Genomic DNA, 58,515 nt, shown 5'->3' on the forward strand with positions numbered 1-58,515 from the left:
GGCATTCCCGCCCCGTACGTGTGGACTCCGTGGAGGCGCCGCTGTGTTGCTGTGGTGTTGATCGGCAGGACAAGCAGGAGCTCAGAGCTACGATCTGCTTCCTTATCACCGATGCGCATCTACGTTGGATCAAGTCTACTCCAACACATCTTCCGCTGCACCTGTGCGTCTAGTGGTAATGATCCATGATCATTCGCTTACATGAGATCCTTGTTGAATGCAGTAGCTAGCGTAACATCCCCGTTTCCTAACAGTACCTACCTGCATGATTAGTGCGTGGTGTCCTCCAGGACGAGTTACCCCATCTGGTGGACTCCATGCTAACATTTTCAACGGTACTCTCGGGTTGCCCAGGGATCTTCCTGCTTTCAACAGCAGGTTAAGAAGCAGCAATTTGAGCAAGTTGCGTTTCGATCATTTTGTTGAAACTTAACTGGTTTTTAAGCATTGAAGACAAAGTTTCAAGCTTTACATTCAAACTTTTTAGGGTTTTATCATTGGCCAAAAGTTTTTTATTTATATATTCATTAATTTTAGTTTGGCCAAGCACAAGTTCTCTCAAGGGAGGTTGGTTCGAATTGAAATTCGAATTGAAAGAAGGGTTGTAGTTGTTACCTCCTTGAAATGGTGGATGTGGCTGGTTCCACCCTTGGCTTCTTTGTTGTGGACGGTACACGTTGTTGTTGTTGTTATTGAGGTAGGCGCAGTCTTCACGGGTTTCGGGGCAGTTGTTCCCCGAATGTCCATCATTGCCATAGACTTCGCACGTGAACTGCGCACCCATGGCGTAAACAGGAGCATGGATCTGTTGCTTGCTCTCTTCCTCCATCTTCTTAATGAGGAGGCCCAGTTTTGCGGCAATCATATCCATCTCCTTGATGCTATGCATGCCCTTCGTACGGGGTTGGATTCGTTCATTGCTCCACCCCTGTTTGGAGACCATTTTCTCGACCAATGCTTTGGCGCTAGCGATGGTCAGGTCGAGGAAGGCTCCTCCAGCTGCAGCATCGATGTTGGCTCTTGATGTCGTCATGAGCCTATTGTAGAAGCTTTGTAGGACGAGCCACTCGTCCATGTCGTGGTGAGGACAGGCCAGGATGTACTCCTACAGCCTTTCACAAGCTTCTGGGATGGATTCATTCCCCGTCTGCTGGAAACTTGATATCTTCCCGCGTAGGGCATTTGTTTTGCCCAGCGGAAAAAACTTTGCGAGGAACGCTTTGGAGCATTTGGCCCAAGTGTCGATGTCTTTTTCATTGTAAAACCACTTTTCGCCTTCCCCAGCATGGAGAAGTGAAATAGACGAATCTTGATAACATCAGCGGTGACACCCCGTATCACTACGGTGTCGTAGAGCTCCAGAAAATTCTGCAGATGAGCATTGGCATCCTCATTTGGGTTGCCACAGAAGGGGCTACCCTACACCATGTTTATGAGGCTGGATTTGAGCTCGAAGTTCATGTCCCCAACATTGATGTTGGGTCCAGTGGCCACATTGGCGGTGGAGGGGATGGAGAAATCGTGGAGAGTCTTTTCAGCCATAGCCTCAAGAACAAGTGGTGCTTTCGAAATGGGTTCCTGTGCCGCAAGAATGGTGAGAGGAGGAACGACGCGAGGTCTTGCCCTTCTCATGAGCTTCTCTGGATTGTTTGTGTAGTTTTCTGGCAGGGAGAAACCAGTCATACACTACCCCAGTCTTCTTTCAAATCACAAATAAAAGAAGACATAAAGTGACATTAACCTGAAAGAGTAATGACTATATCCTGAGTACAAAGCCTAGATTAATATCAACACAATAACTTTGTTCACATGCCATCGCCGGCAACGGCGCCAGAAATGCTTGTTGGTATTTCTTAAGTCGCTACCGGGTTTGCGAAGACCTCGGCAACGGCCTCGGAAATGCCTGTTGTCGGTCTTTAGTGCAATCACTAGAAATGAGGGCGCCGACCCATCCTAGCAACTCCACCCAAAGGGTGCCACTCTCATGGCCGCAAGCGCATGGATATACCATTGTAGCATTTCACCCGCAGAGTAAGGGTATCGTTATTTATTTTGTCCCAAAGGATGGCAGTGGCAAAGGTAATGTACTTAACATTAACCATGAAATTATGCCTCAACCAATAGGCAAAACTCTAACAGGGGTAAGTCAAGATAAAAAAAATAAGCAAGGGTAATTGTTGCCTTAGAGGTTGAGGCCTTCATCCGAGATGCTTAGGTAGTCTAGGAGGTGTAGAAGAAGAGGAGGAGAGTGAGGAGTTGGGGTAAGTGCCGGGTTTATCGGCACTCTTCTCCGCTTGTACCTCGACGGATGCTTATTTGCTTGTAAGTATTCGAGACTTTCTTAATTAGAATTAGAGTTTAGATCGCAAGTTATTATCTCTGCCTTATAGAAGTTGATGTATATGCTTAGAGAGTAGCATTTGATCTTAGCTTAAGACCCCGGATAGAAAAGGCAAGTCTTGGCCAGGGCTAAGGTTAGTAGGGAAAGGCGTAGATGTGGTGTCTAGGCTGGACTATACCACTCAGTTGTCCGATAGTCCCACAGGTTTGTAGAGGTAGCCGGCAGGTGGTGACAACCCTATTCGAGCCCTAGTAACCCTCCACGTTTGGATATTGGATAGAGCATGTATTACTGGAGCTATCGGCTTGTATAAGCCGGTCGAAACCCGTAGCTCGAAGTATAACGGCGACGTGATCTCTTCTTCTGGACATAGATTCCTGATCTTAGGAAGCCCTCTCTTCTATCTTTCCTACACCGGTGTGTGTGTCCTTAGATGAGCCTGAACACGTAGATAGTGCACTCATGTCCCCAGTGGATACGATACCTTGGAATACTCTTGGGTGAAAGCTACAGCGGTATCCGTACGCTTGCGGATTTTATTCGTGACGTTACAAAGTGCCAACAAGCTTTCTGGCGCCATTGCCGGGGAATGGTAACTACATTATCTTCGGACTCAGTCGTCCTTCTTCTTTTTCTTTTTCTTTTTCTTTTTCCTTGATTCTACCTCAACCCCCATTATCCATGGATCAGCTATCCCTTTTACAGCTCTCTTCACCCAAGAGCGAGTTATATGAGCCAGCACCCTCTGCTGACCCAATTCTTCCCACTAGCTATGAACTCAGCTCAGGCTTTATAGCCTTAGTTTAGGAAAATTCCTTTTTAGGAAGGGATTGTGAAAATCCCTACCATCATCTGCGCGATTTTGAGCAAGTGTGTTCATACATGAAAATTTCTGGCATGACACACGAAACTATTAAATGGAAGTTGTTTCCTTTCTCCCTTTCGGAGGAGGCGAAGCAATGGTACATTCATGTCGTAGGCTATGTGAATGAAAGTTGGATTGAACTTCGGAACAGATTCTGTTCTGCATTCTTCCTGCTTCCACGAATATGTGCCTTATGGACGGAAATTTTAACTTTTCATCCGAATGATAAGGAATTAATCGGTGTAGCTTGGGCTCGATTTACCCTATTGGTAAAATCAGGTCCTAACTTGTCATTGCCCGAGCATTTATTGCTCCAGCATTTTTATGCTTGTCTTGACAAGGAGTCTGCACACCATCTCGACCTTACTTCTGGAGGATCTTTCGCTCATCTTACCCCATCCAAAGGCAAGGAAGTCCTTAACAAAATTTTGGTAGAACGTCTTTCATTTGTATCCACGAGCCAGTTCCCGCAGAACCCGAGATGTTTCATGAGGAACCTTCAGAAATCGAATTGGAACCCTTAGAAAGCCAATCAGTAGATTCGATTTATGAGACCACTTCTGAACTTAAATCCAAAACATTGGAGGAAGAAGACTCTCTACCTCCGGAGTTTCTCCGAAGTATCAAGACGGATGTCTTTGAAGATTTCGGCAATACCTCAAGATACTTTTGTCATAGGCGACCATCGATTCCCGTCACTCCTATGGATCCCTTAGAGGAAGACTATCTTCGGGAGACGATTCAAGAGCTGACAACGTTGATAAGCAATGAGTGGCTGCAGGAAGGAGAGTTATCCTTGACCCCAATCCATCTCAACTCTCCTTCCTCATCATTCTGTTGCCGACTACGAGATCAAAATGTGGATGCTCTCTATAATCCCACTGTCGGAGCTAATCTTATGTCAGATGAGTTTGCCTTAGCCTTTCTAGGCAACTACAAGCTCACTCCGACAGACAGACAGCTCAAGAGACCTTCAGGTTCTCTTACGAGCAATTACGAGATACTCACCGACGTGCCGTTTTGGCACGATGATGTTAAAGTCCGTCTAAACATCCATGTCTTCGAAGATCTCAACTTTGATTTCTTGATAGGACATCCCCTTAAGGCTCTCTTTAAGGATGTTCCTAAAGACGTATGTTTAAACATCAAATTAGGGAAGGACACTCTCCACATTCCCATGGATCGAGCATTAAAATGCTCAGTGGAAGATCTCCCTACTCTAGAGCCAATCGAGGAAATCATGGCTACTTTCACATTCGAGTCTTTTGACTTAGACCTTGAGGAGGATATCGAGAAAATTCTGGAAGAAGTCATCGAGGCAGAAGAAGACTCTGATTAGACCTTTGAACTGCCCGAGACCGAAAAGCCATCATGACTACCGATTGAGCTGAAGCCTTTACCTTCCGGGCTTAGATATGGTTTCCTAAATAGTGATGTAGAGTCTCTAGTGGTCACTAGCGATAAATTCTCAGAAGAGGAGACACACAAACTCATCACCATCTTAGAGAAGCACCGATCAGTCCTAGGCTATACCCTACAAGACCTCAAGGGCATCAGTCCCGCTCTTTGCACTCACATAATCCCTTTGGATCCCGAGATAGCACCTTCTAGGGAACCCCAAAGAAGGTTGAACAATGCTATGAGGGAGGTGGTGAAGAAAGAGGTTCTCAAACTCCTAGATGCCGGAATCATCTATTCTTTTCCGCATAGTGAGCGGGTAAGCCCAGTTCAAGTCGTACCCAAGAAAGAAGGCATGACGGTAGTGGAAAATAGCAAGAACGAGCTAATTCCGCAACGAACCGTCACGGGGTGGAGGATGTGCATATACTATAGAAAACTCAACAAGGCGACAAAGAAGGATCACTTCCCTCTACCCTTCATCGATGCGATGCTAGAGCGGTTGGCAAAGCACTCCTACTTCTGTTCCCTTGATGGTTATTCTGGTTACCATCAAATACCCATCCATTCCGATGATCAAAGCAAGACCACGTTCGCATGCCCCTATGGAACATATGCCTACCGAAGAATGTCGTTCGGGCTATGCAACGCACCCGCGTCATTCCAAAGGTGCATGATGTCCATTTTCTACTACATGATTGAGGAAATTATGGAAGTTTTCATGGACGACTTCTCGGTATATGGAACGACCTTCGATCATTGTCTAGAAAATTTGGATAGAGTCTTGCAGAGATGCCAAGAAAAGGACCTAATTCTTAATTGGGAGAAATGTCATTTCATGGTCCGCGAAGGCATCGTTTTATGACACTCGGTGTCTGGGAGAGGGATAGAGGTGGACAAGGCGAAGATTGAAGTCATTGAGCGACTTCCAGATCGAAGGTTCATCGCGAACTTCTCCCAGATCGCTAGAACCCTCACAACTCTCCTAGCCAAGGATGTTCCTTTCCAATTCACATGAGTGCCATAAAGCCTTTGACACTCTTAAGAAGGCACTCATCTCAGCTCCAATCATTCAACCCCCAGATTGGAAGCTTCCGTTCGAGATCATGTGTGATGCTAGTGACTTTGCGGTGGGGGGCGTACTTGGTCAGACCAAGGATAACAAGCATCACGCGATCGCGTACGCAAGCAAGACACTTACTGGAGCTCAGCTCAACTATGCCACAACAGAAAAGGCACTCCTAGCAGTTGTCTTTGCTATTGACAAGTTTAGATCCTATCTTGTGGGGACAAAGGTCATTGTCTACACCGACCATGCAGCACTCAAGTACCTCCTCACTAAGAAGGATGCTAAACCAAGGTTGCTCAGATGGATTCTCCTACTTAAAGAATTTGATCTAGAAATTAAGGATAAGAAAGGAGAAGAGAATTTAGTGGCGGATCATTTATCGTGCATGACCAATACAAATACCCAAGACCAGCCGATAAATGACTTCCTATGGGATGTTATGCTTCTCAAGGAGACAGCTTCGCACCCTTGGTATGCGAATATTGTGGACTTCATGGTTTCAGGGTATATACTCCCAGGGGAGAGCAAAAAGAAGCTAGCCTATGAGAGCAGACGCCACCTATGGGATGCACCCTATCTGTACCGAGTCTGTATAGATGGATTACTCAGACGTTGTGTACCTACAGCAGAAGGACGCAAGATCATAGAAAAATGCCATGCAACACCATATGGAGGTCACTATGGTGTATTTTGCACTCAAGCGAAGATATGGCAGAGCGGATTCTATTGACCATCTATGTATGAAGATACAAAGAACTTCATCCGAAGATGCTCAAACTGCCAGAGGCATGGAGGGATGACAGCTCGCAATGCGATGCCCCTAAACTATAATCTTCAAGTTGAACTCTTCAACGTGTGGGCATCGACTATATGGGACCTTTTGTAAAGTCCCAAGGTAGCGAGTATATCTTGGTCGCCGTAGACTATGTCTCCAAATGGGTCGAAGCCATGCCATGCAGGGCCGTAGATGGAAAGCATGCCCGTAAGATATTCCACGAGATTATCTTTCCATGGATTGGCACACCAAGGATTGTAATCAGTGATGGAGGGCCAGACTTCATTGACTCAGCCTTCCGGAGCTTTCTCGAGGAACTAGGGATAAGGCACAACATCGCGACTCTGTATCACCCCCAGACTAGTGGTCAACCAGAAACATCCAACAAACAAATCAAAAATATTTTGCAGAAGACCATGAATGAAATGGGGAAGGGATGGAAGCTAAAGCTACCAGATGCTCTATGGGCATACCGTACAACATACAAGACACCCATTGGAATCTCACCCTACCAACTCATCTACGGGAAAACTTGCTACTTGCTCGTCGAGTTGGAGCACAGAGTGCACTAGGCAATCCGAAAATGGAACATGGATCTTAAACAAGCCGGAGAGTACCGGAGATGCCAGATCTCGGAACTGGAGGAATAGAGAGATAAAGCTTATCACAGTGCCTCGATCTACAAAGAAAGAGCCAAGAGATGGCATGATAAGCGGCTGAAGCCTAAAACCTTCAACCCAGGAGACAAGGTATTACTTTCTAACTCCAGGATCAAATTGTTTGGTCACAAAATGCTACATAGCAAATGGCTAGGACCGTACCACATCATCGACACATCATCTCATGGAGCTATCATGATCCAAGATGACGATGGAAACGCCTTCACGGTAAGCGGTCAACGACTCAAGCTTTTCCTAGATCATGATAAAGCTTTTGATGAAGAAATAGACGTGATTGACTTAGTTGCTCACGCGTTTATATCTAATTAAGAGCCATATAGGCCAAAGGGGCAGGTGGGCCTACTATAACTATCCTATATATAACTCCACCTATCGACCAGACGAAGCGAGGGCCCACTGGGGCCCAACCATGGTCGGCCGACCACCATAGTCGGTCGAGCATGGGATGGCCCAAATGAGGCCCAACTTCGGTGCACAGCCTTTCTGACCCATCTTGAGCCCGAATCCACGAGACACGACATGTTCGCGAGGAGAAAAGAGGAGTTCTTGTGCCTCCCTTCCAGAAAACCTAATCCCTCTATTCTCCACCTTGTTTCGATCTACTCCCAAAACCTCCATTGATCCTAAGCTGCATCCCACCATCTGCAAAGCCATGGCTAGCGAGCGAAACCCCAAATCCGTAGCTACCACACCGGCCGTAGCTCGTCTCGCAAGTCCTCCTCCATCCGGTGCAGCAATTCCTGCCGCCGATGCGATGGTGGAGGATGAGGCGACCTTTGTGCATCCCTTAGCGATGATTCCTGCCATTGGGAGCAGTGGAGGGCCGGTGGGCACCCCCCACTGGTCGGCCAACCACCCTGGTCTGCCGACCATGGGGCATGACATCCACCGCCCCCGCTCTGTTGCAAGGTCGCCCTCGCCTCTCAAGATGGGGAAATCCAATGCTCGCGCTCAGAGCCTTATAGAAGACCTTCCACGGAGGCTCCGTCTCCATGGAAGCCGATCACCAAGTAGCTCTGCAAGGAAGGGGCGGTGACGGGGTCTTCTGTGAAGCCTCAGGATGCGCAGACTACTCCCATGCCACAGAAGAACGCTCCAGTATCTGTACAGGGGGCAACCCCAACACAGACCCCGGACGCGCATAGGAGCAGCGCAGCTGCCAGTCTATCCCCCAAGAAGACTAGATCCCAGTCGTCGCCCACAAAGCCTAAGGGCGACGCTGCATCAGAGGGACCCACCATCGCTGACCTCATCGTGACGGTCCAGCAGCTATGCCTGGAGAATAGGCATCTTGAGGACCAGCTCGCGGAGAGGAAGACCGAGGTCGAGGAGCTTTGAGATGACCTTCGTCTTCTGTGTCGTGGTTGGAGCGCTAAGATGAAGCGCTTGTATGAGGCTACGGGGCACAAGGACCTTTATTAGGATTCACCTCCTGAATAGGTCATTATCATTAGTTTAGTATGGGCGCTAGTTTAGGTTAATTCGTTTAGGCTTAGTTCGGTTTAGTCATGCCCTAGGATTAGTTAATTTGTTTGGATTAAGAACTTTGGCCCCCAGTGGTAATGCCGGCAGAGCCCCCTTTATCTTTCATGTTTGTTTTGTCTATGATCGATGAGCAGGTCGAAAACAAGTGTGGGGGGAGATCCCGTGACGTCACGCATACACGCTCATACCATCTTCATTTGTCACGCACATCTCTCGCTCCGACTCCTGAGTTTGCACTACCTCACTTGTTTCCTTCCTATAGCGATTCTAAACATGAGCATAACATTTCACATATCTAAAAAGTGTTTAAGAATATGCTAACAGGAGTTCCTGGTGAACGCTTGCATAAATGTTGTTCTTACTGCGCTTGAGTTTGTGAATCATATCTTATAGGACCCCATGATGCTTAGTTGTTGACTAACGTGATATGTCTGGTTCAAAGTTGCTCACCTTTTCATGTTAACCAGTTTGGGAAATTTTATTTATGAAAACAAAATTGAGTTCATGGTCTTCTGCTCCACGTTTAATTCCATACCAAAGTCATATGATGTTTTCCACTTGAAAAATCCTCTGCATATGTCTCTTGACTACGTGTTGAACTCGATCAAATTTTGTGACCCATCATGGTTTACTTTATTTACGCCCTTGATTAAAGGTTGTATGCTCAGGTAAAAACCCATGCTCCTTAAATATTGTCTGACAATTGTATTAAAAAAAGAGATAGAGAAGAAAAGATGGCATGCCAAAGAAGCATGACCCAAAAGAGAGAGAGAGAGAGAGAGAGAGAGAGAGAGAGAGAGAAAAGATGGCATACCAAAGAAGCATGACCCAATAAATAAAGTCAGACATGAAAAGGAGCATGTAATTATCTGTGTACTAAGCTAATCAGTTCGTAAATATAAGTATCAACCTATGGATCCAATCTTTGATCTTGTAACAGAATTGAGTCAAGCAAATGCCTTTCCACTCTACCAACCAAACTCCACATATGCCATCCATATCATTGAGGTAGAGTAAAGGTAAGTTCTGGTAAGAAAGTACATATGAGTGACATTGAGAGACCTATAGAGGAGAATAAGACCATGAACACTTTTTTTGTGAAAATTCTTTCAAAAATCCCCAAGTTTGGCAGCATGATAGGATGACACTTGAAGCCAAGATCACTCCGTTCCTCAACAATTAGAGACATCATGGTAGACACACTCAAGTTCATAAGCAAAAGCAAGGTATGAAATGACTTTTGTGCAGGATGTTCAATCAGGAAGTTGCCAAGGCACCTTAGTCCTGACCTTTACTCGGGACGAGCAAAGGGCCAAGTGTGGGGGATCCAGTTGACGGTCACTAACAACCTATTCTGACCGTCAACTCCTGCACAAAATTGAACCATAATGTGGAATAAATGCTGGGATAGACTTATTTACTAACAAATTACATAGATGATGTTCTAGAATATGTGCAAGTGATTTTAAGCTAATTTTTCAGCATAATGGTGTGGCACGATCTGAGACATGACATTCCGGCGAATCAGGATGCGACACATGTAAAAACATGGATTAGAGGGCCCACCAGAGCAAGAAACCGACATACCAGAAGCCAATACCCTTGCCAATGACAAGTGGGCCTAGAGATCAACCCAATCGAAGAAGGCCGAGGTCGGTTGGGCCCACTAGGTGGCCAGCCGACCACCCTAGTCGGCCGACCAGCCCGTGGGCCTCACTGACTTAAACCTTCGAAGTGGCAGCTCTTGATTGGATGTAGAGGTCGGTTCTTGGAGGATCAGCTGCAAAAGACACTCCCCTCGGCTGTGGCTCCATCCTATAAATACAAAGGCGGGGGGGGGGGGGGGGGGGGTGAAGGAATGAACAACATACCACACCCAACACAACTCACCTCTCTTCTCTTCGGAGCTTGAAGGCCTTCATCCTAGATGCTTTAGGCAGCCTAGGAGGTGTTGAAAGGTTAGGAGGAGAGTGAGGAGGAGTCGGGGTAAGTGTCGGGCTTGTCGGCACAATTCTTCACTTGTACCTCGACGGATGCTTATTCGGTTGTAAGTGTTCGAGTCTTCCTTATCGTGGGATTTCTGGGGTACCCACTGCCGGGTGGCAGAACGCACCCGCCTATTCCCAGAGAGGGAGTACTCGGGAAGGTACTAGGCGATTGGGCTAATCTAGCTCTGAGTCAGGCACACAAGAACACACGATCTAGAGTGGTTCGGGCCGCCGGAGCGTAATACCCTACATCCACTAGGAGAGGTATTGATCTTGGTTGTGTATGAACCTATCCTCTGACGGGTCTTGGCTTGTACCCAGCCTGTCCTTTCTTCTAGCGGACGCCCCCCTTTTATAGACCAAGGGGTGGGGATACATAGGATGTTGATGCCCCGACAGGTGGGCCCAACTTGACTGTGCAGCACACTGCGCAGAGTACCTGAAAAGCTATAGTGGTTGCGAATCTTTCCTCCGATATGCTTCCATGCCCTGCTGACCCTCTGTCAAAGGGGGGTCTTCTCTTGTCCTGTCAGCAAGGTGCCCGTTGGGGGAACGTAGCTTGCGGCGTGACCTGTTGAGGCTATTATGTAGGCGTCATAATGGGTGAAGCCGAGCCGTCGTGTCCATCTGTTATGGCAGACTGACAGGCGCGGCGTGGGCGGCGCCAGCAGCTCCACTACGCATCTTGGTAATACGCGATCAATAGTGCCCCCTGGTCAAAGAATCGCCTCGGCTTCTGCCACATCAATGCGGGCGTCCTCCAACCGCAATGAATGCAGCGGTAGGTGAGCCTTAATGCGGAGACCAAGGGCCTTATATACGTGTCCGTGCTTGCAGACACATGGCGGCTCCGGACCACCCCGAGGCGGGGCGTCGATTTCTTCTCTTGGTGAGGGGTCCGGTTACTATACAGGGGGTCCGGGATTCCCTGGGGATCCGGACCTCCATGGGAGGTCCGGAGCCTTTGGTTGTTCGGGCTGAACGCCTGCTTCTTCCGGGAACACGTGGTGCTCCCGGAACTAACCAGAGGACGGGTCCGGGACCGTTGTCGGGCGAACAGGGCTCCGGACCGCAGGGGTCCGGCAGCTGGACGTAGTTAAGGATAACTACAAGGCTCTTGCCTAGTCACAGCAAGAGGGGGTACCCCAGTCCTGGGGTACCGACAGTGGCCCCCGGGCCCACCTCGGGAGAGGCACGAACCCGCAGGTGGGGCCTACTATCGTGATGTGTTTCCACGCAAACTCGATTGCGTTGATGTGCTCATGCAAAGAGTGGGTGCTCCGGACCCCTGAGGCCGGTACACCGGTTGCCAGATTCAGGTTATGGAGCATTCTCCACAGGGCGACGAAGGTGTAGGCTTAGGGTGCGGAACCAAGCTAAGAGGCTACACAGACCTCGGATCGCTCAGGGAGCAAGCACCTTTCCCCGGACCCGGCTCTTGGCGACCGTGGCGAGCGGTCTCCGCCGGAGCGGGCCACCGGAGTGGACTTGAGTCGACCGTGGCGAGCGGTCTCCGCCGGAGCGGGCCACCGGAGTGGACTTGAGTCGACCGTGGCGAGCGGTCTCCGCCGGAGCGGGCCACCGGAGTGGACTTGAGTCGACCGTGGCGAGCGGTCTCCGCCGGAGCGGGCCACCGGAGTGGACTTGAGTCGACCGTGGCGAGCGGTCTCCTCCGGAGCGAGCCACTGGAGTGGACTTGAGTCGACCGTGGCGAGCGGTCTCCGCCGGAGCGGGCCACCGGAGTGGACTTGAGTCGACCGTGGCGAGCGGTCTCCGCCGGAGCGGGCCACCGGAGTGGACTTGAGTCGACCGTGGCGAGCGGTCTCCGCCGGAGCGGGCCACCGGAGTGGACTTGAGTTATTGCTGACGAGCGGTCTCCGCCGGAGCGGGCCACCGGAGTGGACTTGAGTTATTGCTAAGGAACCAAAGAAATATGTCACCGGACCTCACAGTAAGGTGCAAGAAACCAAGCCTTACACTGGGAGGGAGCCCGGGACCTCTAAAGACAGCAGTCTCGGATACTAGAGTACCTGTAACAGGGTAGTGAAGTACGTAAACTTAGGGTACATTACCAGGCTAAGCTACGCGGAGCTTCTCTACCCCAGGATACGAGTACCACTTCTCCAGAGCAGGTCCTTAGGGGTCCAGACTGCCTTCCAGCTAGAAGGGGTGTCCTCACCTGATTACAAGCCAGCAACTTAACTTGGATCGCTAGCAACAAAGGAAAAGACTCTGTTTGGGGCAAAGAGATGGTTAACCAAGGAATAGCCAACCAAAACGAATGAATATAATCAGGGTGGAGTCGAGATAAGACTAAGAAAATAAATCCCCTTTATTATTGTGGTTATCATGGTATACATCAGAGGTCGGGATTATGAGGTCGGACCTCTACCGCTCCGGACCATTTTTTGCCTGTTTGTGCAGTAGAACCAGAGGTCGGGTTTACAAGGCCGGACCTTGATCGCTCTGGACCACATGTAGGCGCCACATTATTACAAAGGAGGAACTCTCTTAGTCTTATCTAGGGGTAACCTATAGCTGCCTCCTATACAGCTTGTTCTTCTCCGGTTGGAAGTGGTGCGGCCACTCCTGAATTCTTCATAGTCATCGGAGGCGAAGGCGCCCTAGATGTGCCTGAACTGCATCATCTAGCATCACCTCGGGTGCTCGGGGGGCCACTCCTTGCCTAAGAACTGTCATATGCTTAGGCAGCATGAGACAAATTCTTTGGCTTTGAATGGAAGAGGCCCCCTGCCGCCGCCGTCCGCCACCGAGAACCATCCCGCCTGCCACCCGCTGCGGCAGGAGCTGGCTTTCCGCCTTGGCGCAGCGGGAGAATGTGTGCTCGTATGGACGAGCACGGAGTGTGGAGAAGGGCGGTCGTTCGCCGGCTTGTCCTTGGTGCTCGCGCCAGGGGCCCCCGTGCCTGGCGGCGGGGCCCTGTCTGCAGCAGCACCAAGCACCTCGGGTGGAGCCGGAGACGATACGACGACACGGCCAACTTCCTCCGAGATGGCCGTCGGCTCCAGGCTCCATGTTGAGAGAAAGCCTTGAGCCGACGCCATGCCGTCGCAGAGGAAGCGTGGCCGTTGCTTGAGAGAAAACCTTGTGCCGACGTGGGGGCGGCAGCGCCCAGCGGCGCCTCCGTTGTGCGTTGCCGCGCCGGCTCTGAGGTGTCGCGGTGGCGACGCACAACAAACGCCGCTGCCGTGCGCCACCACACCGTGGGCGTTGGCGCCCCAGTGCCACGGCATGTGGCGTGGGTGACACCCTGCCTTCCTTCATCTTCTCGTTCGCCGTTGCAGAGGATGAACACAGCCCCAGAATCCTTGAAGATCCAGCCAGCGCCTGACCTCCCCACGGACGGTGCCAAATATCGTGGGATTTCTGGGGTACCCACAGCCGGGTGGCGGAACGCACCCGCCTATTCCCAGAGAGGGAGTACTCGGGAAGGTACTAGGAGATTGGGCTAATCTGGCTCTGAGTCAGGAACACAAGAACACACGATCTAGAGTGGTTCGGGCTGCCGGAGCGTAATACCCTACATCCACTAGGAGAGGTTTTGATCTTGGTTGTGTATGAACCTATCCTCTGTCGGGTCTTGGCTTGTACCCAGCCTGTCCTTTCTTCTAGCGGACGCCCCCCTTTTATAGACCAAGGGGTGGCGATACATAGGATGTTGATGCCCCGACAGGTGGGCCCAACGTGACTGTGCAGCACACTGCGCAGAGTACCTGAATAGCTACAGTGGTTGCGAATCTTTCCTCCGATATGCTTCCATGCCCTGCTGACCCTCTGTCAAAGGGGGGTCTTCTCTTGTCCCGTCAGCAAGGTGCCCATTAGGGGAACGTAGCTTGCGGCGTGACCTGTTGAGGCTATTATGTAGGCGTCATAATGGGTGAAGCCGAGCCGTCGTGTCCATCTGTTATGGCAGACTGACAGGCGCGGCGTGGGCGGTGCCAGCAGCTCCACTACGCATCTTGGTAATACGCGATCAATAGTGCCCCCTGGTCAAAGAATCGCCTCGGCTTCTGCCACATCAATGCGGGCATCCTCCAACCGCAATGAATGCAGCGGTAGGTGAGCCTTAATACGGAGACCAAGGGCCTTATATACGTGTCTGTGTTTGCAGACACGTGGCGGCTCCGGACCACCCCGAGGCGGGGCGTCGATTCCTTCTCTTGGTGAGGGGTCCGGTTACTATACAGGGGGTCCGGGACCCCATGGGGGGTCCGGGATTCCCTGGGGATCCGGACCTCCATGGGAGGTCCGGAGCCTTTGGTTGTTCGGGCTGAACGCCTGCTTCTTCCGGGAACACGTGATGCTCCTGGAACTAACCAAAGGACGGGTCCGGGACCGTTGTCGGGCGAACAGGACTCCGGACCGCAGGGGTCCGCCTGCTGGACGTAGTTAAGGATAACTACAAGGCTCTTGCCTAGTCACAGCAAGAGGGGGTACCCCAGTCCTGGGGTACCGACATTCCTTATTTCGAATTAGAGTTTCGTTGCCTTATATAAGTCGAATGTATGCTTAAGAGTGTCATTTGATTCTAGCTTAAGACCCCGGATAGAAAAGGCTAGTCTTGGTCAGGGCTAGGATTAGTAGGAAATAGTGTAGACGTGGTTTCTAGTCTAGACTATACCACTCAGTTGTCTGGTAGTCCCACGGTTTGTAGAGGTAGCCGATAGGTGGTGACAGCCATGTTTGAGCCCTAGTAATCCTCCACGTTTGGATATTGGATAGAGCATTATTATTGGAGCTATTGGCTTGTTTAAGCAGGTCAAAACCAGTAGCTCAAAGTATAACAGCGAAGTATCTCTTTCTCTAAACATAGATTCTAAATCCTAGGAAGTCCTCTCTATTCTACCCCTTCTGCACCAGTGTGTGTCCTTGGATGAGCCTGAACCCATAGATAGTGTGCTCACTTTCCTTAGTGGATATGATACCCCGGAATACTCCTGGGTGAAAGCAACAGCGGTATCCGTGCGCTTGCGAATTTTATTCGTGACGTTAACTAATTTGACACTAGCAACTTGCAATTCGCTTGCACAGAGACGCACGCCTAACGCTACCATGGCACCAGTGTTGGTGGAGGCGGCCAGCTAGCTTGCTCTGGTGGCCTGCACGTCCCAATCGAGGTGCTTGATGCGGCAGGCGGCTGGCGACCGGTAGCTGGCGCCGCGGCTACGGCCGCAGCCGGCGGGGCGAGGCTCAAGCGCAGCAACTAGCAAGGCGGCGCGAGTGCGGCGACCGCTGTGGTGAGATGAATGCGCGACGGTAGGGCGATCGTGGCTTCCTGCGGCCGGTGGGGTGAGGCGTGCTGGCTACGGCCCGCGGAGTGGGTTGCGAGCGCGGCTGCCGGCCGGCTTCGGCCACCGGTGGCGTGCAAGGCGAGGCGCAATGGTAGCGGATGTGGCTAGTAGGGCGAGGGTCCAGCATGGGGACCGCCGAGGCGGGACACAGGCGTGGCTTCCTGCGGTCGGCGGGGCACATAGTGACGGCCGGCGAGTAGCAGCCAGTGGAGTGCTATTTTTTTTGTTATTTAATTCGGTTTCTAGGGGCAGGTGATTCCCTCACCCGTCCCTACAAATTCATTTCTAGGGCGGGTAGGGGCATCACCCGCCCCTGAAAATAGATTTGTATGGGCTGGTGAGGGGATCACTCGCTCCTAGAAATTAATTTTCAGGGGCAGGCACGTTACCCGCCCCTGTAAACATCATTTTTAGCTGCAAAAAGCAGCAACGGGCCTAGCGTCCGTTCCCACAAATCCCATTTTGACCGCACCTACAAATGCTTTTCGTAGTAGTGTCATATACTTGCTAAAGTTTTTGAGTCTTGACTAAAGTTTAGCCCACCCCATTCGCACTCGTATTTGAATGAGGTAGTTTTAGAGCTTAACACTTTCGAACTTTAGCACTTAGATCCAAACACCCCTATGATAGTTGGGAACGTATCAGGTGCAAACCAAGCTCTCCCTACAAACTATAGAAACTTCAATCTGAGTCATCGGATCAACATTCAAGGGGTATGGGGATTTGGTAATTTTACAATCTGGACCCGCCCTTGGATTGGGTAATCACACTATTGCAAATCCCCCCTCCCACTCCCCTGCGCCCCTCCCCATGGATGTTGATCCAATGACCCAGATTGAAGTTTCCATAGTTTGCACGGATAGGTTGGTTTGCACCTGATATGTTCCCATGATAGTTATGTTCTAATGGAAAGGGATGGTCATCAAAAGAGATTAATAAGTATGGCTACATGTGTAACACATGTATTCTTATTGGTTACTGAAGAGACCCATGCTAGAAATAAATATGGTGTAGTCGATGATAACGGGATTTACATTGACATCTCAGATAATAATTAAATGCATACAGAGGAAATTACAGACAAAAAAGTGCATTGTAATTTTGTTAGCCGCCCTCCAATTGCCCAGTCGCCCAGGAAATCGTTGGGTGAGGTGGAGCTGAGAGACAGTAGAGAATAGAAAAACTCCTCCCTGCCGTCGGTTTCCATAGCTCCAGCAAATACGCTCTGTCATGGCTTCGGCAAATTGTACCATGAGCAAGCGTGGAAACATCAGCTAGTGCAGCAAAATTTGCAGGTTTCTCTCTCCACCACTGCTTTTTAGTTTGAACCCAAACGGGACAATGGTTCTGATGAACAACTGTGGCACCTCATTAAGCCAAACTAAGCCAGTAGGTTCTTCATTGACTTCACTGTTGGGGATCGCCACCTCCGAAGTGCACTCGCCGAAGGTTACAGTGAGTACTTGGATGCAAGGACATCATCACAATAACCTTCGGTCGACATGAAAAGCCCTCCGAAAGCCTTCATTCCTTGTTCTTTTGTAGGGTTGGATGCTTCCTTGTGTGTCGAAGTCCCAAGTCATCCCATCAGAAGTGCAGAGGTGTCATCAGGACCTTCGAACCCGGTGACTCATAGCTGGATTGGCCCAAGGAGCACAAGGTTTGAGAATCGGAGGTTGGAGGCAAGCCCCAGATGAATGATGGCAAAGCGACTTCATGACCTTCAAGCGTGAAGGAAGATGCCAAAGACCGATCGGAGTGAAGACACATGTTAAGCATGACCCGAAGCCTGGAGATACCTTTGATACCACATGAGAAGCATGATTCCATAAGAGTAGGCAACTTGTACACACCAAGCTTAGGAAATGCCCATTAGGCCGGAATATACTTCGAATATTCTGGGTAGGTGGGGGCATTTTTCAGAATCATGTAACATAGGTTGGGAGTATAAATACCCCTTCCCATTTTCACTGTACAAGGTTGATTTTTTGGGAATATAGAGCATTTTTACACCTATTCGGTGCAAAACTTCTTCGATTCTATCTGGGCTTCATTCGTTCGAACCCCAACGGAGACGTCCACTATGTTCTCAGCTTGATCAACATCCTACGATGCCACCCGCAAAGAAGAAAACTACAAGCTCTGGAACTAGTTCTGAGCACGAACCACCAGTGCTCCTCAACATCACGACAAGCCACGCCTCCGGCGAGGAGGCGGTCAGAGCCATCTTCGATCGCACCAATAAGGAACCTGGGGGCTCGTTCGTCACCACTGCTGAACGCAAAGGAGGACGGGCGCTAGCCGAGGACACCCCCAACTACTTCAAGAATTAGCTTGAGGGGTCGTGCCCGAACCATGCCTACCTATCAAGCTTGCATACAAGGACTGCTCCCTCCTGAAGCAGTTCATGTCTAGTGGCCCTAGGAGGGTGAGCAGAGGAAGAAGCCTAAGCTATCCACAGAGGAAGCTAAGGGGAAGGGCGACGGCTTTCCCAAAACCGACGGCTGCTTCTAAGGACGCAGTGCAGGTGCGGGACACCTACCATTGGCATCCGTCTATGGCATGGTTACTAGAGCGGGCCAAGCTTGGCGGACGCACGGCGGACGGGCACAACCCCCTGAGAAGCTCATGTTCGCCAGCAAGCTATGGATCATCGGCGGAGAAGCTTCTATCAGCGTCTAGAATCTCGAATAGCTACGTTTCCCTTATCCCTAGTTTCTTTCGAGCTGTAACCGCATTTCCTTTTATTTAAAAACTATTCTAATCGTCTCTTTTTTCTCCTCTCGCTCTCTAAGTGACGCCCGACCCTAGCCATGCCAGGGGTTGGGCCTCACTTAGGGGATGCCAAGGGTACACATACTCGTGGAGAAAATGTTTTTGCGCCCGACCCCTCTCGCATACTAAGGTTAAATGATGAGAGCCGTGCAAGAACACGCTCCGAGTAAAACTGGTTGGACAGTAAAGAACCCGTGCCCCAGCGGCTACAGCACCTTTGCTCACCAGCGTGATCGGCGCCTTCTCACTCGCGCCTTAACACTACTGCCTTAACGATAGGAAGAGTCGGCCCGCATAGATCTCTTTTGAAAGAAAAAATGGACAAAATGCCATCCCGGCCAAACGAAAAAGCTTAAGTTCAGTTACACACCACAAATCCGCTATGCACCATGACCCAACTCGACTACTAAACTTAAACTAATTACTCAATGAGTGACATAGTCCTCCATCATTGCAGATAGGTCCATGGAGAGAGGAGCCACTTCCTCCTCGATCTGATCCAACTCGTCGTCGCCATAGCCAGGAGCGAATCCTTGACTCATCATATGCAGATCGATGTTCTCATAATGAGAACATGCAATCACAAATGACCACTGCACCCTGAAGTACAGCATTCTTGACCATCTCATATGTCTGACCCATGACGCCAACTCGCTTGCGTTTCATTCCTGCTTGCGGCCGCCGGAAAAGCCTCACGTCGAGATCCTTTTTGCTTCTAGGTAGCAGGTAACAAGCATTCGCTTGTAGCTTTAATTACGTACTTAGCAAATTCACTTTATTCCTCGCACGTGATGCAATCTGCACCAATCTTGTTGCAGTTTCGACGGCACCCGTGAAGTCTGGTTCTTCTTGCCATGATGGCAAGGATGCCTAGGCAGAATACTACGACACTAGGGAAATTTACGAGCGCCGCGACAGGAAGCGCAACGCCATCAAGATGACGACCATGAGGATAACCGACGCCGCGAGACTAGACGCGAAACTGCCACTGACCTTCTTGTGGGTGGTGTGGATCTTCTCCTGGAGGCGGTTGCTGGTTGCTTGGGCATGGAACACGTGGGTGATAGGCCGGCTGGTCTAAAGGAGGCCGGGCGGCTTGGCTCCATCTCATCTTGGCCCTCCATCGCACCGTCATGATGATCAATGGTTGCACGTTGTTCCTCAAGTCGGTTTGGGTCCTGGTTCATTGGTTTGTCACTGCAGGTGGACTCAACTTGACTTGGTTCAAGCATTTCGAACTTGATTTGTGATTTCTATTCTAAACACCTTTGGCTTGGCTTGATCTTGTGTTCAGGACCATGAATATAAAGTTTCATGATGAAGTCCCACTGTTGATAGGCCCGCTGGCCTGGCCTAGATTGGCCGCTTGGGATTTCTCCCTTTTTGGCTCAATTTTGGGTATGTTGTTCCTGCATTCAAATATTCACCAAAACTTGTGGAACTTTTGTCAATGTTAGTAAAATTTGTAAGATTATGGTCCTGAAAGTATGAAATCCAAAGGAATGTTGGCAATAGAATTTATCGAAATCGACCGCCAACACAAGCGCACCGGAGGTCGCCATGTTCTCATTGCCCCTGTCGAGCTAGATCCAGCTCAAGTTCTAGCTCCTGCTCCAACCCCAGCTCAGTGCATGGAGGATATTGAGGAAGACCTGGAGATGGTCTACTTCTTTACTGAGATGGAGGATGGCCGCATTATGGCAGTCGACTCTAAGGGAAACATGATGAACCCACAGGCATCGCCTCCGTTGCCACCAACTGTTCCAGTACCAGATGTTCCAGCACCTGCCGCTGCTCGAGTTGACCTAGATGGCTCCGAGATGACAATGATGGTGAGGACGAGGATGATGAAGACTATAAGGGAGATGAGCAAAGCAGCAATGGTCAGGATGTCAGCGTCAACAACAACAACAACTCTTATGGTCACTAGGGCAATGAACCTTGTGAGATAACTCGTGATGAGGACATGACACCTTCTAATATGACCGTTGATTATAACGTGAGCTCATTCCTAATTTTCTACAACTCACTTGGTTCCACATGTATGTGTCACTATTTGCTTGTAGATACAAATGTGTCTCAAAGTGCAATTCCATTTAAGTTGAAGTTTTAGTTCGTCGGCGACTAGACATTGCTTCATTTGAACGAGCGTAACTACTTCATCTAGAATGTGATTGAGGTCAATGAGCACTTGATTGATAAGCTTTCTAATGGATCTAGTTTAACCTCTAGATCACACTGGGAAGGTGTAGAAACCTTCACGACAAGCCATTGTTGTTTCTACCATGGCCCAAGTTGGAGCATGCCCCAAGGAGATGGAGAACACCTTAAGGAAGCCCTTGGACGTCCTCCACCTTGGCCTCCTCCTTAGAAGGACAGTAAAGGTGTCCAAGTCAAGTTGGTGGCCCATTCCATGTCAAGTTCCAGTTTGCCTCATAGTCTAGGAGTAGCATGCACTCAACTGGACCAGATTGCATACGGTTTCGGTTTTGGATGTTCTTCATATGTACAGAAAGCTTGGAAAACATATGCTTCTTCCGAAAGTTTAACTTCCAGTGGTTGAGATTCATGCAACCATCCACAACCACTGTATCTACACACTCAAACCCTAACCCTCTGTGCTCCTTCCCTCCTCGTGCCTCGCTGTCACCTACTGGGTGCGCCACCGCGCCATGGCCGCCGTCGTCCCACCGCGCCACGCCGCCCCCTAGTCACCGCTGCGCACCCGCCGTTTGGTCGCCGGAGAAGAAGGGGTTCAACATTTTGATTTTATCATTTCAACATTTAACATTTACAATTTCCACATTTTATCTATACAGTCTCAACATTTTGAACATCAAATGTTGAACATATTTAAGGAAAATGTTGAACAGTTTGTAGTAGCTAATCGGGCCTAATAGGCTTTAAAGATGGATGGCTTATCTACCTTCCACAAGATGTATAGGAGCCCCCCGGAAAGATAAGAAGATAGCCTTTCCCATGGCACCGTTCTCATGCCAAAATTCGGCTGGAGTTGACATGAATCGTTGAAGCTAGGTAGCATCCAGAATCTATCTCAGTGTTGTGCTACCGTCTTTTGGGCCGTTGGGCCTTGTATCGTTTGGAGTCCATTAGGGTTGCACCCATGGGCCTTGTATCATTTGGAGTCCAGTTCTTGCTTGTGTTCTTCATTGCACAGGCAGGAATTAGCCTTCTAGGTCAGGTCAACTGGATTAGTGACACGGTTGATAACTAGAGGAGTTGTGGTGCTAAGATTGCACGGTTGGATCTTGTTGATTCGAAGCCGGATCAGTGTGTCACTGCCGGATCACAACGATAGTTATCTCAAGCCTGACGGGAGATCGGAACCCACATCCACATCAACTTGTGAGGTCATTACCTCAGCGATCGAGCCCGACTACTTCTCTCTGCAAGATGTACTGATGATGTTAGGCAACAATGTGAACCCCCTCTACCTCACGTACCACTACACTGACTCTGTTCTCGGTGACTACTACCTCACCCGGGTCCACATTAGGGTGTGCTTAGAGGGTTATCAAGGCATGAGGACCCGTTCGGCGCATGACTCCAATACGCCCCACACCACCTATGCCACCTCTGTCAGCAGCGCCGCCAAGAGAGCTCTTTGGTCCCTCTACCACACCCACCGCCAGGAGCTGCGCACCACGGAGTACCAGCACATTCCTCAGCATACCAATAGGACAGAGGAGACGGTGGTCATAATGTGAGAAGATGGAGAAGACTGCGTGAACATGCTCGCTTGAGTCACTACTACGCTCAACACCGACCTCGAGTGTGTCTCCACGGACTACGAGAAGACTCATGAGAAGTTGCAGGAGGCCAAGGACCAGATCGTGCAGCTTAAGACCTAGCTTGCAAGAGTGGCTCCACTGCCTGAACAGGATGATGAGCCTGCCATCCCAGCCATGTTGCCACCTCGCAAGAGACTCCGCTTCAGTCCACCTGGCACTGTCACCGGTCTTCTAGGCTAGGCTTCTAGGTCTTAGGCTGGTTATCTTTTAAAAAAAATTTCGCTAGTACTGTTCCTGCGAGGACGACGATGTAAAAATGCTTGCTTTGTAGACAAGTGCTTGTTTTGTTTTTGTCTTTTTTTGCTTTACTCAATTAAATAAAATGTTTAAAACCTATTTTGGGTTATATATATAGGCTATCTTCTACTTTATTGTCTCTATAAGTTCATCACTCTTATTTATAATTCATTTCTCTAACAATCAGATGGTAAACACCACGTCAGGTGGATGACAAGATATTCCAAGCACGAGGCGTGCTCACATAGTTAACCAGCAAAATCCATTGCCACCCCTACCACCAAATCTAACAAAGGAGTAATTCTAGGTGGCCCAGATGTAAATGTTGCAGAATCTCACCGCCGCCATTCAGAATATGCAAGCACCTCAAGAAGCCCCACAACCCAGAGATAAGTGTAGAGATTTCATGAGCCACCATCCTCCAACCTATTCTCACTTAGTGGACCCTCTAGATACAGGTGATTGGCTAAAAAGTATTAGTAATAAACTGGATATTGCATAGTGTAGTGATCGTGAAAGGGTCTTATATGCCTGTTACCTCTAAATGCAGATGATTGTCGTTTGGAAGGTCTGCAACCGATTGGTGGGATGATTACACTACTGCACACACCAATGCCAACACCATCACTTAGGAGGAATTCAGAAATAGCTTCCGTGAACACCATAACCCAATTGAAGGAATTCTTGGTTCTAAAGCAAGGCAATATGTCAGCCAACGAGTACAGGGATAAGTTCACTCAGTTGTCTAGGTACGCGCCCAATGATGTTGATACTGATGCAAAGAGGCAGGACCATTTCCTAGATGGTTTGATAGGGCCACTCCACTATCAATTGTAGAGTCACATTTCCAAACTTCCAGACACTGCTAGACAAAGCTATAGGTTTGGAAAGCAAGCGCAAGGAACTCGGCACCCCTAACCGATAGCAGAATCATTCAAGCAACACATCAGGCACGCCAGTGAGGACCAACAATCTAGTTGTGCCTGTTCAACGAAATGGTTGTTTCAAGTGTGGTGAAGTGGGACATTATGCCAACATTTGTCCCAAGCGCAGTGTGCAAACTCCCAAAAACTAGAGGAATAGTAGTGGACAGAAGTAGAAACCGCAGCAGCAGCAGCCGCCGCCTAGAAACAATAATCAGACTCTATAGGGCAAAAAAGGCCAGCAGAACTACATGCGTGGCAGGGTGAATAATGTAACGGCTGAAACAACTCAAGAAGCTCCAAAATGTTGTGCTCGGTACGTTCCTCGTAAATTCCAAACCCGTATCAGCTTTTTTTTTAATTCTAGAGCATCACATTCATAATCTACCTGTGTGTCCTATAAAGTAAAATATTCTAGTTAGTTCCCCAGGCAAAGAGTTCAAAGCTAGTCAGCTATGCCCGCAGGTCAATATGAATATCATAGGGGGTAGAATTTCTAGCCAACCTTATAGTCCTAAAGTCCAGTGGCATTGATGTTATCCTTGGAATGGATTGGTTAGCTGGATGTGATGGAGTTATTCAGTGTCGCAAGCGGTCAATGCTATTGACTAGTCCTTGGGGAGAAAATGTAGAGTTTGTGGCTAATGTCTTGCCCAAAGGAGTGGCAACAATGAATCAAATGAAGTGAATGCCATTGGAAGATATCAAGGTTGTTTGTGAATATCCCGATGTCTTTCTGGAAGATTTATTGAGTTCAGTATTGATCTTTTACCTAGCATTGCACCTATTTCTAAAAGACCCAATAGAATGGATGCTAAGAATCTGAGTGACTTAAAGAAACAAATCGAAGAATTGTTAGCAAAAGGAGGCGCAGTAATAGGTTGGTGGAGGCCAAACCTGTGGAGGAGGATCATTGGTGTTGCAGGCTGAGCTGGTGTAGGAGGAGCAGAGGTGACGACTTCGGGTCTGTGTCGGGGAGGGCCGCTAGTGGTAGACGAGGAGCAGCGACGATGGCCACATCCCAGATCTAGGCGGCACAACGTCGACGGCCCACGCCAGGAGCAGAGGAACAAGCTAGGTGATTCCCAAATAAAGAAACTCCTCCATATGACCTGGAGTGAACTCATATGTCACGAACAACTAATATCTGTTACCATTGTTCATCTTCCATCCTATAAGGCACGGAGTTTTCTTTCCTAAGCCCACCCAGTAAATCAGCCCCCGCTGAGGAGCTGGGTCTTTGTGCACCCACAAATTCGTCCCCAGAAAACTGCCTTCATGAAAATTGAGGGTCGAGATCTCAGTCTGGAAGGCTTCAACGCCATCCAACGATCCATCTTTTAAGGATCCGCGGGCTTCAACGCACCGCTTCAGCCTGCCGCCCGCGCGTCCGTCCCTGCCAGCCCCACGCCCCCCGGGTCCCCTCTCCCTCTCCCTCTCCCTCTCCCTCTCGCGTCCGCCCCCCTCTCTCTCTCCCTCCCCGCCGCCGCGCCCTCGCCCTCCTCCGCTCCGGCCTTCGGCCGCCTCCTTCCCTCCTCCCCCTCCAGATCCGGCGAGGGAAATGGGTGGGGGCCACCCCGTAGACGCTCGCGACGCCTCCTCCCTCGAGCTCCTCCCGACCCTAACCCTAGGCGCCGCCTCCGCACCGGCGCCATGCTTGTCGGTTGGATCCACGCCGGTGCGGCCTTCTCCGACCTCGGTATAGAGTGGATCTACTCCGACGCCGCCGCCTCCTTTGGTCCCCCGCCGCCGGCCGGCCACACTTCTGTAAGGGCCGGCCTCCGCCCGCCGGACACGCCGCCGTCGGGGGTGGTTCAAGGGGCTCCTGCGCCCGCCAGGAACGCCGACATCCGGCTGTACGGCGCGGGGCTCCTGCGCCCGCCGGTTACGCCGACGTGCGGCCGTGCGGCGCGCGTGCGTGCTCCGCGGCCGGCGTGGGCTGCCGCCCTGCGCCTCTGGCCGTGCGGCGCGCACGTGCTCCCCGGCGTGGGCTGTCACCCTGCGCCTCCGGCACTGGTGGGCGAGGCTGCTGCGGGCGGGGCGCGAAGCCGACGGCCTCGCTGGTGGGCAAGGCCGCGCGGGGCCTCCGTATGCTTCTCTTATATTTTCGATGTTCCATCATTTGTGGGCTCGTTTTCTTGCAATTTCCGTTGGTTTGTCTCTGCTATCACTGCAGATGGATGACTTCCTGGTGTGATGCTTTGAAGATTGTATGGTGACGGGTGAGTTCCTGTATCTTGGCTTTTGGATGATGGCTTTGCAATAATTTAGGGAAACAATCAAGTAAGTATTCTTTGGTCCCTTTGACCATTTGTTACGAATTGCCCGAGCCATATGCTCGTATGAAACAAAATGTAGTAACATTGATCGTAGTTGCTCACAAAATTCTCTTATTTTTGCATTGCAGTCACCCCTTTTGTTTATTACTAATTGACTATGCAAGAGTTTCTAAGCTTTTTTTTTGGAAAGGTTAGTTTGAGGAAACAAAACTGCAAGGGTACATAATATTGTCTGAATTTGAACTTTGAAGGGTTGACCTTAAGGACGACATTTTTGTTTTAAAATGGATTGTAAGTGATACAACCGTTAATAATTCAGATAGCCAGTGGCTTCAGTCAGACAGTCACAGATCTTCTTTTAGAAGTTTGGATTGATAGGAAATGGGCAGCCATACAATATTTAAAATTTCCACTATGCTCTTGATTGATATAATAGATGAAAATGAAAAATAAAAGGGGCAAGGTAATACAGTATAGGCTAGGTATACAAAAGTTGTAATGAGCTAGCTTCTTCTGCTGCTGCCTTTGGACTGCTTTCTGACCCACTTACCTTTTAATTTATGAAACAAGATTTTGAATGACATCTTTGCAGGTTAACCATATAAAAGATAAAGTTCCTGCAAAAGAGCAACGGATTGCCTGATGTCATCTATGTGATGCAATTGTTTGCAATGGCTCTGGTCAATAAAATTTGTGGATGCTTCTAGGTCTTAGGCTGGTTATCTTTTAAAAAAAATTTCGCTAGTACTGTTCCTGCGAGGACGACGATGTAAAAATGCTTGCTTTGTAGACAAGTGCTTGTTTTGTTTTTGTCTTTTTTTGCTTTACTCAATTAAATAAAATGTTTAAAACCTATTTTGGGTTATATATATAGGCTATCTTCTACTTTATTGTCTCTATAAGTTCATCACTCTTATTTATAATTCATTTCTCTAACAATCAGATGGTAAACACCACGTCAGGTGGATGACAAGATATTCCAAGCACGAGGCGTGCTCACATAGTTAACCAGCAAAATCCATTGCCACCCCTACCACCAAATCTAACAAAGGAGTAATTCTAGGTGGCCCAGATGTAAATGTTGCAGAATCTCACCGCCGCCATTCAGAATATGCAAGCACCTCAAGAAGCCCCACAACCCAGAGATAAGTGTAGAGATTTCATGAGCCACCATCCTCCAACCTATTCTCACTTAGTGGACCCTCTAGATACAGGTGATTGGCTAAAAAGTATTAGTAATAAACTGGATATTGCATAGTGTAGTGATCGTGAAAGGGTCTTATATGCCTGTTACCTCTAAATGCAGATGATTGTCGTTTGGAAGGTCTGCAACCGATTGGTGGGATGATTACACTACTGCACACACCAATGCCAACACCATCACTTAGGAGGAATTCAGAAATAGCTTCCGTGAACACCATAACCCAATTGAAGGAATTCTTGGTTCTAAAGCAAGGCAATATGTCAGCCAACGAGTACAGGGATAAGTTCACTCAGTTGTCTAGGTACGCGCCCAATGATGTTGATACTGATGCAAAGAGGCAGGACCATTTCCTAGATGGTTTGATAGGGCCACTCCACTATCAATTGTAGAGTCACATTTCCAAACTTCCAGACACTGCTAGACAAAGCTATAGGTTTGGAAAGCAAGCGCAAGGAACTCGGCACCCCTAACCGATAGCAGAATCATTCAAGCAACACATCAGGCACGCCAGTGAGGACCAACAATCTAGTTGTGCCTGTTCAACGAAATGGTTGTTTCAAGTGTGGTGAAGTGGGACATTATGCCAACATTTGTCCCAAGCGCAGTGTGCAAACTCCCAAAAACTAGAGGAATAGTAGTGGACAGAAGTAGAAACCGCAGCAGCAGCAGCCGCCGCCTAGAAACAATAATCAGACTCTATAGGGCAAAAAAGGCCAGCAGAACTACATGCGTGGCAGGGTGAATAATGTAACGGCTGAAACAACTCAAGAAGCTCCAAAATGTTGTGCTCGGTACGTTCCTCGTAAATTCCAAACCCGTATCAGCTTTTTTTTTAATTCTAGAGCATCACATTCATAATCTACCTGTGTGTCCTATAAAGTAAAATATTCTAGTTAGTTCCCCAGGCAAAGAGTTCAAAGCTAGTCAGCTATGCCCGCAGGTCAATATGAATATCATAGGGGGTAGAATTTCTAGCCAACCTTATAGTCCTAAAGTCCAGTGGCATTGATGTTATCCTTGGAATGGATTGGTTAGCTGGATGTGATGGAGTTATTCAGTGTCGCAAGCGGTCAATGCTATTGACTAGTCCTTGGGGAGAAAATGTAGAGTTTGTGGCTAATGTCTTGCCCAAAGGAGTGGCAACAATGAATCAAATGAAGTGAATGCCATTGGAAGATATCAAGGTTGTTTGTGAATATCCCGATGTCTTTCTGGAAGATTTATTGAGTTCAGTATTGATCTTTTACCTAGCATTGCACCTATTTCTAAAAGACCCAATAGAATGGATGCTAAGAATCTGAGTGACTTAAAGAAACAAATCGAAGAATTGTTAGCAAAAGGAGGCGCAGTAATAGGTTGGTGGAGGCCAAACCTGTGGAGGAGGATCATTGGTGTTGCAGGCTGAGCTGGTGTAGGAGGAGCAGAGGTGACGACTTCGGGTCTGTGTCGGGGAGGGCCGCTAGTGGTAGACGAGGAGCAGCGACGATGGCCACATCCCAGATCTAGGCGGCACAACGTCGACGGCCCACGCCAGGAGCAGAGGAACAAGCTAGGTGATTCCCAAATAAAGAAACTCCTCCATATGACCTGGAGTGAACTCATATGTCACGAACAACTAATATCTGTTACCATTGTTCATCTTCCATCCTATAAGGCACGGAGTTTTCTTTCCTAAGCCCACCCAGTAAATCAGCCCCCGCTGAGGAGCTGGGTCTTTGTGCACCCACAAATTCGTCCCCAGAAAACTGCCTTCATGAAAATTGAGGGTCGAGATCTCAGTCTGGAAGGCTTCAACGCCATCCAACGATCCATCTTTTAAGGATCCGCGGGCTTCAACGCACCGCTTCAGCCTGCCGCCCGCGCGTCCGTCCCTGCCAGCCCCACGCCCCCCGGGTCCCCTCTCCCTCTCCCTCTCCCTCTCCCTCTCGCGTCCGCCCCCCCTCTCTCTCTCCCTCCCCGCCGCCGCGCCCTCGCCCTCCTCCGCTCCGGCCTTCGGCCGCCTCCTTCCCTCCTCCCCCTCCAGATCCGGCGAGGGAAATGGGTGGGGGCCACCCCGTAGACGCTCGCGACGCCTCCTCCCTCGAGCTCCTCCCGACCCTAACCCTAGGCGCCGCCTCCGCACCGGCGCCATGCTTGTCGGTTGGATCCACGCCGGTGCGGCCTTCTCCGACCTCGGTATAGAGTGGATCTACTCCGACGCCGCCGCCTCCTTTGGTCCCCCGCCGCCGGCCGGCCACACTTCTGTAAGGGCCGGCCTCCGCCCGCCGGACACGCCGCCGTCGGGGGTGGTTCAAGGGGCTCCTGCGCCCGCCAGGAACGCCGACATCCGGCTGTACGGCGCGGGGCTCCTGCGCCCGCCGGTTACGCCGACGTGCGGCCGTGCGGCGCGCGTGCGTGCTCCGCGGCCGGCGTGGGCTGCCGCCCTGCGCCTCTGGCCGTGCGGCGCGCACGTGCTCCCCGGCGTGGGCTGTCGCCCTGCGCCTCCGGCACTGGTGGGCGAGGCTGCTGCGGGCGGGGCGCGAAGCCGACGGCCTCGCTGGTGGGCAAGGCCGCGCGGGGCCTCCGTATGCTTCTCTTATATTTTCGATGTTCCATCATTTGTGGGCTCGTTTTCTTGCAATTTCCGTTGGTTTGTCTCTGCTATCACTGCAGATGGATGACTTCCTGGTGTGATGCTTTGAAGATTGTATGGTGACGGGTGAGTTCCTGTATCTTGGCTTTTGGATGATGGCTTTGCAATAATTTAGGGAAACAATCAAGTAAGTATTCTTTGGTCCCTTTGACCATTTGTTACGAATTGCCCGAGCCATATGCTCGTATGAAACAAAATGTAGTAACATTGATCGTAGTTGCTCACAAAATTCTCTTATTTTTGCATTGCAGTCACCCCTTTTGTTTATTACTAATTGACTATGCAAGAGTTTCTAAGCTTTTTTTTTTGGAAAGGTTAGTTTGAGGAAACAAAACTGCAAGGGTACATAATATTGTCTGAATTTGAACTTTGAAGGGTTGACCTTAAGGACGACATTTTTGTTTTAAAATGGATTGTAAGTGATACAACCGTTAATAATTCAGATAGCCAGTGGCTTCAGTCAGACAGTCACAGATCTTCTTTTAGAAGTTTGGATTGATAGGAAATGGGCAGCCATACAATATTTAAAATTTCCACTATGCTCTTGATTGATATAATAGATGAAAATGAAAAATAAAAGGGGCAAGGTAATACAGTATAGGCTAGGTATACAAAAGTTGTAATGAGCTAGCTTCTTCTGCTGCTGCCTTTGGACTGCTTTCTGACCCACTTACCTTTTAATTTATGAAACAAGATTTTGAATGACATCTTTGCAGGTTAACCATATAAAAGATAAAGTTCCTGCAAAAGAGCAACGGATTGCCTGATGTCATCTATGTGATGCAATTGTTTGCAATGGCTCTGGTCAATAAAATTTGTGGATGCACTTGATCAGTTGTTCAGATGAATAAATTTTATTAGGAAATTTACTGCACCTCTTCTCGAAAGTGTCAGATGAGTTCTTTAAGGTCCCTATGCCACCAACCACATAGCTGGAGTTCTTAATAATTTTGTTTGAGACCCCTAAGACCTGTTCTTTGTCTTGTTATGTTAACAAGACATGGTGGATAACTGGATATGCTCTGATGATCAAATATCTTGTGAGGTACTAGGCATGGTCCTTTTTTTCTCTTTACTCGACTTCCTACCATGCCGTGATGCTCCAAGTTTACGATCATATGATGACTCATAAAATTTCTAAAACATGATGTTCTACCTGTTTCTTGTGTCAATCTCAACTTTCATGTACCATCTTATGCCTATGATGAAAATGTACAACTGTACATCTAAGTTGTTGCCTTTTTGTTCTGCCATCTTCTTTTCCGTGTGAGAGTTTTGTTCCAGATCCTTACCTTACAAGGTACAAACTGATGATGAAGATGTTGTGAGGTACTGGGCGCCGATTATTCTAACTTTTTCACTCTCTTTGTGCCCTTAGGCTCCAACATCATGATCAAATGATGATAATATTTTTCTGACACCCCTAAGACCTCTTCTTTGTCTTGTTATGTTAACAAGTCATGGTGGATATGCTCTGATGATCAAATATCTTGTGAGGTACTAGGCATGGTCCCTTTTTCCTCTTTACTAGACTTCCTACCATGTCGTGATGCTCCAAGTTTACGATCATATGATGACTCATAAAATTTCTGAAACATGATGTTCTACTTGTTGACTTAATTTCGAGCTTCCCCTGGTTATAGTATTAAAATTGAACTGGTGACACAAATTACTGTGAAGCAATCCACCTGTTAGGCTTTATTAAAGGAGGGTAGCAGTTAAACTTTTCCATCAGTACTGACTAGATCCCCCCCGGTTTCTAATTCAAGTTTTGCATCTTGCCCATAGCTGGTGGGATTCGCTGAGGAATGAAGAAAATGAAAAGAGCATTTCAAATTTATCCTTATTGTACATAGCTGGTGGGATTCCTTTATTAAGAATATTTCCCCACACCTAGCCATGCATATATTTGATATTTTGTAAAAATGCAGGGGGGACATTGAGACTGCTGGATGATATTACCTGGCATTTTGTGTTACCATATATTGGTCAGTTTCTTGTGCACTTGTTTTTATCCTTTACATTTTTATGGTGTTGCTTCATAACTTCTCAGCATACATGCCCATGCTCATCAGAAATGAAGATGCATTTTAGAGAAATTGTAATTTTGCCCTTATTTTTGTCTTAGGTGACTAGATTTGATCTTAGGTGACTAAGTTTGGATTGCACTGCATCTTAGCTGACTAGATTTGATCTTAGGTGACTAGACTAGATTTGCACTGCATCTTAGATTTGACTAGAAGCGAAAGTAAAGAATATGTATATCACTGTGTTACATATTTTTTATAAGCCTCTTCCTTTATCCTTCTGCTGTATGTGAATAGCTTGTTTCTCCATTTCTTTGCATGTTTTGGTTTCTATATAAAAGATATTAGAGTTGATTATTTTCAGTGAATGTATTTTGGTAGTCTTTCCCAGAAAACTAAGAGTGATAATTTTAGTTAAATTCCTTTTCCTTTACTCTAGAGGATGTGATGGTTCCCTCAGCGGATCATTTATTTTTTTCAGGGGCATTAATGCAGGGACAAGAGGGTGAGGCTGCAGCTGAGGAAGCAAAGAAGAGCAATCACGTCCAGAGGAGAGCAGTTCAAAGCGGATCCTTTTAACTTGTTACTGATATCATCTTGAGATCAATGGCTCTTATGCTAAGTGAACTTTTACGAGTCAATATTTCACCATCCCAGGTAATCCCACGATCACTGGTTTCACATGCATTCAAACAAAGGTTTAAGTGATCAAGTTACATGTGGAGTTGAGGAGCTGCTGATTGGTTGTATGGTGTTAATGTGTTATTTTCCATTAGCTCTCTCAGTAACTTATGTATATACCTGAAATGACGTTCGATTCTTGTTCATTTGTCACAACTTATGTTTGTTTAATTTTGAAAATGCGCAGTTGCATGAACCGAGGGTGCGGAGACTGGATGCAGCTAGCTTAGATTAAGATGAAAGAAGTGTTGTGATCGGGTGTTAGGCAGTGGCAATTGCAACTATAATGAAACCATGGTATTTAATTTTTTTTTCAGTCTGTCCATAAGATACATAAGGGCACGCATAGATATAGTATTCCACTTCATATTTCCTTTGTGATGTTTAGCACTGACAGCAAGGTCTACTCTTTAATGTTTAGCACTGCTGGCTAGATCGAGCTTTGTCAATCTGGTTTATGCAGATTTCAGCAATTAATAAGTGAGAAATAAGTGAGATCGACACTTTGTGTGAAATATATATTTACCATTTTGGACTATGGATCATGTGTTAATTTTTTTATGTCTGTAATTTAGCCGTAGCGTTAGCACGGGCTTGCTTACTAGTATTGGTAAAGGACGTTAATAAAAGCCGTTACCTATTGGAAATCATTTGTAACAGACGAAATGTGCATGTAACCATTGTAGACACATTAGTAATGGTCGATAACAATGCTCATTAACAAAGATATTAGTAACGGATGTAGAAAAAAGCCTGTTACCTCTAGCTTGTCATTGGTAACAGGCCACATTGTTGCCTAGATCGGTCAAAGCCCTGGGGGTCTTATTGGTAACGACCTTTGTTGAAGTCAGCTGTAATTATTGTTCCTTGTAACAGACAACTTAAGCCCATTACTAATACCACGTTATCTAATTTCATTTTTCACGTACTGAAAGTAGAGTATCTATCTATACTATAAAGAACCTAAATAATTGAAACACATTTTACCAAGATTAGTCTACCCACCTCTCTCACTAACCCTCCCTTTAAGGCCCACATGTAAGCTCAAAAAGTTTGACAGGAGACCTGGTGAATTGAAAACCACCCTCCCACCAGTTCAATTGTGAGGCCACGCTAATTTTTTTTGACACCCACGCTGTCTCTACCCCTAATCCATACCCGTGTTGCGATTGGTTGGTTTGAACACACCTACCATCCAATACGCCTCCACCTCCGGTTTTTTCTCTTAGTGCATCAGTTTCTCCCTCCAACGATTAATGAGTGCATCTCAATTTCTTCCCTGCATGCAGCCCGGCGATTGGCCACCCAAACCCGCATGCAAAATCCTCTGTCACAGGCATGCGCGGCCCAGCTGTTTTCCACCATCTGCATGCATGCATACATACAGATTCAATTCTAAGCGTGACCGAGGCGGGCCAACCGCCGCCAACGCAGCGCCGCCAACACCGCGATCTCTCTGCGCCGCCAACATCGTGCCTCTGTGCCGCGCCGGCCGCCGACCCACCGCCGTCATCGTGCCTCTGCAGCGCAGATCGATGCCCAGCCCATCCTTCAATCCTTTTGTGGAGCTGCTCTTCCACCCGACGCCGTGCCGCCACGTCCCACCCTAAAATGCGATGATACGGCGAGTGTTGCCACATTGGGCCGCCAAGCAAGTGTCCGGTCCGTCGCTGAGCGTCGGACAGCCCCTGATTTGAAGGTAAATCATACGTTCTCAGTGTTCTACACGTCGTAAACCCTAGCCTCATGATTTATTCTGTGCATGTTTCTTGTGCCTTCGCTTAGAACATAATCGGACCCATCACAGGACGCTAGACGACCTCACGCTCTAGGACGACGGCACAATAAATCACGGCGTCTGCAGCGGACACAGTAAGCCAGACGCTGGATGGCCACACACTGTACTTCAACGCGGGGACACCGCATGGCGCAACCACGCCGACGACCACCATCTACGCCCATGGTGCAATGCAGCAGCAATGACCATCATGTTCCACTCAGGGATATCACCAACTCACAGAGCTGACAAGCTGGTTCTAGGAAAAGGGCAAGAGTTTCTCAAGACGGTGAGTAGTAATCAGCTAATTGTTCACCTCCCTAATCATGATATTCCCTAATTCTCCATGTCTGTGTGTTAGATGCTGATCTAATAGTTATTAGATGGTAAAAAGCAAGAGATCGTTATGCGAATATGCCGCTAGAAAAGAAAGCAGAACTTAATGCAAAGAAAAGACAGGACTACCATCGAAAGCAGGCAGAGAAGCGATCAGTAGGTTTGTTACATATTGGTAGATGTATTTTGAAATTTACATGCCAAAAAATATTGTGTGATGCATAAACTATGAGAGTTGGTGATGCCAGGAATGACGAATACACCCCAGTCAGGAGTGTTACATGCTGATGGAACCCCAAATTTTAAGGAGACTCCTTAGTCTACCATGTTCCACAGTGTTGGAACTCCAGGTTCGACAATTTTTTCTGTACTTTTATATTTGTGAAAATGGACGATTAATGCTGTTTACCTGTGATAGGACTGCCAGGCTTCCCAACTTTAGCACTGTTGCATGTGGATGCATCTGCAATTTCTAATGGGGCTGCTGGTGTTGCGGGAAGTGAGCAAGAATAAATGCTCATGGATCATCACGAAGCTTGTTTGTCCACTGTTATGTCACTAGCTAATTTATGAAAGTTATGTCCTAGATATGTTGTGGTACTTAAACAGTGAAAGTTATTGATGTCAGCATTGCCGGATACATCACAGTCAGTAGTGTTGCATGGCGATGGAACCCCATGTTTCATTGAGACACCACAGACGGCAGTGTCCACCATAGCTGGTTTTGCAGGTTAATCCTCTTTTTTAATACTTTTATTTTGGAAAGTATGATTAATAAGTCAGGAAGGTTGCAGGACAAACAGACTACCACTACTACAGATTTGGCCTTTTGTCCCGGTTCCAAACTGGCTTTTGTCCCGGTTTTGGAACCGGGACAAGGCTTCCGGGACAAAAGCCTCTCGAGGCTTTTGTCCCGGGTGGAAGAACCGGGACAAAAGGTGTCTGACGTTAAAAAAATTTTCGCTCACTACGGGATTCGATCCCAGGACCTCTTGCCCAACGCATGGTTTCCTTGCCAATTCACCTAAGTAGTACACGTGACTCAGTATAGAATAACTTCTTTTTGAACTATCACGTGGAGAGGCCTTTTGTCCGGGTTGGTAACACCAACCGGGATAAAAGGGGCCTTTTGTCCCGGGTGGTAACACCAACCGGGACAAAAGGGTCACCCTTTTGTCCCGGTTGGTGTTACCACCCGGGATAAAAAGAGTTGGACCTTTTGTCCCGGGTGGAGCCACCAACCGGGACAAAAGGGGGGTCTTTTGTCCGGGTTGGTGGCTCCACCCGGGACAAAAAGCCCCTGTCCCCCACGTTGGTCCGGCTAGCCGTTGGACCCGGGACAAAAGCCACCTTTTGTCCCGGGCCCAAAGGTAACCGGGACAAATGGCATGGAAAAAAGGCCTATTTTGTAGTAGTGTACCCACCTTCGGCAATGGGGCATGTGGATGGATCTGCAGTTTACAATGGAACTGCTGGTTATGGTGCAAAAGAGAAAATTGACATGCCCATAAATCGACATGAAACTGGTTTGTTGATTGATTATAATTAATTTATATGTATTCATTTTCATGTCTGCGTGATTTACAGCATATATTCTATAATGAACACACGTAGAAGTAGCTTGTTATTATTTTTTTGGCATTCGGTGCGGTTTAGAATATTTTTAAACAGGTGATGGTGCCACTGTGTTGCCCAGAAGTGCAAGAAAACAAAAGAAAAAAGAGAAATGGATCGAATTAGATTTGCAACAATGTCAACTGAAAAAAGGGCTGAAAAGAATGCCAGACAAAAGGAAAGATACAATAGTAAAAAAAAATGAAGGTCCATCAGTATATGTTTTGTTTTGAAAATCTATAATATATTGTGCATTGAGGTTTATGTGTCATTATATACTTCATCATTGATAATATACATTCATACATAACTGTATTTTTTTACCATTAAAAGCATTCACATTTAGGGATGAACATTCTGGTTTCTTCATGCTTTGCAACCAGGTGTAAACGTCGGGAAACAAAAATTTGACTCTGGTATTTGGGAACCAGATGACAAGTTATTGACGGCACAAGAAGGTACTTTTTAGTATTTGTTTTTAAACATGATGCCCATCTGATTGGATATTATATATAAGTTGTGCATGAAAAATAATTATTTTGGTGATGCAGAGGAGGATCTGGATTGCAGAGCGCCAGATTGTGATCCTGATCTTGATGTTTTCGCAGATGACGAAGCAAGAGTCTATCATGCTAATGGTATGGTTGTGTATCAATCCGATGATTTAGAATTCTAATGTGCATCGGTGGAATCTAAATATAAACTTGGTAATTGACACAGACATCAAGATCATTTCATTCAGGGAATCGGAAGTGGTTATCTTTGATAATGATCCTTATGAAAGAGTATACAATGATCTGCCTGTTGGACATCTTGTGTTGAGGAAAATGCCTATATGCGAGTTTTGCGGTGCTATAAGGTTACCAAGTGAGGGACTCAATTTTTGTTGCAGGCAAGAAAAAGTTAATATAGTGAACACACCAATTCCTCCTGATCTGTGTCGCCTATTTACAAGCCAGTCAGATAGAGATGCCTTGTATTTCAGAAAGAATATACGGTACTTCAACTCGCATTTTGCATTCACAAGCTTTGGAGCTAATGTAGATGTTATCACCGGTATCCATTATAGCTGGCGGCAGCCCAAGAGTGGCTAGGGTTAGGCCCAAGGATTAGGCCCAAGAAGGGGGGGGCTAAGTGTCTAGATTATATATTGTAATCATGACTTTAGAAGGAATTAAGCAAAAACATATATTGTTTCCGGCTTCCCTCAGGGAGCCGGGGTTTCCGTGACCTAATCGCTCTCCCTCTCGCGACTCCATCTGCCGCCACCGCGCAACCACGGCGCCCCTGCGCCGTCGTCATCTTCCTCCCTCGATCTCTCACCCATACCGGTTGAGGGAGATCCCTGGTAGGATCAGGAACCCTACCAATTTGGTACCAGAGACCTCTGATCCTCCGGCCACCATGAGTACTTCAGCACCTACACCATCCGCCTCCCTGCCGCCCTGAACCTCCCAGCCACCATCGCTTCCACTCACCTCCACCATGGCCGCACCCACCTCGGGCGTGACCACCACCCTCCCCACGATGACCAACAAGCAGCTGACGGCATCTCTCGTCACTTTCGCCCACAATCTGGCGGCATTGACGATGACTGTCGCCAACATGCAGTCCGGTGTGACTGTATTACAGGCGGACATGGCCGCGGTGCAATTCCTCCTGGTGGGATCTTGACCGCCGCCGCCCATGCCCTCGCCAGCGGCTGCCGTCGCCACGCTGCCATCGCCGTCCCTGCCAGCCGGATCGGCGCCATCCACGGGCGCGCCCGCACCGACAGCGACCTCGGCAGATGTTCCCATCCACATGATGACCTTTCTGCCGTTGCCATCGCCGATCCCGTCGTGGGCTTTGGGTTCCATGCCCTCGGTCACACCCGTCTACTCGACGCCGATCACGACGGTAGTGCCACAATAGCCGGCGACCACGACTTCCCTGGGCTCCTTTGGCGGTGCGCCGGTCCCAGGCGTCCTGTACGGGGGGGTTGATGGGACCCTGTTTCCCTCCCCACCGGGCACGTCCTCCAGCAGATCCTCACACGAGGCGCACCAGGACCAGTCGGGCTCCGAGCCGGAACGTGATCAACCACCACCAAAATTCTACAAGCTCGAGTTCACGACATATGATGGCTCCGTGGACCCCTTGAACTGGCTTAATCACTGTGAGCAGTTCTTTCGCGGCCAGAAGATGCTGGCCTCCGACCGGACGTGGCTCGCGTCCTATCACCTCTGGGGCGCGGCGCGGACATGGTACTACACCCTCGAGTAGGACCCCGGGATGCCATCGTGGGAGCGCTTCAAGGAGCTCTGCCATCTTCAGTTTGGGCCGCCTGTCCGGGATTCGCGCCTTGCTGAACTCGGTCGGCTCCCATTCTGCTCCACGATGCAGGACTTTACGGAGTGATTCAATGCCATGCTTTGCCACGCGCGGAATCTGGACGTTGTTCAGAAGGCGGAGCTCTACGTCGGGGGCCTCCTGGACACATCCACGTCGACGTGGCGATGTGTGCACCGCAGGACCTTCCGACGGCGGTTTACTTGGCCCAGGCGTTCGAGCTGCACTCCAACAACATCATGGCGATGCTCCCGCCGGGCCCCCAGTGACCGGCGCGCCAGCAGCCGCATTCGTTGCTTCTCCAGCCCGCGGCCATGCTTAGCGGCGCTGCACAGCCGGCCGCGCCTGCCCTACAGCCGATCCGACAGTTCCGTCGCCTCACACCGGCGAAGCAGCAGGAGCGTCACCGTCAAGGGCTATGCTTCAACTATGACGAGCCTTTCGTCCGTGGCCATCAGTGCAAGCGGCTCTTCTACTTGGAGTCGGGCGACTTCGAGGCTGACGATGAGGTCACCGACGATGCCATGGCGGACACCATGCGGGAGGCCGACCAGCCGCAGTAGCTACCGCGAGCACCGCCTTGGTGGTCTCCCTCCACGCACTCGCGGGCATTCGGACGGAGACCACAATGGTCATGCCCGTGGTGCTCAAGGGGACGCGCTTCTTGGCGCTGCTGGACACCGGCTCCACCCACAATTTTCTGCAGGGAGCCGCGATGACTTACCTCGACTTGGCACCTTCCGGAGGCGAGTAACTCCGGGTCACGGTGGGCAATGGTGATCACCTATGTTGCGCTGGGATCGCTCGCCATGTTCCCATCTCCATCGACGGTGACGAGTACACCATCAGCTGCGTCGGCATCGACTTGGGCTGCTTCGACTTCATCCTCGTCGTCGACTTCCTTCGGACGTTGGGTCCCATTACTTGGGACTTGGAGGCCCTGATGGCCACCTTCCAGAACGGCGCGCGGCGTGTCGTGTGGCACGGCGTCCAGGGCGCGGAGGCCGCGAGCAGGACGCAGCCGACCGCGGCTGTGGTGGCGGCCACAGAGCAGCAGCCCCTGCTGGATCGCCTCCTCCAGCAGCATGGTGCCATCTTCAAGGAGCCAAAGGGCCTTCCACCGTGTGGCCGTACGACCACCGCATTCACCTGCTGCCCGACACGGCCCCTGTCACAGTGCGCCCATATCGGTATCCGCTGCTCCAGAAGGATGAGCTAGAGCGGCAGTGCACGGCCATATTGGCACAGGGCATCATCCGGCCAAGTACATCTCCATTCTCGGCGCCGGTGCTTCTCGTCCGCAAGGCAGACAAGATTTGGCGCTTCTGCATCGACTACCGCGCCTTGAACGCCAAGACCTTCATGGACAAATTTCCGATCCCAGTGGTGGATGAGCTCCTCGACGAGCTCCATGGCGCCCGCTTCTTCACCAAGCTCGATCTCCGCTCGGGCTACCACCAGGTGCAGATGTTTGATGGGGACATCGCCAAGACGGCATTCCGCACCCACCATGGCCACTACGAGTTCCTGGTCATGCCGTTCGGGCTCTCCAACGTGCCGGCCAGCTTCGCCCCTACCTCCGGCGGTTTGTACTTGTTTTTTTTGACGACATCCTTATTTACAACTCATCCTGAGCGGAGCACCTACAGCACATCACCATCGTCCTCGACGCTCTTCGAGCGCACCACCTCCACCTGAAGCACTCGAAGTGCTCTTTCAGGGCCTCATGGTTGGCCACCTGAGACTGGGTTGTGGCCCAATAGGCTGCTAGCCTATGTGAGGCGGCCTTAGGGCAGCAGCCTTGCCTACCCACTCAAGCTACTGCACAACGTGTGACTCACCAGAAGACCGACGAGCCATCACGACTTCCACGTTTGCGCTCACCCTTGCAATCCCGGTACCCGTTCATTCCACACCACCGCCCGCCATGCTACTCGCCAGTGGCTCGCACGACTCCTCACCTTCCCGGGTGGCCTAGTCCTGCTGCCCTGGCCCCGGCAACTAGGAGCTCCCGCTAGCCGCCTGGCATAGGCGCTCCCTGCCTGCAGCTGGCAACTACAACCTGGTGCGGTCTCTCCTCACTCGGTGGAGGCATCTGACATCCCAATCCAAGGTGGCTCGGTGGCAGAGTCCAACTCTCCAAAATGGCTCGGCACGGGCGGAGGCGGAGGCAGCTAGTGGGGGCACGAGGCGGCAGCCGGAGGGCGGCTCCGTGGACCGTGGCAGCCTGAGCCGGAGTGGCCGGAGGCCTAGAGCGCAGCTTCCCTAGCGTGGTGCACTGTTTGGTAGGTATTATTCCGCCCTAGGTCATTTGTCATGCTTGCTTTGCCACTCATGGTGTCACATAGATCCATCAACTTTGAAACTACATTCTGGGTCCATAAACTTGTAATTTGTCTCACTTAGGTCTAGAAACTCTGAAAGTCCATTCTTAGGTGAATAAACTTGTAATTTGTGTCACCTAGGTCCATACCCCTCAACCTAGCTTCATGCACTGATATCGCACAAACATGAATATACCCGGTGCCCATACATTGCTGGTGTTCTGCCAAAATGGTGAAAGTGGAGCCCCAATTTGAAACCAAGAGCATAGGCGGAGGACAGAGGAGGGATGAAAGACTTATTTTAAAGGTTACGAACGTGTATTAGGATTCAAAGGGTGGCTTACGAACTGTCATTGGTGAGTTCTACAGCATAAATATAGATATGATGCTGTAATATGGATGGAGAGCAGGAGGTGATGGCTTGGGAAATGTAGAGCAGGTCGTAGAGGGACTCGACAACATGTGTACCGTGGTAGAGAATATATGTGTCCTCCATGGCGTGGGTGGCTAGATATGGTGGCACTAGGTGTTCAGCGAAAAATCATGTGATGACTTGGGTCAATTCAGAGTGGTTCTCGGTGAGGGGTTGAAAGATATCCATGGATAGGATATCGAGGCGACTTTTGTCGGTGCGACCACACAATTTCTCATCGATTAATTAAGTTTATGGATCTAAAAAATGCACTTATAGAAAAATGTATAAATAAACTAAATATACATGGAACAATAAATCCCAATTCAAAAGAAATAGGAAAAAGATCATGAGAAAGTGTTCCATAGGTTTACAGTTTAGTAACTTTTTCAGCCGTGCTAATAGTTAAGAGCAGCTTGGACCATCACATCACAACTTAATTGAAATCTATACTTTATTAAGTTATTTAATATTGCAAACTTTATTTGTTGCTCATTTATCTCTTTATTTTCATAAATGTGTAAATATTCATTCATGGCTTAGTAAATAGGTTGTTTGTTAAACTCTTTATTTGAAATGCTTTTATTTAGTCAACCTTTATCCTTATTTTAGTCTTGCATATCATTTATTTCCTAATATGCTTGCTGAGTACCAACCATAAGTGTACTCACACTTGCTAAATCAACACTGCACGGAACAAGGCTAATTTGAGGACTAGTACTCGCCCAGTTAGTGGAGTTTTGTTTGATCCGCTACTAAAATAAATGTGGACTGAAATGCTTATTTAATAATATTTATGAATTCGGTTGGGTTTGTAATAAATAGCTATGGTACTTTATGACATTGCTATTGTTATTCACTTTCGTCGTCATATGTGTGTAATTCTGATCCTGGCGCACAAATGATTTATCGCTCAATTTATTACTTCAAAATTGTGTGTGAAAATTTTTTAGTATGACAAAAATTCCAAGTTGGTGGACAAAAAATGCACTTTTGGAGTTTATGGACTAATATTTTTTTATAATTTATGGACCTAAATGATAAAAATTACAAGTTGATTGAATTAAAAATGCACTTTTGGTATACGTGGACTTCAATCACACACCCTTCCCATGCAAGAAGCTTCGTTTTGGCAACATCACCGGTCTGGAGGACTAGGTTTCTAGGCTTAGGCTTAGTGGTAGGTATAACGATATACCGACCGAAGGTGCATCGGTATAGAGGCTTATACCAATTCCAATGTAGTCAATATAGAAGGGTTGTGGTATAGTGTGCGGTTATTGTTCCTTGTAACAAACAACTTAAGGCCATTACTAATGCCACCTTACCTAATTTCGTTTTTCACGTAGTGAAAGTAGAGTATGTGCTTAAGGAATGTAATAAGCAGATATAAAAGCTGAGTGTAGAAAATTATTGGTGTAAAAAGTATTAGGATTTTGGTAGAAACAATTTTCTTCTATCAAAAAATGGGTCACCACCCCCTTTCGTCAAACCTTTTGCCCTGAAAAACGGGACCTTCGTTAGGTGTATGGTGAGCCTAATCTTGGTGAGAAAGGGTTTCAACTGTTTTAACTTTATAGTATATATTATTTATTGACCTTTAGACTTAAGAGGATAATGTCGAAAAAGATTTGTGGTAAAAAAATACTGAGAACAAGAGAAAGTGTGAAAGGGGATAAGGATGTCCTTTTTTCCTTGATCAGAGGCAGAACTGACACATCGTTGTGGGGTCATGTCACCAGCGCCCCATAAAATGAGATTGCTCTGCCCTTTTTGGTGTTAGTAAAAAATCTAACTAAGAAAGCCTAAGCAATCCTGCAGCCACCCAATCCTTAGTGGCGTTGGAGCCAATGAAGGCCCTTGTTAGGTTGATCTCTTCACTAGCCTATTGGGCTCTTGATCCGCGCCCTGATGGGGGCGCCAAACCCAACTCATGGTAGGTGGGCCCCCGTTGCGCTGCGCTATAATGAGAGGTGGGGCCGGCGGCACACAGCACGAGGTTCGCCGTGCGCTACCAGACCCACCGAAAAAACCCTAGCCCGTCCGATCCGAGGGTGCGGAGAAGCAACGGGAGGCCGCCACCTCTACATCACGCTGGTCGTCGTCCTCAACCCCACGGGCATCATCGCCGCCGTCATCCCTGATCCGTTGCCATTGGCTGCGCCGTCCCCGACTACGCCGCCACGACCGTGAGGCCGCTGCGACACTCACTGCTGCCCTAGCGCAGACCTCCATCAATAAACCAGAGATGGCAGGCACCTCGAGGTCGAGCACTGGTGGTGATGGTCTCTCCCTCTCCCTCTCTGTGTACTCTCTTCTTCCTCTATGTTCTAGATCTGGGAACCCTTTTGTACTCATGAAGAGAAAAGATGAAAGAAAGTCCGCTTGATCTGTACACTGTGTAATCCAAAGTGTCTATCAATGGTATCAGTCGCCTACACACATGTAGATCGAGATCGGGAAAGCTGGATTTGAACACGAATCGAAAGAAAAAGTCAAAAGAAAAGCGAAATCGATCTCGAATCGAAAAGGTCATGCAAACCCTAACCCTAGCCAAAAGAAAAGGGCCACCGGGTCCTACCTGGTCTCTGCGCCACCATCTACCGACGATCGCCGATGCGCGGGATAGGGCCGCGTGGCTGCTCACCGGCGCACGGCACAGAAAAGAACTGCCGCTCTGCCGCCGGGATGCCAGGGTGCGCGCGTGCGAGCTCGGGCACTGCCGCAAAGCCGCTCGACGGCGGCGCCCTCGCGCAAGGGCTAAGGCGCTCTTCCTCACAGTCAGAAGACAAAGTACCTATGCCTCCACAGCATCAGCATCAACCACATAAAACTCTAGTGGAACATGATCTGTGCCACTACTGCCACATGAAGGGGCATTTCAAGTAAGATTGTCCCAACTACTTAAAGATGATAATGGCAAAGAATGGTGAGAATGTTATTTCATTTGTAAATGAATCCCTGTACATACAGTTTTCTAAATCTATTTGGTGGATTGACTCTGGTGCAACTGTTCATGTTGAAAATTCTTTACAGGGATTCTGTTCGATAAGGACTACGCAAAGAAGCCAAAGACACATTAAAGTCGTGAATGGAGTACAAGCAGATGTTGAAGCTGTTGGCAATGTCTCCCTTGAGCTAGTTAATGGCTTTTTGCTTGTACTTAAAGATGTTTTATATGTTTCATCGTTACAAAGAAACTTGATTAGTGCCTCACGCTTAGACAAAGACGGTTATGATTGCCATTTTGAAAATGGCAAATGTGAACTATGGTTTGATAATAATTGTGTTGGTGATGCTTTCCTTCACAGTGAGCTTTATTTATTTTCTATGCGCGATAAAGTACATTATGTATGTGATGTTAATGGGAATGTGTCCTTGTCAGAGAAAGTGACAAAGAAAAGAAAGAGAATGTTGCATCGTCGAAATTATCGCACTATCGCTTAGGCCATATTTCGGGGGGAGGATTGAAAGATTGGTAAAGAATGAAATTCTTCGACCACTAGAGTTCTCAGACTTAGAGCAATGAGTAGAATGCATTAAAGGAAAGTTTGTAAAGCAAATTAAAAACGGTGCCAAACGAAGCGCAGGAACTTTAGAGATAATCCACATGGACATATGTAGTCCATTTCCTGTGAAAAGTGTGGATGGGTATGATTCGTTCATAACATTCACAGATGATTATCCCGTTATGGCTATATTTATCCAATTAGAGAAAGATCAAAAGCGTTGGCTAAATTTAAAATATTCAAAGTGAGGCTGAAAATGGAGTAGCTAAAAGGCGTAACTGTAGACTGACGAATATGGTGCGCAGTATGATGAGTTACTCCACACTGCCAGTGAACTTGTGGATGGAGGCGTTACAAACCGTCATCCATATACTCATCAGAGTTCCAAGCAAGTTGGTGCCCAAAACACCGTACGAGCTCTGGATAGGAAGAGTATCCTCACTGAACCACTTACGGGTGTGGGGGTGCCCAGCTGAGGCTAAGATTTTTAACCCAAATATTGGGAAACTGGACTCCAAAACAGTAAGCTATCATTTCATTGGCTATCCTGAAGGATCAAAAGGGTTTCGTTTCTATTGTCCAGGCAGACATACAAAGTTTGTAGAAACGAGACACGCCGTCTTCCTTGAAGATGAAATGATGAGGGGGGGCATGGTACCTAGAGAAATTGACCTTGAGGAGAAGCGGGTGTATGTGCCCACTCCAATGATTCAAGTGCCATTTTTATCACTACCTATTGATGCTGCACCGAGAGTTCCAAATGTTACGGTGCCAGATCCTGTTGTGATTCTGCCCATGCCAACAATGAGTGAAGGTTCGGAATCTGTCCTTCAAGAGCCCCCTGAACCCACTGTTGAACATGAGGAGGAGGAGGAGCAGCTTTGTGTTATGTGCAAGGCACAGAAGGCCTCATGCTAACGTATAATAGATCTGATTCCCTAGAGATAGAAGGGTATTCAGATGAAGATTTTGCGGGAGACGTAGATGACCGAAAGTCCACGTCCGGTTATGTGTTTACTCTCGCAAGGGGAGCTATATCATGGAAAAGCTCCAAACAAACTATATCTGCATCGTCGATGATGTATGCTGAGTTTGTTACATGTTATGAGTCCTCGGGGCAGGTTGAATGGTTAAAGAAATTCATACCCGATTTAAGAGTGGTAGACAACATTCAAAGACCACTCAGAATGTACTGTGACAATGAGCCAGCAGTGTTTTATGCTCACAACAATAAGTCAAGTGGTGCTGCCAAACACATTGACATAAAGTTTTATGTTGTGAAAGAGAAAATCCCGAATCATAATATTACTCTTGAGCTTATAAGTACAAAGAAAATGCTTGCGGATCCGCTCACTAAAGGCTTACCACCCAATGTGTTTATGGAACACATAGCCGTCATGGGTTTAAGAGAAAGCCTGTGATTCCTGAATAATAAAGAGCCCAAAAGTTGAAGAATTGTTTCAAAACAGTGATGTGTGTAGTAGCTGTTAAGTCTATCGGTCATAGACCGTGACGATGAAGCATGCTCTATACACTAATCTGTGATGGAACAATTAAAGGCAAAGAGTTTAGGTTAAAGTATAAAGTTAAAAGTATAAAGTGAGATCAAGGGGGAGAATGTTAGGTTGATCTCTTCACCGGCCTATTGGGCTCTTGATCCGTGCCATGATGGGGGCGCCCAACCCAGCTCATTATTGGTGGGCCCCGTTGTGCTGCACTATAAAGAGAGGTGGGGGCCGGCGGCACACAGCATGAGGTTCGCCGTGCGCCACCAGAACCACCAAAAAACCCTAGTCCGTCCGATCCGAGGGTGCGTAGAGGCAACAGGAAGCCGCCACCATTGGCGCCGCCGTCCACGACTACGCCGCCACGACCGTGAGGCCGCTGCGACACTCGCCACTGCCCTAGCGCAGATCTCCATCAACGAACGAGAATTGGCATGCACCTCGAGCTCGAGCACTGGTGGTGATGGTCTCTCACTCTCCCTCTCCCTCTCTGTGTACTCTCTTCTTCCTCTCTGTTCTAGATCTAGGAGCCTTTTTTGTACTCATCAATCTATAACAAGTTGAAACAACTGAAACTCTTTTTCACCAAGATTAGGCCCACCGTACCCCTCATGGAGGCCCCATTTGTCAGTCCAAAAGGTTTGACGAAAGAGAGGGGGAGATTGGTTTCATCAATATTTCCCACCAAAATCTCAATACTTATTACACCAGCAATTTACTATACCCACCTCTTATACCCGCATATAACTTTCCTTTAACACGTACTTTTACTTTCCTTTCCACATGCATTCACCCATAATTCGCAGCATTATTTATTTTGGAAGGATAATAATTGATATAATTATTTATGGAAGGAAAGGAAAGATATGTATTGTTTTTTGAAGGAAATAAATAACATCATTGCTTGATGGAAAAAAAATTAAATACGTACCTGTGGCACGTATATCTCTGCTAGTGAAGAGAAAAGATAAAAGAAATCCTGCTTGATCTGTATATTGTGTGATCCAAAGTGTCTATCAGCCCTCACCAACACGCCATCGCCGTCCCCGAGTAATGGAGGTGGAGGGTCGAATGATGAGGAGATCTATGTCCTTCTCTACCACACTCAGAACGACTCCAACGACCGAGTCACCAACCAATATGACCGGATCCACAAATGTGATTACTTCCGATCAAATTCTTAGTCCTTAATCATGTTGTTTAAGTTGTGCTTACGATATTTAGGTGCTAGATCCTGGTTAAGTAAGTACTAAGCAATGTTCAGTCCTACAAACACGCCTGAGTTATCCAATATGCCTGCGGGAGAATGGCTTCTAAAATCGCCATCTAAACCAAATTAAGCAACAGAGATATGCGAGAGAGATGGTTGGCCAGATGAAGACCATCAGCGGCGTTGGTGATGTTGACTTACGTGGATGGAGCTTCTCGACGGAATTGAATGGCTCGAGTGTTGTCTAAAGCGATACAGGGCATGTACTACTGTTCGGCATCTACAAATAAACACAAGAACACAAGCCATTAATCTCGAAATCTGCATGGCCTAGCTCCCTAGCAAAAGGGGAATAAAAATCAACATCTGGTTATTATAACTGAACAGATAGAGCACCAATCATCCACCGACACACGCACCCACCAGGTTGAGATCGAAGCCACGGCAGCGCGAGCGTCCTCCACGTAGGTGAACATGTCCTCGAGCACGAAGTAGCATGATCTTGTTCTTGATGGCCTATAACAGCAGGCAAATGAAATCACCCCGCGTTAACACACGGCGGCTAAGGTAGTTCGTTGCTGCATTCGAAAAGATAAAAACAAGAAAGGCAGAAAAAGGACGATGGATCGCGCACCGTCCATGCCGCCGGCCCGGCCCCAGAGGAGGGCCGGACGATCGATGCGGCGCGGCTGTTGCCGTGGTGACCTCGTCCGGTGAGGCTCACGAACGATGGCCGCCGACCTGTGCACCAACGAGGCAACGATAGAGATCAGATCAGCTTTGAGTCTTTGACAACGGCTGTGAGAACTCCAGCACCATCTCCGCCCGAGACACGAGGCCAGCTTCTTACCAGCAGGTGTGCGGGGATCGGCGCCCTTTGGCTGGAACCGGCGGTGTGCTGCGTGCCTGCCTGCGTCGCCGCCACGGAGCCTGGCCGCCTGGGTGGATCCGGGAAGGCGACGGCTGATAGGGTTTTGTAGGGAGGCGGCGAACATGGTTGTCATGGGCTCAAGTACTACAGCGTAGCCAAGGAGTGAGCCCGGAAAGTCTATCTGGGCCGTTCGCCCATGTCTTTCAATATTCCGGCCTGCGAGCCGTGACCCGTTGGCGAGTGTAGAAACTGGGGTTGAAATATTGAATTGCCTTGAATTTTCCCCCCAAACTTGTTCTTCCCCAAATCTTCCATTTCCAAGCCAATCTACCTGTAAATTTGACTGAATCTTATGAGTACCGTTATAATGGTGTCAGGTCTATTTGTAGAGTCATCGCAAAAAAAAAGGTCTATATGTAGAGTACCCCAACCCCTATGGCCGTATTATAGCAGTTGAGCATCAAGGGTCCCGAGCACCATGCACACCGGATCGGATCGGAACCACCTAGACACCTTGTATTGGCCGCTGCTTGGAGCTATCAACAAGTCGTGGAAGTAAAAGTTGGAGCTGAGGTGGCCAGCACTTTGCACGGCGCGATTCAATTTCATTTGGCCTACTTGGATGGTCAAGGCTATAATAAGTATATTGATTTATTAACCGTCTTGAAACTATTTTAAAATAGCTTCCCCTACGATCTAATAGTTTTTACACTAGAAGTTGTTTCTATGACTAATGACTAATGATAATATATTTCAATGATATCAATGATATATAAATTTTGTAATACAACTAATAATATTAATTTTGTAAGACCAGTTATATTAATATTAATTAATATAATGAGTAACATCATAATTTAGGTTTCAAGTACACCTGTTGAATTCTTCAAAATTTGAAATCTATACTACTAAATCGTTACCAAGGGTGAATCACGTCGCTCCCCATTTACTCCCCCTAATGACACCTGCACAATCCAACTCGGCCTTATATATTCTTAGCTCAAAAATATATAGAATATAAACCCAGCTCTTTTTAGCCAGCCCTTAAATTATGTAGACAAAATTTTAAAGCCCTTTACCACCTCTAGTGGTAATGTGCACACAATAGTAATCCTTATTGTCAATGCTTCATAAGAGCATTTAATTTATTAGGTGAATGGTATTAAGTAGAAGTTAGATTCACTACTAAAAAAATATTTTTAGGGGCGTGTAAAACAGCATTTGTAGTGGTGGGTATGGTTCCCGCTTCTGCTCTTCACAGCTACAAATAGCTATTTACATGAGCGGGTAACATGTACACCCTGTAAATACATTTTAGGGAGGCGGATGCCGCCTCCACCCACTCCTAAAAATGATTTTCTATTTTGTTCCAAAAAATTCATTTTAGTCTTAGAATATACATATACTTCTATTTTATGTTATGTGCACTAACAAAATTAAAACCTAACTTATTCTTGTCCTACTAAATTTTGGAAAAAAAACTATCACGCATTTGTAAATATAGGAAACAAATCAAATCTTCTTCTCTCACATTCATAGATCTAGGAAACACATCATTAAGGAAAATGGCTAAAACATAAAAATTGAGTACTAGTAACGACATCATCCGCCTCTAAAAATAATTTTATATTTTATTGTAAAAAATATTTAAATTCTAGATTATAGAAAAACAAATAAAAAAGATGAATTGACTAAAGCTGTCATTATCATGAGGTATGAGTTGTTGCTTCGATCTGATACAGCGAAACACTTGTTGTGCACAGGTCTCATATAATTTATTGAGAATACATTGTTGCACGAGATATTATGAATCCAAAATAATATGAGTAAATTAGTTTCTTGGCCCTAACAAAAGTTCAGCTTAGTTTCTTGACCCCTTTTCGATTGAACTTGCTTATTTAGTCCAAAAATAAATTTTGTTTTGGATCTTGGCTCTTCCGTTAGTTTGACAAGGTGGCGGAAATAACTCTTTCATCCCTAGCACCAAATGAAACCCAACAACAACATACAATAAAGTCATACGAGCATTTTAGGCTCCCTATTATCATTAATGTACCAAAATAAGTTATTTTTTGAATCATGAAATTATTATTTTCATATATATTTGCACATGACATCACACTGACCATTTGAATTTCATATAATTTTAGTCTTGTGATTTCTTTTGCTCCTCTAATTCCCCTTTATGAAAACATAAGCGGCTGCTTCATCTACACCCAATCCGTGCTCTTGCTACTTCGAGCTCAGGCTGCGTAGGTTGGTTCTTCCGTGTGTGATTGGACAAATCCTTCTTGTGCGTATCGTCAGGTTGCACTGGTTATCCGGCTACATGCATCTAGTTATCTTTACTGAGAATTGGGCTATCAGGACCGAGTCTCACCTTTTGGTATCAAGAGCTGCATTGCCATGGTAAGATTCTTTAACCGTGGCTATATATATTTTTGTCTTTGTCCTATCCACCATAGATCTAAAAAAATAAGTCATAGACTTTTTATTTCATAGCAATGTCATAAAAAATATGTCCTTTTATACCTTTCATATCTTTGAAAATACCCACAAAAAGAAAGAGTAAACCAATTCTATCCTTTGTGCAAACTTTTATCATATCAACATAGCAGTTGTTGCATGTGCTTTTAGCCTTTAATTTGTGCAAGTACCATATCTGATTTTGTCTTAGTATTAAAAAGGAAAGAGTCAAAAAAAAGAAAAGTTGCAGCAAAAAAATAGTGTTGATATAGTTGGAAAAGAAAGGAGAAGAATCAGATTTTTGGTTTGCACAAGTGCTGAATCTTCATATTGAGCTGTGTAACCAATTTTCTATCTTTTATTGAATTTTTTTCTAGGAGATTCCATGTGAACATCCATCCCTACCATAGTTTGGATCAAGTCTGAAATTCATTTTGCGTGTGTGTTGCATCAGTTACATCTTCCATATCTTGTGATCAGGACTACACATTGTTCTCTAGTTTGGATTGCTACTTAGCTTTACAACAACAATATTTAGATTGCCCCTTGTGTATCACTCATTTCGAAGCTCCACATAAAACCCATCGTATACGGTTTGCTGGTCTTGTATTCACTCAATTGTCACTACTTTTTTCTACCACATAGATTATTTCTGTGACTTTTTGGGGAACATAAGAGCTTTGGTAGGTAAGAGATGGTGAGGTTGTGGGGTCCACATATTTTTTGTTTCACATATAATTGCTATTTGTTCTCACTAATTAACCACATAGGATGAAGTACGGATTACCTGACATTGAGGATTGTGTTACCATGGCACAACTCAATGAGATGAGGCAAAGCATGGAGGAGAAAAAGGATAGGTTGTCACAATATTGCAAGCAAATATGACTCTACTACAAAACTTTCATCGTGTTCTACGAAGTGCAAGAATCCATGGAAATAAAATAAATGAAATTGATGAAGAAGTTGCTGCTCATCTTCAAGAGAGCAGCAAGAATGCCGAGAGCAAACTGCTGCCCATGCTAGGAAACCTGTGTGTGGAAATGGAGGTGGTCATGGAAGAGGAATTTGGACATAGAGGTAATGACTATGCTGAATCTGAAGATGAGTATGAAGAAGAAGAGGTGGAAAATGCCCAAAATGATGATCGACGTCACCGAGGCAATATGTATGTAACCAGCTCAATTAGGAGAGGTTTGGCAAGTTAAAATTAACCATTCCCATGTTTGATGTAGGATCTGATCCTGAAGATTGTCTCACATCGGAGATGAAGGATGACAAGCTTTTTCGCTTGCATAATTACTTTTAAGAGAAGATGATAGCAATGGCTGCACTTGAGTTTGATGATTATGCTCTACTTTGGTGGAAGCAAATGCTTAGTGATATAGAAGAAGCTGGGCAAGGTGTACCTAAGCATTATCTTCATGAAAAGAGAAATGAGAGCAAGATTTGTAGCTGAACATTATCGTAGTGATATTTTAGACAAACTATAGAACTTGAAGCAAGGAAATCTCTTTGTTCATGAGTGTTACAAAGAGATGGAGAAGGCAATGATAATTGATAAGGGCTAATGTATTAGAAAATGTAGAGTAATCAATTGGAAGATTCATGTCTAGTTTATATTGTAATATTCATCATCAGTACCACAATTTTATTGAGTTTGTACATCATGCAAGCAAAGTTGAACATCAATTGTAGCAAAACATGAAGAGCAATAGAGGATGTACATTCAATACCATGGGTACTCCAAGTGGAAGTAAACTTACACCAAGAGCCAATGCAAATTGAGGTACAATCACCAACTTAAGTAGTGGGCTACACTCTCGTGCTCATGGTGCTTTTAGTAGCAAAGAATTGGGTGCTCAAAGTAAGAAGAGCAAACCTGCAGCATCATCATCCACATTAAAGCCTTCTAGAGCAGAAAGTCATGGTCATATTATAAGAGAGTGTCCAACCAAACGCACCATCATTGTAAATGACCAAGGCCAATATAAATCTGCTAGGGATGAGAAGAAAGAAGCTAGGCATTATAAATTTTTATGGAGTTTTTTAAAGTATATTATCGCCAGTTCATGGCTCAAACAGGAGGTAATACCTAGTCATCACCACCGGTTCGTGGCTTAAATTGGCGGTGATTTCTGATCATCACCGCCAGGTCGTGGCTCGAACTGGAGGTGATGGCCAACCCTATCACTGTCGACTCTAATCCAACACCACCCCAAACCGGCTGTCAAGTGGGGTTTAGACCCGGTGGTGATAGGGGTGGTTGTAGTAGTGAGTGATGGGTTATGGATCGGTGATGAAATTGATTTTATACCATTGGAACGCTATAGGGATATAGATAGATAGACTGACAATGGACAAGGGCGAGGGATGATAGAAAAAAGACATTGAGGAGAGATAAGAGACTATTCATGCATTGCAGCAGAATCATAGAAAGTTTCAAGATCTAGTGGGCTAAGAACATGATAGATGAAGAGACTTAAGAGCATCTCCAATAGCTCGCAATCACTCTTCCCCATCCTTGGTTTTTTTAAAGGGAAAAAACACTCTCTAGTTGTCCCCCATGTCCTAACATTTGCAAATTGACCTCCCTTGTGCGTAAAAATACGCACCGCTTCGCCCCTCCCAATCACCTCTCCCCCGCTGTGTTTTCTCGTGGAATTATTCTTATGGGGCCACAACTTCTCATTTTTGGGAACACCTCTTTTTTGGAAGTAAAAATAGGGAACTATTGGAGATGGATTGTTTTTTGTCTCCCCATACCTATTTGGGGAGTTGGCAAATAATAAGTTTGGGGAAGAAATTATAGGAAACTCTTGGAGATGCTCTAATATGTAACTACTCAATACTTCCCAAAATATAAAGATACTTTGTTTGTCCTAAGAAGTTGCTATATATCCTGCAAACCCATTGTGTCTCATTTCTTCTACCTACTAGGGACACTTTTTGCCATATCAGGACCAACAGAAGCATCAACACATAGATCCAGTGCAAGAACTCAACACTTATTGATTCTATTAGCTTGCTAGCACACCTTGATTTGGTGAAGGTAAACGGAGGAAAGCTAGGGAAAAAATTGACTGCCATGTCGCCACATATGTCCTACTGGTGATCGATGGAGGAGGTTGTTACCGGCTCGGTGTAGATTGGATGGGATGTCATGGCACCGCACGGGGCATGCATGCTGCATCGAACTCCCACAACTACGCGCCCATCACTGCAGGCTAAGCCACACAGAGGCCATGGAGGACCTCAGTAGCCCAAGGTAGGCTCCACCTGCTTCCCTACTAGACCTCCATACTTGCTGCTGCCTAGCTTCGCATAGATCCACCGTGCTAGGAGTGACAAGAAGATGGAGCAGAATCAGCGCACCTGCAGCCGCACGAGATTCAAGGAGTGACGGAGTGGAGGGGCGGCCGGCAGGTCCACTCCTCCCCTCACTGCATGCTGTTGGCGGTCCCTGCTAAGCTCCATTTGACTTCCCTTCTCTCTCTATATCTCTCTCTCTCACTCATGCAGCCACCATGGAAGGGAACAGACCAAGATGAGAATACCCACTACTATAGAAGCCCTCATTGCAAATGTTCTATCACCACCGGTTGGAACAACGGTGATAGTGGACGTCACTGTCGAGTCATAATATGAACTGGCGGTGATGCCCATATCACTGTCAGGTTATATTTTGCGCTGGCGGGAGTGTATCTCGGACCCAAAATTTTATAGTTCACTTGATTTAATAATCCTTCTGCGCACGGGCTCCCTTAGCCTCTCATTTCTCCTGCTCTCCCATCTTCTTTCCCTCCACCCCCCACTCTCTCACTTAGATAACAACGACAGCTCAAATCGCACAAGCAGGATGCACGTGCGAAGATGCGGCGCCTACAGTGCGGAGCTGCAGCGGCATGAGGATGCAGCCGTGTAGGACCACAGTAGGGCGAGTCAGCCGTTGCGGCGCAAGCAAGGTGCTGTGCCTGAAGCGCGCAGAGAGATGATGCGTGGCGCTGCGGCAAGGCGGCGCACGGGGCTGCTGCGTGTTGCTATTTTCATTTTTTTTTGTTTTGTGAAAAGTGCAGGACAGCTAGGTAAGAAGCTGGCAGTGATGTATCATCCTATCACTGTCAACCCTAATCCAATGGGTATCAAAACTGATGGTGAAGCGGTTTTAGAACTTGTAGTGATGACCCCTGCTGTAGTAGTGACCTAAGGTTTTTAGTTTTTATCCGAAGTGAGCGCGATCCGGTCCGTTGGATCCGAAGTGGATGGATAGGATGAGTTCGGCTGTGGAGGGGCCTAGGCCCATGTTTTTTGGGGTCATTTCATAAAATTTAGCAATAGATATTATTACTTAACAAGAAATATATAGTCAAATTTTTAAAAGGGTACTAGTGCACAAAATGTATTTTTAACTAATTACATGTAAAACATACTAAATTAAGGTTACAATAAATTTTCATGCAAAATGATAAAGTTAGCTATTGATCACACTAAGCCTTACTATATATAAGAGAGTTTACACCACAAATGTGCTTTGTAGTGAGCACCCGATAAAGCAAAAACTTACCTTAATTTAATTTTCGTGGTGGAACATTTTTTGACATGTTATAACAGTGCATTTTGGTCAACAGCCAAATTTTAAGATTTCCTGATATTAATAAATTTTAGAAACTATAAAATGACTAAGATAACTAAAATTTAAAGTACATGAGCATTTGAAGTTATCCTTCAAAATCTGCATATGGTATTGAAATGTATGATTGCACTCACCTATGTGTTTATTTGCAATTTAAAGATCAAATTTCCAACACACGTAATTCAAATGTGAAGTAATACAAATAAATAGGCATGAATACATTTAAGTCCTTGAAAGTAATTAATATAGCATGAAAATTATAAGTAAATTATTTTCATGAATAAAATACTAAATCAATGTCATATTAATTTTTTATGCAAGAATGATAAAATTAGCTATTGGTCACCTTAAATTTTACTAGAGAGGAGAGAGTTTGCAACATAAATGTGGTGGGAAATGACACCAGATGAAGTAAAACATTTTCCTAATTTGTTTTCCATGGTGAGGTTATTTTAACGAGGTTACAACACTAGTAGAAAAATGGCCATCGGTCCACCTCAAAGGTACCAGAACCAAGGTGAGCCGGTACTAATTCTAGCATTGCTACCGGGTCACCTTCGTTCCTATACTTTAGAGATGGATGGAAAGGTCCAAGGACCCTTTAGTACCCGGGTGATAACACCACCCGGTTCCAAAGGCTAGACATTAGTACCGGCTGGTGTTTCCACCTGGTACTAATGTGATCCATTTGTACTAGGTGGAAACACCACCCGGTATTAATGCCACCTGGTACTAAAGGGTCATCCATGGGTTACTTCAAGAAGAAAAAATCTCTCTTCCCATCAGAAGTGTTGGGTAGGTGAGATGGTAAGGGACATACACGGGAAGCAAGAGGTCGCAGGTTCGAATTCTAGCCATAGCAAGCGGGTCTGTTCCTAGGTTTAATATTTATTTTGTCAAAAATACTTTGGTACTGGGTCAAACCTTCAACCGGTACCAAAGAGAGCCTTAGGTACCGGTTGTTTTACCCGGTGCCGAAGATTGAGACTTTTAGTCTCGGTTTCGGGGTACCAGTTCAAAAACTGGTACCTAAAAGCCTTACCAACTGGTGCCTAAGGGTTATTTTCTAGTAGTGCGAGGATGTATTTTGGTCCCAAGCCAATTTTAGAACTTTTGATAAAATTTAGATGTTACTTTTTAAGTGAAAAGCATTTTCTTGGCTGCCAACCCCCAACTAAACACGCTGTTTCCTTAGCTGCTAACTGCCAATAAATTGCACTATTTCCTTGGCTACCAAATGAAATCAGCATGCAAATATTCAATTTCCTTTATGGCCAAGTGAAATCGCCAATAAAATGTCCAATTCCCATGGCAGATCTCATCACTTGCCATGGAATATATGTTTTCTTAATCGTTAGCTTGCACAGTCAAGGAATAGATATTATTCTTAGCGGTTTCATTTTGGCTGCTAAAATAATCTTGGCCGCTAAGGTAATTCCAGTTTGGTGTAGTGATGAAGGGAAAAAATGATGGATGGGTGGAAACGTATATGTGTGAAACATAGTGGAAATCTGGGTAGAAACTGATTAACAGCTTGACACAACTTTCAAACTAAAAAGGGTGTTCGGCAGGGGATCCATTATCACCAATTCTTTTTAATTTGGTGGTTGATATGTTGGCCGTTTTAATAAAGAGAGCTAAAGCAGATGACCAAATACAAGGGATTGTGCCACACCTACTTAACGATGGATTATTGATTCTGCAATACGCAAATGAAACTATAATCTTTATGGACCATGACCTTGAGAAGGCAGCTAATATGAAATAACTTTTATGCTTCTTTGAACAATTGTCTGGTCTAAAGATAAATTTTAATAAAAGTGAATTATTTTGCTTTGGTGAAGTAAAAGAGTCAGAAATACAATATGCACAAATGTTTGGTTGTGCATTAGGCTCTTACCCCTTTAGATATTTCGGAATTCCTATGCATTTTAGAAAGCTAAGTAATAAGGATTGGAAGGTAGTAGAGGAAAGATTTGAGAAAAAACTAAGTAGGGTAAGCTATTAACTGTTGGGGGTCAAGTCTCCCAATGTTTATGATGTCCTTTTTTGAAGTTCTGAAAGGGGTCTTAAAGAAAATAGACTATTTTCGATCAAGATTTTTTGGGCAAAATGATCAAGAAAATAGGAAATATCGATTAGTAAAGTGGAGCATTGTTGTCAGCCTAAAGAACAAGGGGGGTTAGGAGAGATCGACTTGCGTTTATAGAATCAATGTTTGTTGACAAAGTGGTTGGTTAAATTATGTAATGAAGATGACATCTGGCAATAATTAATTAAGAACAAATATTAAAACATAAACCGATTGGTAAAGTGACAAAGAGGGCAACAGATTCTCACTTTTGGAAGAGCCTTATGAATATCAAGGATCAAATGATGCAATTGGGTAAATTTAAAGTGAACAGTGGTGCACAGACACGTTTTTGGGAAGACATTTGGATTGGGAATACTCTACTCCAAAACAAGTTTCCAGGCTTATATAATATTGTGCATAAGAAATATGCAATAGTGGCTCAAGTATTGTCATCAAATCCATTAAATATATTTTTTAGGAGGCCTTTAGTTGGGAACAATTTGCAATGCTGGCATAGAATGGTTGCTTCTGTCGTTGATATAAATTTATGAGAGCCACCTGACAGGTTTATTTGGTCCTTAGATTCAAAAGGAGTGTTCACAGTTAGATCAATGTGAAGGACCGGACAGACGACCAGAGGAGGGTGAATGGGAGCCTTTAAAAAAATCTCCAAGATAACAAGGCCTATGTCTCGAATTAAACCTGAAGCATCTCTCGTCTAACCACCAAGGTGACACAAGCCAACTCGTGACAAGCTCACTCTAGAAATAGTTAGAAAAAGTTCGACTCATAGCGGAAGCACGCGAAAAGCAATCTGCTCAAGCAAAGCACAACACGAAGCGGAAGCACGATCAATGAAAATGCCAAAAGCTCGATAAAAAGTGGAAGTCAATGCAAAGCAATTTTCTTGAGCAGCGCTATCATCAAAAATTCAGTTGACCAAGCATGCAATGATTCAACAATGAATAGC

General features: G+C 46.9%; 1 long non-coding RNA gene and 1 other non-coding gene across 2 annotated transcripts; both read left to right on the top strand.

Annotated features, from left to right (window-relative positions):
• The first annotated feature begins 1,073 nt into the window (after positions 1 to 1,073).
• On the top strand, positions 1,074 to 1,177 carry LOC120646547. Its single transcript, XR_005664451.1, has one exon. It is a non-coding gene; the product is annotated as a small nucleolar RNA R71 (small nucleolar RNA).
• Positions 1,178 to 31,257: 30,080 nt separating this feature from the next.
• LOC120644426 lies at positions 31,258 to 32,960 on the top strand. The gene is made up of 5 exons (XR_005663743.1): positions 31,258 to 31,272; positions 31,564 to 31,634; positions 31,707 to 31,763; positions 32,284 to 32,459; positions 32,671 to 32,960. It is a non-coding gene; the product is annotated as an uncharacterized LOC120644426 (long non-coding RNA).
• Positions 32,961 to 58,515: the final 25,555 nt, after the last annotated feature.

The sequence above is a fragment of the Panicum virgatum genome, chromosome 8K, assembly GCF_016808335.1.
Source record: "Panicum virgatum strain AP13 chromosome 8K, P.virgatum_v5, whole genome shotgun sequence".
NCBI classification, from domain to species: Eukaryota; Viridiplantae; Streptophyta; class Magnoliopsida; order Poales; family Poaceae; genus Panicum; species Panicum virgatum.